General features: G+C 44.5%; 2 protein-coding genes and 1 pseudogene across 2 annotated transcripts in view; all 3 read left to right on the forward strand.

The window, feature by feature from the left end:
• LOC142047887 (nectin-3-like) overlaps positions 1-2101 on the forward strand; it is a 39425-nt gene extending 37324 nt beyond the window's left edge. The window contains exons 8-9 of the mRNA XM_075073430.1: positions 109-260; positions 2073-2101. Of these exons, the coding sequence (XP_074929531.1) occupies positions 109-260; positions 2073-2101 (181 nt within the window). The remainder of the gene's footprint in view (positions 1-108; positions 261-2072) is intronic.
• An 8925-nt stretch (positions 2102-11026) lies between these two features.
• On the forward strand, positions 11027-35134 carry LOC116826290 (fibroblast growth factor receptor 3-like). The gene is made up of 14 exons (XM_075073540.1): positions 11027-11188; positions 17727-17850; positions 18289-18419; positions 19085-19229; positions 21738-21889; positions 22888-23036; positions 23122-23243; positions 24798-24908; positions 29574-29761; positions 31095-31217; positions 31917-31987; positions 32664-32801; positions 34619-34724; positions 35026-35134. The coding sequence occupies exons 1-14, from the start codon at positions 11048-11050 to the stop codon at positions 35131-35133; spliced, it is 1809 nt and encodes a 602-aa protein (XP_074929641.1). The 5' UTR covers positions 11027-11047; the 3' UTR covers position 35134.
• Positions 35135-54007: 18873 nt separating this feature from the next.
• LOC116826307 (E3 ubiquitin-protein ligase Mdm2-like) overlaps positions 54008-72089 on the forward strand; it is an 18214-nt pseudogene continuing 132 nt past the window's right edge.

Consider the following 72089-nt stretch of genomic DNA (forward strand, 5'->3'; position numbering starts at 1 on the left):
CCAGTTCAGGATAGGAGCCACCAGCCAGGTAAGATAATTCATTTTGCATTTAAATTTTATTGTGTAAATTCTGAGAATACTTAAACTTCCAAATATTGTCTAATTCAGGTTGGATGTGCAATGGCCTGAAGGTTTAATGTCTTCAAATAATACTCTGCATTTCAACAGTCCATTGACTTACAATTACACTGGGACTTACGTCTGTAAGGTGACCAATTCCCTTGGACAAAGAAGTGATCAACAGACGGTCTACATTTTAGGTGAGTTGTTGTTTCTCCCTCACTTCCTAAGCATGCTTAGTTTAAAATACTGTGCCAGACATTGGATTAGGTGTCTAGCTGAATGTGTTTTTAGCCATGTTCTATTCCTAAAACTCAGTCTTTGATTAAAGTGGGAAGGACAAATGGAAATAAACCATTAACCTGCTGGTACTACCACTGTTTCTAGGGGCTAATACCATTGTTCCATCATGCATGCTGCTGCCAATTGTAGCACTGAAAAGGACCACAGTAGTGTCTTAGAGGATACACGAGCCCTAAGTGCTGGTAAGGACTTAAATACAATGGCAGAGTTGGGGGCAGAGGGAAGAAATGTTATAAAACCCAAAATACTTTCCTGAGGGAGTCTGGTTTTATTCCTTTATCCTCAGCTGAGCTGGTCAGAATAACAGTGACGCCTCTCACTGCTCATACACTCCTATGGAGCAAGCATAAAGCTAATTACAGGGGGCAGAAATGGTTAGCGCATCTTGCTCCACATGCCCTTTCCCGTCTGTGTGGTACTTTCTTGTGGGTGGGGTGTTGCTGTTGGCAGACTTTTAGTTGGTATTTAAATCAGGAAAGCACTTATTCCAGGGTTTCCGATGGTAAAGAATCTCAGGAGCAGACAGAAGTGCCATGTTATCACAGTACACGTTCCTTTGAGTATAGCAGCATATTGAAAGTGTACCATGGCCTCACATCAGTTGTAGGTTACCATGATGATGGGGGTAAACTAAATGGAATTGCTTAATTTTACCAATAGGTGCAAATGTTTCAATTAACGGGAGGTAGCAGTATTCAGAACATGAACTACAAATTCATTTTACTCTTTCTGTGTTCTTGAGGGCAAATCTTTATGGTAAAGTCTGAATCCATTCTTATCTCAGTAACTACTATGCTGGTGGCATTGTAGCTAGTGAAAACTACTACACGACAACCCATGGTTCCATGTTTTTTTTATTTTGCTTCGGTTTTGGTGCAAGGGGCTTTCAGCATGTGCCCAGTGCCTCCCACTGAATTCAGTTCCAGTCTGGAACTCTCGGCACTTCTGAAGTCAGTCCACTTCTTTAGGCACTTGAACATGAATTTAGTCTCCTAACTTTAAACACCCATTTTTAAAACATTGATTCTAGTCTTTCTGAACAGACTCAGCATTGTGAGTAAAATGAGACAGACCTTTTCTTTCTGTCAGTAATAACACTTACCCTGATAGGAAGGGAAAACACCGTCCAGTAAATCCGTTTGATTTCTTGTCAAAGTATACTATTTAATGAAGAATGTGCTCTCCCCTCCAGTTAAGACTGGTATATTTTAAAGCATATCAATATCCTTATAATCATGCATGCCAAAATAAGGGTTACCAAACTGTCATGGAGTCCCTGGGCGATGCTCTGGAACTGCTTCCCACAAAGCCAGTCAGGACTTTGGGGAGCCTCCTCTCCCTCGGAGCAGACTGTCTGCAGAGCAAGAAACTCACACGGCTTCGCCTCCTGGGTCTCTCCTTGGAGCATTCAGCATGTGCACCTCTGTCTGCTTCCCACAGCAAGCCTGCCCCAGCAGGGTCCTGGGGAAGCCACTGGGTCCTGCACCTCCACTTTGCAGTCAGACGTGACTCTTAGCCAGCCAGTAAAACACAGGTTTATTCAATAACAGGAACACGGTCTAAAATAAAGCTTGTAAGTACAGCGAACGGGACCCCTCGGCTGGGTTCATTCTGGGGGGCAGTGAGCCAGACCCCCATGTCTTCACTTCAGTCCTCATCCCCACCAGCTGCAGATTAACAACCCCCTCCAGCCCCTCCTCTCTACTCAGTTCCTTTCCGGGGCCAGGTGATCACCTGATCTCTTTGTCTCCAACACCTTTAGTTGGCACCTTTGCAGAGGAGAGGCCCAGGCCATCAGTTGCTAGGAGACAGAATGTCAGGCATTTATGTTCAGTGGTCCTTTGCTCTGTAGCAGTCACACACCCTTATTCCAGGACCTAGATACTTAAGAACTGCATAGGGAACACTGAGGCACCAACACAGCATTCAGAGAAAACATTAAGAACATTCCCAGTTCGTCACACAAACTTCATGCTTTCAAGATGCAGGCTCAGGAAGGATTTTACCCCTTCCCTCTCCCTTGAGCAGCAGTGCACATTTGGTCATGTTCTTGCCTTCATCAGGCTCTTAGCAGATATTGTCAAAGGACCCAGTTCAGCAGAGCCCTCAAGCACATGCAAAACTTTCACCAAGTCCCATGGGGTTTTAGTGGGACTTAAGTCCTGGGACTTAGATACATGCTGAAAGTTGTGCACATGCTTAAATGAATCTGGGCCAAACACAGGATGCTAGGTATGATGCCCCAATGATCTAGTGCAATATGGTAACTCCTATGTTTCTATACAGTGAATATTTCTGCAGGTCTCTGCAGATTCTGTAGAACAGTAATACCTTTATTAGCTTTTTCACTGTATTTATCAGTCAGCTGGATAGAAGACAATACAAAAATTGCAAGAACTCATCTTGGAACAAAGGATTTTCTGCCTGACTTAGGCTAAATTGGATGCATTACTTTTCTGGCCACATGTTGAACATTCATAGAATTTCCTACTGCCTAAAAATCTGCTGCCAGTTACTTTTACAGCTATATCAAAATGTAAAAGCAGGTGCATAATATAATGCCTTTTTTGTATTAGCTGGAGATTATTTAAAATAAGAGGCAATGAATAATGCTAAATCTTACAACAGGCTTCAGGATATTATTTTATTGGTTGGTGGTTTCTAAACTAACAGTAGCCACTCAGGAAAAAAAGAACTACCGACTTTTGTAGACAGCTCAATAAATGCAAACATGATGTTAGGCGGTGTGAAATGACAGGGATGAGTACAGAAAATATCATAAAGCTATTACATATTAGTGATATGCTCTCCCCTGGCATCTACTCTTTTGGTCTCCAAAAGAATATATCCCACTGCAGAAAGGATATAACCAAAAAAACAGAAGAGATCCAGAGAAGGGTAGTGAAAGTGCCTAGAAGCATGGAGCAAATTGGATCTGAGGAAAGATTTTGGAAGATTGGGGTTGCATAGCTTAGAGAGGAGCTAACGAGGTGACGTGACAGTGGGGTATTAATTTACTGAATGGTCTAGAGACAACAAAATAGGTTCTCTCTCTTTCCCTTTGAGACCTAATGAAATGACAAGAGCACGGATTTAAAGCTGGCAAAAGGAAATACTTTCTTTGTCAAGGAAGCTTGCCCTTTAGGTGGCTTAGTCCATTGTTGTTATGGGGGTTTTTACATCTGAACTATCTGATGCTGGCCATTATTGGATGTGGGCTATTGGAGCAGCGGCCAGTTGGTTGGATCTGGTATGACAGTCTCAGTGTTAGTCACCTGTGTGACTGGGGAGTGAGGAGGTAAAGTGCCTCATTGGACCTCACACCCACAAGGTGCAGTGGGAGCAGTGGCTCCCTTACATGATGCCACACAGAGGCGGCATGTGACCTCACGTATCTCCCCCCCACACTGATTTCTGCCTTCCATTTGGCCCTGCTCCCTGAAGTGTTGATGTAGCGGGGCAGAGCCCACCCAGTCCCATGCTGTCTCTAGCCGCTCACCCCAAGAGGGATGCGTCATCTCTGATCCCATCTGGCACCCAGACACTTCAGAGCCCTTCTGCATGGTCAGGGCTTTGTGGCTCCCAGAGGCAGAGCCAGGGAGCAGCTGCTTTGCATGACATGCACTGTTTGGAAGCAGGCAGTTTTTCTCTACTGAGCTGTAGTAGCTGCAGAAGACAGCCACATGCTTCCTCTGGGAGGGTTTTGGCCAGTACATCCATATAGATTGAATGCCCTGGCAATGACCCCAGCTTCCCCTCAAATCCTCCCTCCCTGTGTTTCCACAGAGCAGCACAAAACAGGCAAGAGATGCAGAGCAGCTGTGCCCACTGCCCCCCTCCCAGTACTGCAGTTCAGCTGCTCATGCCTGTAGGAGCATGATGACGCGGCCATTGCAAATGTGTGTGCAGAGTCTCCAGACATGAAAACACTAACAACTCCCCTGGCAGGTGGAGCTGCACTTACATAAAGTCCCTGCTTTCCTAGGCTGTGTCTGCACGACATACTTCCGTATGAAAAATCCACACCTGAGCGGCGTAGCTTTGCTGACCTTAACCCCCCGTGTGTAGACAGTGCTCTGTCGGCAGGAGAGTTTCTCCTGTCAGCTCTCACAGAGGTGGATTTATTAAACCAACAGGAGAGCTCCCTTCAACTTAAAGCGCCTTCACCAAATGTGCTACAGCGGCAGAGCTGCAGATTTGTAGTGTAGACTTTCCCCATGTCTCCTGATTGTAGTGAAAGCACCATGCTGCAGTTGTGACAGAGTGACAAATGGGGGTTTCCCTGTCCTCCTATCTCAAGTATCTTCCCCTTTGTAGTACTCAGTTCCCAAGAGTGTTACTGGAAAGACCTGCTCTGGATAACAGGTGAGAAGAGTCTGTGCCAGAAAAATAAGGGTGAGGAGGACAAAATGTAAAGGAAATAAAATTCTAGTTAAATCACTGTTGTGATTTCACCATTGCACTAGTTCACTAGTCGTCATAGGCCTTCAAAGACTTAACACACATGCTTAATGTAATGCACCATTCATGATCCTATAGCAATGTGATGTCAGTGGGACTACTCAGAGTGTATAACGTTATGCACGCTGGTAAGTCTTTACAAGGTCAGGGCTTCAGAGTGTTTCAGCTTAGACAGGAGCTGAGGTCCAGGGCCTGAAAAATCTTCAGGCACCTGGTGCCCATGTGTTAGGCCCTAAAATACTTTTTGAGCATCCAGACCTGCTAATCTAAGATTTGAAATAACCAGGCAGGATCCTTCTTGGGAAAAATACTTGCCGGCAATCTTTAGCCAGCATAAAGAAGAAAAACATTCACAAGTCTTGGGGTTAGAAGGTTGTTTGTTGGTTATTTTGGTTTTTTTTGCTGAGCACCTTTAACACAAGATTGAGGGAAACAATTCACACTTTTACTGCTTCTCCTGTTTCGTTAGCGCTTCTGCATGGGAATGTTGACAGCAGTGGAAAAGAGGAGAGCTTCCTTTATTGTTCTCTTGGATGAAATCTTAGATTCTGCAGAAAACAACAACAAAATCACAGAAAGGCTCAGCAGTTAAGAGTTTCTGAGACACATAGGGGCCTAGTTTTCAGTAGGGCTGCAGCCCTCCTCCATTTTGGCATGCACACACCTGTGGTATTTGTCCATCAATCTCCATTCTCCAGAAGTGACAGATCTTCTGTTCGACAAATGTGAAAATCCTCTCACTTGTGCCCAGAAATGTAATTATGGAGGGTCAGAGTAGGTGCAACATTTCACATATGCAGGCTTCCTGTTGAAAGTCTGTTCCATAGTGGTTTAAAAAAATGACTGCGTTTGATCTACGGTTTTTTGTAGAGGTATCAAGAAAATGAAATACTGAAACACCAATAGTAGCAGCACAACAAGTGACATTTTCTTCTTCCCTTTCAAGATTCTCCATCATTGGGTGTTGGTGGTGGTGGTGGTGATGAGGAGGAGGAGAAGGAGGAGGAGGAGGAGGAGGAATCTGAAGACACAAGTAATGGCTTGTTTTTGAATCATAGAATCTCAGGGTTGGAAGAGACCTCAGGAGGTATCTAGTCCAACCCCCTGCTCAAAGCAGGATGAATTCCCAACTAAATCATCCCAGCCAGGGCTTTGTCAAGCCTGACCTTAAAAACCTCTAAGGAAGGAGATTCCACCACCTCCCTAGGTAACCCATTCCAGTGCTTCATCACCCTCCTAGTGAAAAAGTTTTTCCTAATATCCAAACTAAACCTCCCCCAATGCATAGTCTGTTTCTTTAAAGCTATCATTCATACTATTTCCACTCAAGAAGGTGTTGTTTTAATTGATTACAACATAGACGTACAACATTCTTATTGTTATTATTCAGAATGTATATGGGGAACTGTGCGGCCTGGTGGATAGGACACAGTCATGCCTCAGGAGACCTGAGCTTTTGTCCTGTCTGTGCAGTGGACTCACTTGGTGACCTTGGACAAGGGATAGAACATCTTTCTGCCTCAGTTTCCCTTTCTGTAAAACAGGACTGCGTTATCTTTATGAAATGTGCTAAGGAGGCATCTTACCTCATTCAAAAGTGAAGGTGATAGCCTGTAGCATTGAAAATAAGAATTCCCCTAGTTTGGTACTTAGCCACCATAATGATGTGTGCTCTAGAAGTCCATAAATGATGGTAAACCAGATATTTATTCAGGGCTGGCTCCAGCTTTTATGCCACCCCAAGCGGCGAAACGGGGGGAAAAAAAAGCAAAAAAAGATAAAGCCGCAATCGGTGGCACTTCAGCAGCAGCTCTACTGTGCCCTTTGTTCTTCAGCGACAATTAGGTGGTGGGTCCTCTGCTCCTAGAGGGAGTGAGGGACCCGCCACTGAATTGCTGCTGAAGACCCAGACGTATCACCCCTTTCCATTGGCCGCCCCAAGCACCTGCTGGAGCCGGCCCTGTATTTATTATAAGGTCTTTATATTTATGCTCAAATACCAGGGTGGTGATGAACTTCTAAAAATCTAGATAGATTTGACCTATCGCTTCAGCTTCTTAAACTATAGTATTAAACCTGTCCTTATAGTTAAATTCAGGCAAACTCATTCTACCTGTATTTTATTTCAATGTAGCTATACTGGTTTTATACCAATGGAGAATCTGAGCCTCTATTTTTTTTAGCCAGTTTAATGCTTTTTCTTTACTAGCTAGCTTGCTGAGGGAAGGAGCAGCCGTCAGCAAGATTCATTGATGCCCTAAGCAAGAACAATCCATTTGATCTGCACCCTCTGATACTCATCTTGAAATCAGCCCAAAGTCTGAGCCTCACATTGTTTTCCTTTTCTAATGGGGTCTTTCAACCCTCATGCTTGCTATTTTGAGTGTAATCTGGATCATTACATGCTTCAGAGGCATTAGTGTTGTGTTCTATTATGCACTTTCTATTTGTGCAAGGCAGATTGCGTGTGTGTGTGTATGTGTGTCTAGTATTTGAACTCCAGATTAGCTATGTACCTTGGCAGAAATTCAATATGACTGGAACATTTCTCCTACCCACAGTATTAGATCTCTAGGACTCTGTAAAACAGGTCTGCCAATGTAATACATTTGTGCCAGAGTGTCTTGCAAGAGGTGAACAATAACTGGGAATTATGGTGCCAGCTGAGCCATTTGCAGCAGTTAGTGGTTTTCTGATAACTGCTCGTTAAGGGCCTGCTCCTACAAGGTGACCACCAGAGGCTGCTCTAGGCACCAGCAAAGCAAGCAGGTGCTTGGGGTAGCCCATTTGCAGGGGTGGCAGGGATCCAGCATGGGAGCTGAGAATGAACAGGGGGCCCTGGGAGCTGTAGTTCCTTCGTTAGCTCCCTACCTATAGAGGCAGCCCTGGAGCAGGGAAAGAACTACATTTCCCAGCATTCCCTTGGCTGCTATCAACAGGAAAGAGTGAGGGAGTGAGGTACTGAGAGCTCATGCTGCAGCTTGGTGTGAATGGAGAGCTGCCCTGGGAAGGGCAGGGAGATCCCACCCTGATCCACTCCCTCCCAATTCCCACCCCCTGACTGCTACCCCCTGAAACCCCAAACCATCCAACCCCCCTGCTCCTTGTCCCCTGATCATCCCCCCAGACCCCTGCCCCTGACTGCCCGCAGGACCCCACCCTCTATCTAAGCCTCCCTGCTCCTTGTCCCCTGATCATCCCCCTGGACCCCTGCCCCTGACTGCCCCCCCGGAAACCCACCTATCTAAGCGCCCCTGCTCCTTGTCTCCTGATCACCCCTTCCTGGGACCCCTGCCCCTGACTGCCCCCACCAGGACCCCACCTATCTAACCCCCCCTGCTGGTGGTGCCCGACTGTCCCCTCCCACTGAGACCCCTGCCCCTAAACACCCACCAGGACCCCACCCCCTATGTAAGCCCCCCTGCTCCTTGTCCCCTGATCACCCCCTTTTGGGACCCCTGCCCCTAACCATCCCCTGGGATCCTGCCCCCTGGGACCCCACCCCCTAGCTAAGCCTCCCTTCTCCTTTTCCTTGACTGCCTCCTCCTGAGACTCCCCCACTCTAACTGCCCCCTTGGATCCCACCCCCTACCTGTTCCCTGACTGCTCTGGCCCCCATCCACACCCCTGCCCCCTAACAGACCCCTGGGAATCCCACACCTATCCAACCGCTACCTGTCCCCTGACTGCTCCCCCCAAACTCCTGACCCATCTAACCTCCCTTGCCTGTGACTGTCCCCCGAACCTCCGCCCCATTCAACCCCCCACTGCGCCCTGTTCCCTGACTGCCCTGACCCCTCTCCACACCCCACCCCTTACAGCACCCGCAGAATTCCTGACCCATCCAACTCCCCCCATCCCTGTCCCTTGACTTTCTCAACCCCTTTCCGCACCCATTCCCCCTGACAGCCCCCCCGAACCCACAAACCATCCAACTCCACCGCTCCCTGTTCCTTGACTGCATCAACCCTGCTCCACACCCCTGCCACCTGACAGGCCCCCCCAGAAGCCCTGACCCAGCCAACTCCCCAGCTACCTGTCCCTTGACTGCACCCCGGGACCCCCTACCCCTTCTCCAACCCACCGGACCCCTTACTGTGCTGCTCAGACCAGTGTGTCTGGCTCTGTGCGGAGCCCGACACTGCCGCAGACATGCTGCTGCACTCCCCCGTGGAACACACAGCCCCGCCCTCCCCAGAGTGCTGCTGGCATGGTGTGCTGAGGCTTCAGGAGCTGGAGGAGCAGAGGAGGGGCACTGGGTGCTGCAGATCCCGATGCAACTAGCTCAATCCCGCTGAGCCACCGTGTCAGCCGTGCTGCGCTCTGCATTGGGAGGAAAATCCTGGACCTTCTGAGAGTTTGATCGCTATTTAAAACCCCCAAAGCCGAACATGTCCGTGAAAATATGGACGTGTGATAACCCTCGTCGTATGCTCAAGGAGTAGGCTTTGGCCCAGATATCCCCCTCAGAAGACATCACTGGACTGAATTAGGGACAGGGCTGGTGTTACCATTTAGGAAGCCTAGGCAATCGCCTAGGGCACCAGAATTTTTGATGGGCAGCATTTTGGCGGAGGGGGTGGCAGGCGGCTCTGGTGGAGCTGCCGCAGTGGTGCCTGCGGAGGGTCTGTTGGTCCGTGGCTCCGGTGGAGCTGCCACAGTGGTGCCTGCAGATGCTCGGCTGCTTGCGCGGCTCCGGTGGACCGCCCGCAAGCACGACTGCGGCAGCTCTACCGGAGCCGTGGGACCAGCGCGCTGGGCAGCGAAATTGACGTCCACCTAGGGCGTTCAAACCCCTAGCGCCAGTCCTGATTAGGAATACTGTTGTGAACTTGCCTTGCAGCCCCCAAAGAAGGAATTGGGTGGACTAAACGGACAGTGCCCTCTCTATCTGAAGCCTGGCAAGGGAGGTATGTGGATCCCACTAGAATTTAAAATGAAAAGTAAGGGAGGGGAGGTTCTGGACCTAGGCAGCTCTAGATACAGTACCAGGCACGTAGGAGGATTTCCACTTCTGAGTCATGGAAGCAGAAATTGACTTTTCCTTTCCAGATGTAGCTAATATTCAGAAAGGGAATCTAACACCTACCTTCCAGATTTGAACACCTCAAAATTCAGGAGTGCTCAAGCTCAGATTGGGCAGCTGGAACTTCATTTCTCCCAAATCAAATATACTGATCCACTGTAACTTGCTGTAGGCTGTAGAAAGTAGGATAAAATTGAGCAAGAAATGCTTCCCAGTGGTTATTAGGACTGGAACTGCTATTTTCAACAGCCATTGCCTTTAGTTTTACTTGTTTAAAAGGAAGACAATGATGTTGCACTGGCAAATTCCACATAGAAAGAAAGAATGGAACAAAAGAATAATAAAGGCACCTCAACTTTTCCTCATTTATGGAGGATAGTCTTATAATCTGCGTCCAGAGATCCTCCAGTCACACAAGCTGAAAATTGTTCCACTTGACTGCAGTTCTGTAACTATATGGGAACCAATCCTGTCTGTGTTCTGTGTGCATCCAAAATTCCTGCTGAATGACCCGCCCTGGGAGTGAGTTACCACTGACCCAGGGCTAGGGCAGAAGGAGAGTGGAGGTGTAGAGGGGAGCCCAGAGCTGGAGCATCAGGGGTTGTGGGTGGAGAGTGGAGAACCAGGGCCGGGGAAGCAGGGGGTGTGTGGGTGGGAGGGAAGTGAGGAGCCCAGGGCTGGGGCAGCAGGGTGTGTGGCGGGGAGCCAAAGGCTGGGGTGGGGGACAGGCAAGTTTTTTTTGCTTGGGGTGGCAGAAAACCTAGAGCCGGCCCTGGTGACCAGCAGCTCCTGACAAATACTCAACACCTTTAATGCCTTGAAGCCAGTGGAAGTAAAGCAAGTAGTCAGCATTACTCAGGATTTGGCCCTGACTTGAGAAGCTCCTGTTTTAACTCAATTTATCGTTCTTTGCTGGTTTATATATAGATATTTTTTTTTTAAATCTGGTTTATAGTAAACTGCTTCATCTCTTAGCACCGGATGTCACAAAACACGGGCTGTGTGGTGTTACAAAAGGACACATTTTTCTTAAATTAAAAAGAAAAACCACATGTGTTTTGCCCCATGTATGAATAGCTTCTATTCTGGGTCTTAGAAAGCAGCTGCTCTACCCCATGTTATGCTCTGCAGAAATAAGCCTATTTGTTTTGTGTCTTTCACTTCTCAGGTGCTCCTTATTGGACCCATTTAGAAAGGATGGAGAAGAAGCTGCTAGCTGTGCCAGCAGCAAGTACTGTTCGCTTCCATTGCTGTGCAGCAGGCAACCCCACCCCATCCATATATTGGCTGAAAAATGGCAAAGAATTCAAGGCAGAACATCGAATTGAGGGCATCAAAGTAAGGCATTGTGGGTCTAATCTTGGCTGTGCTGTGTTCATTCATCTCTGGATCTATTATTGATGGCTCGATTGGAGCCAGTGTTCACTGAGCAATCCTGATAGGGGCAAGCAAGCATGAGATCCCTGGCTTTACATAGTAAATATTTCCATGGCCATTAGAGCTTGAGACATTTTTCTGCTCAAGATGTTTTTTCTATGATATGTACAAATTGCATTTCCCTTAGTACTGCCCATAATCCTGGCAACTTTATCATAAGTGAGCGAGAAGGATATCAGTGTATATCATCATAAACCACATAGACTGTGCCAGAATGGGGGTATTTTTGATAACCATACTAATTGTTCAAATAATTGTTTAAATTAGCTGCTGCTCGTTCTGATGGAATGCCAACTCTGAGCATTTGCTCATGTTGCTAGTCTTTTTAAAAGTAACCTTGAAAAAAAAAGATCAGGTGTATTGCTGTGCTCGCTGCAATAACTAGATGCAACAAGGTACAAAGAGACAGGTTTTTGTCCAGGTTACAGAAGTCTAAACCCAGAGTGATACCACTGAAATCAGTGAAGTGACTCCTGACTTTCACCCATGTAACAGAGATCAGCATCTGATCTAAGCTCTTAAGCAGACCTCTCTCTGTCGTCATTCAGATGTGTAACATGAGCCCAGCAGAAATACTGAGACTCGGTTCAGTAACATTCTTGTGGTGAAATGCTGGAAGCCTCTTTGCCCTGGGTAATACCAAAGAGAGACCAGTTGGCAGTGTGATTTTGATGTCTACAAACAAAGCCCACAGACACTGAAAACCAGTAACCAGGCGACTTATCTGACCACAATTTCTGTGCCACCTTATAATTGTACATCAAAATAAGGCAGTAACTGAGGAGGAAAATCAGTTGCTCTTGATTTTTTCCCCTCTTGTACTATACAAATGGCTTCCTGTTTACCCTTTTGGGGACCAGAATAGTTAGTGGGATGGTTATAAACACAGCAGAGTCACAAGACAGAAAAATCTCTCTCTTTCCAGACTGTTTCCTCCTCCTTCACTCAGGCTCCTCCTGGAAGAGCTGAATATGTTTGTTTCACTTAAACCTTTGAAGCTTCCTAATCAGAACATTGTGGTTTGTTGACAAGGTTGAGGGCATACAGGCAGTTCTAGATCTTTGGAGAAGTTAAGACGAGAGGAGAATCAGGGAGGTAACTCCTCTCTGCAACTGATCTGATAATAGATAACATTTCCAAGTCGCCCAGTGCAGCACAAACGTTTTTGTACTAATTACATGCTGTGCAGATCATCATAAACTGCTTTCAGAATTGCATGTGCATTTATACAAAAATGTGTGACAGCAGCTGCACTAAATTATGCTTGCAGAATTAAACCTAAAGGTAAAAGTAATTCCAGTTCCCACTTTCCTGTGATGTGAATCTATCCTTGAGTTCAGATAGAAAAGTTTCATCCTCTGCATCACAGTCACATCTCTTGCACCATAGCACTTTATTTTCTCTAGAGGCATCTTCCAGCAATAAGTAAATGTTTAAAAAGCTATCGGAGGCAGCGTGAGGCGTGTTAAACCAATAGGAGAGTAATCCCTCTGTCTAGAAAAAGCTCTCTCTCTCTGTAAATACAGAAATATTGTTTTGTTTCTCTCTTTCTTGCCTCCTACCCTTGTAGAGCTTAGATAGATAGATATGCCAATTTATATCAGGTGAGGATCTGCACCAGAAAGAAAGTAAAAAATAAATCAGTTCAGTGTATGATTTATTGAAGATTAAACTCTTCAGGTATGATTGAGTTTCTATCGCAGGATTTAGGCCTGGTAAATGTGAATGGCCAGGTCAACAGCTGGTGGAGCTTGGACAGTTTACACTAGCTGAGGATCAAGCCCAGTGGATTAACCTGCAAAGACCAGAATCACAAATTAACATTTCTGTGGAGATTAATGGAAGGAGGAGGCACACATCAGAGCCCTAAGGGGGCTCCTATTAGGGCCTTATTGGGGCTCTGGGTGTTCGCTACTTTCCAACACAGATGTAATGACGTTGAGTAGTGTCCGCAAAAGAGAAACTAACAACTAATTATTCCTCAAGAAAGCTTTTAATGACTTATGACTATAAAGGCAACACAGACAGAATGAGAAGAACAGAATTAAAGACCAACACTGAGTGAGGATTAATATAAATGACAAATTATACTGGAGACAGGCACAGGAACAAGTAATATTATGCATTAACTTCTTATTCCTATAAGTTCATATATGACGGACGATTAACATTGGAAACGGTTACTAGAACATGCAATGCTGCTATTTTTGATTAGCTAACAACCTTACAGGCGTTATATTCACCTCCAATAGCATATAATCCTCTGTGTGATATTAATACGTTTATTAACTATATTTTACCAATCTTAACACGTGTATATTTTTATTTAATTAATAAACTTTTACTAACTTTTATACTAACTTTATGGTAACTTATACTGAAGACAGGCACGGTGACGTGCAAAGTTACTATGATTTATAATCTGTTGACCTTGCCCACACCGTGCCCGTTTCCAGCAAGGCACAAATACATATGCTGTTGCTATATAATGATTTGCTATTAATTCCTACTACTTTTAAACAACTTAAACAATTTATTGATAAACTTAACCTATAGTATTAACACAGATTTAAGATTAACCAGCTCGAGCATTACCAGACCATTGTGCTAATACCTCACCCTGTTTTCATCCAAAGATACATTACCTTTCAGGTGACCATTCCCTGCACTGGCCAGGCACAGATAGTCAGTGAAGTGCAAGTCCCTTTAGTTCAGGGGGTGTATGTGAGCCTGACAAAGAACGATCTCTTTTAGGTTAACAACACACACACACACACATGCACTTCTGCATTTTATTTATACAGTACTTGCTGGCCATGCTTTTGAGCAAGTCAACCAATCAAGGTGGCCAAATTTTACAGGGTGGCATTTGCAGTTATTTTGAACTAATGAACTGTGCACCTGTGACCAGCTCATCTTTTCTTTTTGCGACTAGTTGTGGTCAACTTGCTAGACTTAAAAAACCTTAAATCAGCTTAAAGAGGTGTCTGGTTGCAGAGCATAGTAACCACACGTCTGTATCAACTTTTACCGAGTTTCCTTCTTAATCTGTAAAGCTTCTAGATCGATTATGCTTATGCTTTCAGGATTCTACTGTACTCGCTTCTTACAGCTTCCGGAAGTTTGAGGCCTAACAGTACTTAGCCTGACACTACTTGGCAGGGCTTATGCACATTTTCCTCTTTCTCTTTTTCTCCAGAGTTCAGAATAGCTTAGACTTTGCTCTTTGGAAATCCATGGCCAGCAGAAGAAAGCTGGAACTTGCAACATGCAAGTTTGTTTTTTTTGTTTTTTTTTTAATATTCCATCCTAACCTCTAATTTTTACCTCTGGTAGATGGCATTTAGATACCACCTAATGTGCATCAAAACGGGGGAAGAGAAGACTTCCCAACATGGATGAAATAAATTATGTACAGTTCATTCTTAAATGCCAGAGGAGTGAAATTCATATGACTTATCACATGACATTTCCCAAAGAGAATTAATATTATAGAAGCCTTGCTGGAATCTATAATATTGTAAACCTGGGTGTGTTAAATGACCCTGGAAGGGAATGGGGGACTGGAAGGGGGAGATTGAGGATTATCCCTTCCCCAGACCATTGCACCAGCTTGTGTACCAGTCTAGCAAACATGGTCTTAGTTTCTAAGTGTGTCTGCAAATGTTTGTCTCTCAAGGAACCAAGACTGACAACCAGGGCCACCGAGAGTGGGTTCAGGCCCCAGTGAAAAAAAATTTTCAGGCCCCCCAGCAAGGGTGGACTGATAAACAGGGCCGATGAAGCTGGGGAAGCCAGGGTCCCATTCTAGACCGCCGGGCCCTGGTAATTTGTACTGGCTTCCCCCCTAACCAATCGTCAGCCCTGGTGACAACACCAAATAAACCAGAGGGATTTCCAGTATCTCACTGATTTGATTAAAGTCTGCAATGAGTTACTTCATGTTTCTAATGGTTTATCAAGTACACTGACTGCCCAAAATTGGGAACATCCTTCTTGTGATCCCCTGGGTCTGGACTCAGCTTTCTACTAAAACTTTTCCGTAGTTGTTTTTAAAGAACCTTTCCAGACATCTTCTGTGTCACAGGAACAGAGCTTTGACCCACAGTTTGAATCTGTATTCAGATCCTACTTCCCCAGAGCTCAAGTCCCATACAATGAGGTGATGGACACTTTTTATATCTAGAATAGGCAAGACATGTGGTTGGATGTTTGGAGTGTTTGGATCTAGGTTTTTGACACCACTTTACCACATGCTTCATATCTGGAGCCAAGCTTTACCAGAGTTCAGATCCTAGATACTACCATGATGGGTGCTTTACAAATGCCTAGGAGAGAAGGATAAAGAAGGCTGTGAAGATGCAAGGCTATGATATAAGCCACTATAGAGACAGATCAGTAACAGGTTTAGATTGAGACACCCCTCTACTTAGCCCAAGTTCTGGCATCAAATCTGTAAATTACATGACAGAATGCCCAGTGAAATCTCCAGGAAGAGCATCAGAATTGAACCCATAATTGTCAGCAGCCAAAACCTTTCTTCAGTCAAAACCTTTCTGTCTTTCTATTACGTATACATTTAAATGCAGTGACATGCATTGTTGTCAACACTTAGAAACAAGAGTAGGAATGTAGGCCAGTCAACACTGTTACTTGAGCAGATGCCGAGATACAAAAGGTGGGGGGAAAGTATAGTTTTATGGCAAGAGTGTGACATCTTGCATTAAAACCAAGCCATGTTTGCTTCATAGCCCTTACACCCAATGCCTAGTGCAGTGGGGGAGGGATAGCTCTGTGGTTTCAGCAGTGGCCTGCTAAACCCAGGGTTGTGAGTTCAATCCTTGAGGAGGGCACTTAGGGATCTGGGGCAAAAATTGGTCCTGCTAGTGAGGTCAGGGAGCTGGACTCAATGGCTCTTCCAGTTCTAGGAGATTGGTATATCTCCAATATTATATTATATTATTAACGTTGCTTTTGACAGGTTCATTGTGCTCTGATCCCTTTAAAACTAAGCATGGGGATCCAGATAACAACTACTGAAAAATGATTACAGTGGCTCCGTTTGAATTCACCTGCTGTAGCTAAAAGTGCTGACAGCTGATTAACCACTCATTTTCTGCATCAGCCCTTGGTTTTCTGTAGTGTGTAGAACTGGCATCACTGATGCCAGTTGATTCTGTGTACCAAAAATCCGCTCCAAAACACATTGTTAAAATACTGTTGATAGCTGTTTGGGGGCTGTTGGCTTCTAACTGATGTCCAGAGGCTTGGGGAGGTTAACTAACTCTGCTCATGGGGATTATGCATACCGAGCACATGTGTGTGTGCGCGTATGAATCACTTTGAGGCAAGCAGCAGAGAATCCTGTGGCACCTTATAGACTAACAGATGTTTTGGAGCATGAGCTTTCGTGGGGCAAGGACGCCATCATTCATTTTCAGCCCTGCAACTGATGGGCCTCTGTAACCTTGGCCAAGTCACTTAAAGTGGACACCATTGGTCTGAAATCCAATCAGTTAAAGCATGTACTATACCCGAGCCGGTGTCAGACACCCTTACAGTTTTATGCTTTATGCTCATGGTTTTCCTATGGTTTTTAAATGTTTGTCTCTCACCTGTTACCCACGGGAAGACATACCCATTGAGAAAGAGAAACAGATAACTATTTAAAGGAAATAGTGAGGCTGACTGTACATAAAGTGCTGCCTAATACCCAGAGTAAACAAACTGTAAAAAATAGAATTTTTTTTCCTCATGGTCTCTTTCAGTTCCAGTGATTGGCAGGTAGGTGTTACTGGTAACACAGGTAGGTTAAAGATTTGCCAAAAAAACCTCCCAGAGGTGTGGTTCTGTGAGCTGATGGAGTCCATTTAACTTCTCTGGCCCTCAGTTGACTGGAGTATGTGATGCTATCTTATTTAATGTCTTTGAAGCACTTTCAGTTCCTCTGATGAAAGGCACAAGATAGAAGTGCAGCTAGCAATTATTTGTTTTACCTTAGCTCCTGTGAGCTCTAGCTGTAGACCTGGCCGTCATTGTGCTAGGTGCTGTACAAACGTAGAACAAAAAGATGGTCCATGGCCCAACGGGCTTACAGCCCGTTATTTATATTATGGGAGCCTCTACAGCCCCCGGCAGGATCAGAGCCTGTAATACAGCCCACTGTACAGTTGATTCATTGGGCTTGATTCTCTCATAAAGACCACTTTTCACCAGGCAGGCAGCGTAAATTGTCCTCAAAGTGGTCATAACTTACATTTACAGATGTGCTGCAGCCCGAGCATGCTGGCAGAGTGGGGAGGTGGGAAGAGGCCTGGGAATAAACAAGAATGAGGCCCATCGTGTTTTGCCATTTGTCCATTGATTATAATGGTCCAATGAAATATTAGCTGGTGATGTCTTATGGTTGGCTGATCTGTTCTTTCCTCCCTCTCTCTAGTTACGGCATCAGCAGTGGAGCCTAGTGATGGAGAGCGTGGTTCCGTCAGACCGAGGGAACTACACGTGCATTGTAGAGAACAAATATGGCAGCATTAGGCACACTTACGAGCTAGATGTACTAGGTAAGATTTCTCTACTTCGTCTTCGCTTCTGATACACAGTCGTCATCAAGATGACTTACGTGCAATGATGATTTTGGGCTTAATCGTATAGTCCGTCCCCTGAAGTGAATGATGCGGGTCCATAACCACAAACCCAGCTGGCCCTCCTTCTCAGCAAGCGTTCAAGGAGTGAATGCACTATCCTGGACATAATGCTTCCTGTTCAGGACTGAGGCATGTTGATTGGGGCAGTGTCTGGGAAGCCTATGCTGCAGCTCCCCAGGCGTACCCTTTCTGTGGGTAAGCAAAGAGCTGTGTTCTCAGGGGTTGCTCATCCAGTGCCTTTCATGAGCCCTAGTCCAAGCTCCTGTGCAGACATTGGTAGTGGTGCTGAAAGCCACAGACAGGCATGTTCAGTGTGGAGAGGTGTTAACAACGAGTTCCCCATTTTCACTTCAGAAAGGTCCTGCCACCGGCCTATTCTCCAGGCTGGACTGCCTGCCAACCAGACTGTGGTGGTAGGGAGTGATGTCGAATTCCACTGCAAGGTGTACAGTGATGCCCAGACTCACATCCAGTGGCTGAAACACGTGGAAGTCAACGGCAGTAAATATGGATCCAACGGGACATATGTCACAGTGCTAAAGGTTGGTAGACTAAGTATAAAGTGAGAGGCAAGTCAGCCAGACTAGCTCCCTGATAATGTAGGAATGTTCCCTAAAGGGTGCTTTCTAATAGTGATCCAGAATTACATTATAGCATCAAGAGCTGTATTAATAGATAGGCTTTTGATGTTGAAATTGACCTTAAAAACAATGTGTTCCTCCGTAAATATTTTTCTGTATTAAGTCACCGTTTATCTGGTCAGCACTTTACCCTTTTCTCCCTACATCTCTTCTTTCCTTCTTTCTCTTTTTCTTACAAGCTCTGTTTTTTCCCCCACACTCACCCTACTAACCAACAGTCAGTCCTGTTGTGGGGGCAGTTTTTCCTTTTGATGCAGTTGCTTGCATGCTTCATTAGTGGGACAGAGTAAGAGCCTGGCGAAGGGAACCTTTTGCTTTTACTACAGATTGCAAACTGGAATGAATAAATAAATGTGGAAGATGGGCCACTGAGAACAAAGAAACAAAAAAATCTTCATCTGCTTTTGAAATTTGCCTGTAAATTAGTGTGGTGTCCTCAAACGTGCTGTGAATGTGGCTTATCCTCTGTTTTTCCTCTTTCTATATATGTGTATTTTTTCCCCTTGTAGACGTCAGGTGTTAACACAGCGGATAAGGAGCTAGAAATTCTGTACTTGCAAAATGTTACTTTTGAGGATGCAGGGGAATATATTTGTCTCGCTGAGAATTCTATGGGGTTTTCACATCATTCTGCTTGGCTGACGGTTCTACCAGGTATTTCCTTCTGCGCTGTGCCCTTTCTTTCCCCTTGGTGATGCTTCAGTGTCCAATTTAGAAATGCCACATCTATAAATGGAATGTCACAGTGAGAGTCCCTTGTAGAGATGGAGTCCTGGTTCCCAGGCACTGCTGGGCTGATTTTCAGAAGTAATACTCTGAGCACCAGCTGAAGGCAATGGGAGCTGTGTAGGCTCTGAAAATGGAGGCTGAGATGACCCCATCTTCTACTCATTTCACGTACAAGAGTTACATTGACATAGAACAAGTTCAGAACATGCAATGGAGAGATCTGCAGTGCTGCAAAGAGTGAGAGACTGCACTGTGCCACACCCTGAAAGCTGGCCTTGTGTTAAAATGGATGAACTCGTGTGTGGGCTAGACTGCATAGGGAAGGTTCAAGCAGCATCCCCCCTGAAGCTGATGGGGGTTCTGCCCAAGAACAATTGCAGAAGCGGACCCAAATTCAACGTTTTCTTTTTATGTAATACTCATTTTAATAGTCCATTGAATGGGCAGCAGATACATTATATTCTCTTAAATTCCCTGGGTATAAAACATATTTTGATCCTCCCTACCACCACCACTGGTAGCCCTTGCAAACAGACGTGTCCCAGAACATTTTTATGAACCAGAAACTTTGGCATTTCTAAACCCTGACATTAACTGAATAGGTGATTTTTTCATATTAATTGCCTTTGTTAGGGGTCAGAGTGTCTCCTCAAAGACAGGCCTTGAGGCAAGTGGGATCTGCCAGTTCTTCTCTCTAAAATGGCTGGTGTCTGATTCTGTTTCCGCTTCTGCCATCCCCTTGATTAAAAAAAAAACATTTCCGTTGGTTTAAGTTTGGAGGTTTATGTTATTATAAGAGTCTGCCCAGATCATATCTTCAAGTTGTTGCATTGGTTTTAAAATGTATAAACTCACAACATATTTTAAAAAAAAAAGCCCAACTAAAATGGAACTTGATAGTGAACTCAGATGCAAAGAAGCTCCAGGTATAGCAAACTGGAACGTGGGGTCCACACTGCACCAGCCATTAGGGAGCTGCAGATTGTAGTCATCTGCGGTGACCCTTCCGCTTTCAGCAAAGAGAGAAAGGGCCTTGGTCAGAGACTTCGGAGCCATGAACCCTGGTGCTGTGATTAAATGCAGCAGTACCATCCCAACGGTATTTCGTGGCATCTATACTCCCGGCCCTTTGTGAGGTCCCTCAACTGCTTCTGACTTCACTGGGGGTTAGCAGAGCTTTGCACCTGCCAGGGTCAGGCCCTGTGCAAAGGTTCTCTGCTCATCTGGTAAGCTGGCTCACAGCCATGTAGCTTGCTGCACAATCTGTACGTGTATGTATAGAAAATAGCCATGCCCTGATTATGGGTGGAACCCCCATTTTTCGCATTGCTATGTTCCTTCATGGACACAGTCACTGAGAGCCTGATCCAAAGTCCAATAAAGTCAGTGGAAAGACTCTCATTGAAATTAATAGGCTTTGGGGTGGAGCTTGAGTGGTTCCATATCCCCTTTGCCCACGAAGGATTAGTGTTCCCCTGTGAGTTTTCTTCATTACTGTGCCCACGAGTGGAGCTGTACAACTGCTTTCAAGTCACATACACCCAGCTTACCCAGCTCAGCATTTAGCCCAGAGTGAAGTGACTGTGTGAAAGGAAGCAGAGTAATTTCACTATAAGGAGTTCCACTGCTGATTAAAGAATCATGGGGCATCCTCTTTCTGTTAGTATGTTTTTGGTTTTGCCTTGACCCCTTATAAATTCAGAAGTGCCTGGACTGAAGGGAGCAGGTGGGGAATCATTCTTTATTTGCACTTTGCTGGAGGCGGGGTTGCAGGATTGAGCTCTGAGTGCATGATGCTAATTATGTTATAGCTATCAAAATGATTGCACTCGTTCCTGTTCAAGGGGCCTACGGGAAGTTCGGACTTTCTGGAATCCTGAGGTGGGATTTTTGCTAAAATTATTGGAATCATCTGTCCTTCCTTTACTTGTCCGAACAAAATATTTACATTATGAATTCTAATATAATTAAGCCAAGTTTCCCATTTATCCTCACTCAAGTTTCGTGTTTTTAACTTCACCATATTTTGGAGACAGGTGTGATTCAGGTGAGATAAACTGAAATCTTAGCTTGAGTTGCCATGTTAATCCCTTGTCTGGGGCACATCTGTTGCCAGCATTGGAGTCAACACTGATGAGTGAAATAGAGGAAGGGCCCGATCCTGCATTGTTTGCAAAAGCAAAACACCTGTTGTAGGCATTCAGAGTTGTGGATTTGGGAGGGTTCCTGGGTCAAGTCCAATGGGGTTACGCATAGACAAAGATCTGTCCAACCTAGGCCTGATCCAATTCCCACTGAACTCAATGGGAAGATTCCCAATGGTGACAGTGAGTTTTCGCTCAGGCCCTACCTGAATTTCTCGCACTACATGTGCACATGTTGGCTGCTGTTGCCTGTCCTCACTCTTCACTTCTGTCTCTTGTTACTCTACAGAGCTAGTGGAGGCGGATGATTCTGGCTCCGTTTTTGCTGTCATCGTCCGCTGTGGGGTTGGCTTCGTTTTCTTCTTCTTGGTGGTGGTTATCATGATTGTCTGTAGGGTGAAAATGACCAACAAAAAAGCCGTGAACACCCCTACTGTACAGGTAACAGAAAGTAGATACAAGATTCCTATCCCCCCTATAGCCCCAACCTACCTTTACGTTTCATTTCTACATTAGGAACGTGACCCTATGTTTTTACTCAGGCTACAATCCCATTAACATAGCGGGCTCTTTGCCTGAATGAGGGTCAGGCCCCGTGTCTCAGTTTGTTTCACTTATTCATTTATTTTTTTCAGTGAAAACATAGTGTGTGGCAGTTAATTCTCTTTTTAGTTTGCAATTATTGTTTGTCAGAGGGCAGCAATTCCACAGACCCGTGGGCTTACCTAGGACTAGTAAAACAGACCCTTAAACCAGCCCTGCTGGCCACACGTAACAACACCTTAGGGAAAATGGACCTTCCAGAGAATAGCCTACCATCCTGTGCCCGTAGCCAGTGTGAAGGGGAGGAGTGGGAAAAGAAGTATATTCCTGGTCCTGTTCCCACTGAAGTCACTCGCAAAACTTCCACTGATTTCTGTGGGTCCAGGATTGGGCCTTCTTTCTGCAAGGGACAATGATGGCACTCTATACAATAAAAATCCCATCCAGTCATGCATCAGGGACTGGCACTGCAGAGTAGTAAGCGAAGGAATTAAAAAGGACTGCAAACCCTGCTGGTTCAGCCTTTCTGGCTGTAAACCACCTATTGGGAATGGAAAGCTGGGACTGACTCCATGGACACAAACACACTCCATGCATATAGGCCAGAACTTTAGCTGCTATAAACTGAGGTAGATGGTGTAAATCGATAAGAGTACTGTCTTCAGTGAGGCTGCTTTGGTTTACACTGGCTTCGGATCTGGCTCTGCATGCCTAGATAGATACACTCCCATAATATGAGACTGATATTTTTAATTTCCAGGTTACAATTGATTGTAAGTCTTCAATAATCAAAGATTAGTTCAAAGTGATTTTCGTGTCTGGTTTCTTTTCAAGCACCGCTGCATGTATCTGACACAGAGGCAGTTGGCAATAACATTTTATTTGCTCTATTGAAGCCGGTGTCATTGGAGTCAAGCCCTTCCATGAATTCCGGTACCCTGCTGGTCAATCTCACCTACCTCTCATCCAGTGATGGGTTGAAGCTAGCAAATGTCTCAGAGCTCGAGCTGCCTGCTGATCCCAAGTGGGAATTAACGAGATCTCGGTCAGTCAAACCTGTCGTTCTTGTCTTCATTCCAGTCCTCAGCCCCGTCACATATTAATTCATTTGTTTGTGTCTGTCACTTCAGCCTGACTCTGGGGAAACCTCTAGGTGAAGGTTGTTTTGGTCAAGTGGTGATGGCAGAAGCGACTGGGATCGATAAGGACAAACCAGACAAGGCCATCACTGTAGCTGTCAAGATGTTAAAAGGTACAGAGAACAGCACCATGAAGGAATGGCAGGGGTTGGGGCTGGGGCTGTTAGGCTTTTGCCCTTGGCATTTATCTTGGTTTGGGGTTCATTTTTTATTTTAAAAATATGGCTACATAAGAAGAGCAAACCTAAGGCCAAATTCTCCCTTTGGCTCCCATAACTGATGCTTGTTTCCACAGATTTCTGTTAGGGTGGGTCACAGGAACTGCTGAGTGTTATCTTAAGGGTAGCTAAGTGGATACAGCATTGGACTTGGCTACAGGAGACCTGGGTTCGGTTCCTAGCTCAGCCACAAATTTCATCTGTGATGTTGGACAAGTCATTTTCTTTACCCTTTGTCTGAGCACCTGGCCTTTAAAATAGGGATAATGCTTCCCTGTCTCATGGGGGTATTGAGTATAAAATCCATTCAGTTGTTGTCTACTTGGGTGATGAGAGTCATATAAGCACTTCAGTAGAGTTTCCTATCAAAGTGAACCCTGGCCAAGCTCCCTGAGATTACATCTCAACAGTTTAAGAAGTGGCAAAACAATGAGATTGGTTGGGCTCCTCCAGATTCTCCTGTTTTCCCTGCTTAAAGCACTGAAGCTGCAGTAACTTGACTAGCTTTCGCTTCCATGCTGTGTAAAACACCTTGAGGGGAGTGGCATGACTAAGTCAAAGCGAGAAGTGCTGAGGTTCTGCACAGTACCAGCTGAAACTTTTTTCAAATGAAAAATTTTTCCATGAGAAAGTGGGGTTTGACAAAACCTCATTGGTCAATTTTGATTAAATTTTTTTGATGGGGAAGACTTCAACATTGCCAAACTGAAACATTTTGATGTTTTGTGTTTTGGTTTGATTTTGAAAACTAAAAAAAAATTTGGTTTCCCAATTTATTCTGGGGGCTTTTACCCCACGATTCCAGACATATTTTACTTGCCCCTGATTCTTTTCCAGTCCAAAAAAAATGCAAGAAAGTTTGTATGTACATAAAAAGGGGAGGTAGAGTGGCGGTGAAGCCCCAAAAATCCTAAAACTGAAGTTGACAGTTCAATTTTTTTTTCAGTTTCTAAACATCAAAACAAAACACACAATGTTTTATTTCCATGTCAAAATTTCTCAGAACTTTTTGTTTGGCAACAGGTTTTGATGTTTCAAGTTTTCACCCTGATTTGGGACAAAAGCAAATAGAGTGGTTAAGCACTGGAATAAGTTGCCTAGGGGGGTGGTGGAATCTCCATCATTGGGGATTTTTAAGAGCAGGTTGGACAAACACCTGTCAGGGATGGGCTAGATAATACATAGTCCTGCATGAGTGCAGGGAACTGGACTAGATGACCTCTCAAGGTCCCTTCCAGTTCTATGAATCCTGATTAACATTTCCTGCAGGATGACCAGCTCTCATAAATGCTCAGATGGCCACGTGGCCAGCCTCCGTTCACTGAGTGTATAACATACTGTATAGTACTAAGGAAATCTAGTTATGATTTTACTCTCTAGACTCTAAGAAATGCCTATTCCCTTCATAATAGTTTCTTTCTCTTCCCCCCTCCCCACCGTCTTCTCCAGATGATGCTACTGATGAGGATCTTTCTGACCTGGTGTCCGAAATGGAAATGTTGAAAATTATTGGGAACCACAAAAATATCATTAACCTCCTAGGCGCCTGCACGCAGGATGGTATGTTTCAGAGAAGGCCATATGCAACCATCGTACTTCATGATTTCAGTGGGAAGCAGTCCCATTCTGCTCTGTGGTGCACACTGTACTAGCTCAGCCTTATGTGCACTCAGTTGCTTTTCCATCCCTCTACTGCAGGTTTCTGGCCCAGCAAGCAGAGAGATTTTCCCCTGTAATGTAATATTGTGCTCCTGGTGCCTCTTATTCAGACTGTGTAGAGGCCAGGAGGATTTCACCCTTTCTTCATGCATCTGAATTGGCCACATGATTAATTGTGTGCACAGACATAGCTAACTGCTTTGCTCAGTGAGAAGTTGGGTGGCTTTTAGATGTTGGAGCAAATATATATATGGCTCTACCTGTTATCGATACTGGTTTTCAAAAGCTCTTCCTTATTGTCCTCCTTTTTTGGGAAAAAAGTGGAGCTGGAAGCAGAGAGATTGGTGGTTTGACTGTCATTTGTTATTATTTACTCCCTGAATGCCCAAAATGTGCTGGCTTTGAGTCCCAACTCTGTGGGTTTAGGCAATTCATATAATACCCTCTATGTCTAAGGCTTCCCAGCCATCAAACGGAAAGGATAATGCTCGCCCACAGGGCAGTGAGGCAGTTGAGTTAATGTCTGTGTGTCGGTTCTGAAGAGAGATGTTTGTCAGTGGCCGCTTGGCTAGGGAACCTGCCCTGAGTCATGTTCCTATCTAACTTTCTTAGGTATTTTGGTGGCCCTCAATACTATAGTATCTGAGCACCTCATCGTCTTTCATTCATTTATCCCCAGAACACCCCTGTGCGGTAGGGAAGTTGACAAATGGGGAACCGAGGCACAGAGACAAAGTGACTGACCCAGGGTCACACAGGAACTTTGTGGCAGAGCTGGGGCTTGAATTTGCATTTCCTAGGCTAGTGTTCTAACCATTGGCCCTTCCTCTTCAGTGCTACATTTGCTGCTGACCTGCCTCATAGACTCTACAGCGGAAGGGACCATCATGATCATCTAGTCTGACCTCGTGCACAACGCAGGCCACAGAATCTCACCCACCCACTCCTGTAACAAACCCTTAACCTATCTCTGAGTTATTGAAGTCCTCAAATTGTGATTTGAAGACCTCAAAGTGCAGATAATCCTCCAGCAAGTGACCTGTGCCCCATGCTGCAGAGGAAGGCAAAAAACCTCCAGGTCCTCTGCCAATCTGCCCTGGAGGAAAATTCCTTCCTGACCCCAAATATGGCGATCAGCTAAACCCTGAGCATGTAGGCAAGACTCATCAGCCAGCACCCAGGAAAGAATTCTCTGTAGTAACTCAGATCCCACCCCATCTGAACATCCCATCCCAGACCATTGGGCATATTTACCTGCTAATAATCAAAGATCAATTAATTGCCAAAATAGGCTATCCCATCATACCATCCCTCCATAAACTTATCAAGCTTAGTCTTGAAGCCAGATATGTCTTTTGTCTCCACTACTCCCCTTGAAAGGCTGTTCCAGAATTTCACTCCTCTAATGGTTAGAAACCTTCGTCTAATTTCAATTTTAAACTTCCCAGTGTCCAGTTTTATCCTTTGTTCTTGTGTTCCACATTGGTACTAAGCTTAAATAATTCCTCTCCCTCCCTGATATTTATCCCTCTGTTATATTATAAAGAGCAAGCATATCCCTCCGCAGCCTTCTTTTGGTGTAGGCTAAACAAGCAAGCTCTTTGAATCCCTTTCATAAGACAGGTTTTCCATTCCTCGGCTCATCCTAGTAGCCCTTCTCTGTACCTGTTCCAGTTTGAATTCACCCTTCTTTAACATGGGAGACCAGATGAGGTCTCACCAGTGCCTTATATAACGGTACTAACATCTCCTTATCTTTACTGGAAATACTCACCTGATGCATCCCAAGACCGCATTAGTTTGTTTTTAACAGCCATATCACATTGGCGGCTCATAGTCCTCCTGTGATCAACCAATACTCCAAGGTCCTTCTCCTCCTCTGTTACTTCCAACTGATGTGTCCCCAATTATAACTAAAATTCTTGTTATTAATCCTAAATGCATGACCTTGCACTTTTCACTTTACATTCATCCCTATTACTATTACTCCAGTTTTACAAGGTCACCCAGATCTTCCTGTATGATATCCCGGTCCTTCTCTGTGGTTAGCAATACTCCCAGCATGCGTCATCTGCAAAACTTTATTAGCACATTTCACTTTGTGCCAAGGTCAGTAATAAAAAGATTAGAATAAGACTGATCCCAAAACCGATCCCTGAGGAACTCCACTAGAAACCTCCCTCCAGCTGACAGTTCACCTTTCAGTATGACTTGTTGTAGTTTCCCCTTTAAACCAGTTCCTTAGCCACCTTTCAGTTTTCATATTGATCCCCATCTTTTCCAATTTAACTAATAACTCTCCATGTGGAACTGGGTCAATGCCTTACTGAAATCGAGGGTAAAATAATCCACTGCGTTTCCTTTGTCTAACAAATCTGTTACCGCTCTCAAAGAAGGAGATCAGGTTGGTTTGGCACAATCTACCTTTTGTAAAACCATGTTGTGTTTGTCCTGGTTACCATTTACCCAGTGTCCTAACTACTTTTTCCTTCAATTTTTTTTCCAAGGCCTGCAACAACTACAGATGTCAAACTACAGAACCATAGTTAACTCGGATCACATTTTTTCCCTTTCTTAACAATAGGAACTATTAGCAATTCCTCCAGTTCGTACGGTAAAAACCCCTGAGTTTACTGATTCATTAAAAAATTCTTGCTAATGGGCTTGCAATTTCATGTGCCAGTTCCATTAATATTCTTGGATGGAACCAATTATCTGGGACCGCCAGTTTCAATCCCATTAAGCTGTTAGAGTTGGGCTTCTACCTCGGATGTGATAATATCTACCTCCATATCCTCATTTCCAATTATTGTCATCCTACATTATCCTAAGCTTCCTCATTTAAGGACTGAGACAAAGTATTTGCTTAATATTTGGGCCAATGCCCTAGATCTATCCCTTACCTGCAGTCCATCCTCAGTGTTGAGCGGCCTGCACTTCTCTTTCTTTGTGACAAAATTTCCTCCTCTAACCTGGGGGCGTCCTGCGCGTATTGGTGGATTTGTTCACCTCAGTGATCTTCCTCTCTGTGGAACCAACAGATCTGGTCAGCTGCCTCTGTGTCTGATCTAGGAGTTGGGAGGTTTGGGGGAACCGGGCCCCGGTGGATTCGCAGCTGTCTGTAGTGCTCTGCGTAACAGCTGCATGACGCTACAACTCCCTGGGCACTTCCCCATGGCCTCTCCAAACACCTTCTTTATGCCTCACCACAGGACCTTCCTCCTGGTGTCTATACGCTTTGCTCCTCCTCAATCCTCCAGCGTACACTCTCTGACTGCTCAGCTCCTCCCTTCTGTGCTCCAGCTCCTCACACACGCTCCATTCTCCTTGGCTCCTCCCTGCCTGACTGGAGTGAGCTCCTTTTTAAACCGCAAGAGGTGCCCTGATTAACCTACCTTGATTGGCTGCAGGTGTTCTAATCTAAAGTAGCTATCTCTTACATGCCTTTAGAGAAGATCTAATGGCTCAGGTCCTTGATTTACTGGAGCAACTTGCCATTTTGGTTACCAGGGTCCTAGGGATGTGTTTAGCCCTGGGGCTGACATACCTGTTTCCAAGTACCTTACTGTAGCCATCTGCGCTTGCCCCATCACATTTGTTTTCTCTTCTTATTTAGATGGCTATGATACCTTTTACTATAGGTTTTAATTCCCTTTGGCAAGTCCCAACTCTACATGGTTTGGCCTTTCTCACTATATCCCTCATGTTTCTGACCTCCATAAGGTAGCTTTCCTTGCTGCATCACTTCCTCTTCCATCCTTGTAGGCTTTTTGATTTTTCTTAATCACCTCTCTGAGATGCTTGCTAGTCCAGCTTGGTCTACAACTCCTGCCTATGAATTTTTTCCCCTTTCTTGGGGTGCATGCTTCTGATAGTTTCTGCAACTTTGACTTGAAGTAGTTCCAGGCCCCCTCTGCCTTTAGATCCACAAGTTCTTCAGTCCAATCCACTTCCCTAACTAATTGTCTTAATTCTTTAAAGTTAGCCCTTCTGAAATCAAAAACCCTAGTCCCAAATCTATTTTTGTTTATCCTTCCATCTAGTTTGAACTGAATTAGCTCATGATCACTCAAACCAAGGTTGTCCCCTGCAACCATTTCTTCTATGAGGCACACACATTCTACCACCCGTATCACCTATTAGACTGGTATCTACACTATCCTTCCTCCTTATGTCCATTCTCCTACCCACGACTGTATCCTTTCTTGCTTTGTTTTCTTCCTTCTCAGTGTTAAATTCCGGCATGGAGATTACCTGGACATCTCCCCCAAATTACTAGTTTAAAGCTCTCTTAATCAGTTGTGCACCAGCCTCCATCCTAGAAATCTATTTCCCTCCCTACTTAGGTGAAGTCCAGCCCAAGAGAACAGTCTTCCACCCATAAGTGCTTCCCAGTGGCCATACATCCCAGAGCCCTCCTTATAGCACTACTGCCTGAGCCATCTGTTGATCGCCATAATGTCACCTCACCACCTCTTTCCCTTTCAGTAAAATGAGGCTAGTGACTCTCACTCCGCTTTTTAATTATGATGTAACAGCCACATTGTGACTGTTTTTTGTTGGCAGGCCCACTTTACATTCTGGTAGAATATGCGTCAAAAGGGAACTTGCAGGAATATCTCAGGGATCGTCGGCCACCCGATGTATTTTCACTCAACACCTGTAAGCTGCCAGAAGAGCAGTTAACATTTAAAGATTTAGTCTCGTGCGCCTACCAGGTGTCCTGTGGCATGGAGTATTTGGTGTCTCAGAAAGTGAGTTGAGTGACTTGGAGTCTGTTGTTATTTATCACGTACATAAACATACGTGTCATGTGATAGGTGTGCACTGTGCATTGTGGGCAAATGTATGACTGGGTTCTGCCCTTAAGAGCCTACAAGTACAGGAATTATTTTTTTCAGTAAGAAATGCATTGCTGCTTGCAAAGAAGCATTGTTAAGGGACCCAGAAGTCCATTTGTGTATGATCACATCCATTTACGAGTGATTTAGCTGGGTGCCCCTTTGCTGTAATCAACAATCCAACAGTAAGTATGTGAACAGTCTGGCAATATATGGACACTGCAGAGTCCGTATGAAAGGCTGACCTCAGTTCTGTGTTTTCAGTGAGCAAATCAAATATCACACAACAGAAATGTCTAAATGCCGAAGTAATTGACTTTCAGATGTCCGACGCTCAGTCAATCTCAGCCACTACCCAAAGGTGATTTAGAGCCATGCTACGCTGTACGCTGCATCTTAGTGGTGTCAGCATGACAGCAAAATTGGAAGTCACTTTGAGAGAGAATCTGATTTCAGACAATAGAATCAGGAGCCTCTGTGGCCCCTTTTCAGTAATGCTGAAAGTGCAGAGCATCAAGGCTGAGGCAGAGACACAGCCTGTGACAAACATTCATTTGTTAGAAGAGCAGTATCTCTGCTAAGTTACCAGGTGAATGTAGACTCCCTTGGAGGTAGGCCAGTGAAGGATTTGGCCCATTCATAACAAGACCTGACACTTACATAGAGCTATCCGTGGGCTCCGAAAGCACTTTGTAAACATTGGACCTGACGCTAGTCTCACACTTGCTACGTTGGAGTTACTCCTGATTTATACTGACGTAAGCAATTGGACAGTCAGGCCCATTTTACAGATGGGGAAACTGGGACATTAGTTTATACACAGTGAGTCAGTCGTAGAGCAGGGAATCAAATCGTACTGTCTTGATTCCCATTGCCCTCTTGTAAGTAAACTGTTAGCCCAGACTCCCCTCCCTGGTGGTGGCAGCTTGGTGTACAGCCCTGGGATCTAGCTGATCTCCAGTCCGAGTCTCCCATCCTGAGAGAGCAGATGAAGAAGCACTGCTTTCTTGCCTCTAGAGGTGAGTGTGTGTTTGTGTGTGTGTGTGTGTGTGTGTGTGTGTGTGTTTGGTAGATGTTGCTAAGAAGCAGTTTGTCTGAAAGTGCATGTGGCAGTGATGATCTAAAGGGCGAAGAATTAAATGGTGCAACTTTATTGGCTTTCAAGTAAATGAAATGGCACTTCATAAACCACGAATCATAAGCAGCTTAACAAGCCCATATTTATCTCTATGCTCACCTTTCACAGTGCATTCACCGAGACTTGGCAGCCAGGAACGTGTTAGTCACTGAAGACAATGTGATGAAAATAGCCGATTTCGGCCTAGCCAGAGATGTTGGCAACATCAGCTGTTGCAAGAAAACAACCAGTGTGAGTACACAGCTGCCAAGTGCATGGAAGGTCCCAGTGGTGGAGGAGTCAGCAGCACACGCCCTTGGTCCACACCTTCTTTTTTAACAAATTACTGCATTGAGAAAAACATTTGGTCCTGATCCAGCTATTGATAGCAGGCAGGCAGGCCCCTGTACCCACAGGGAGCCCTGTTGAGATCATTGGTAGTCCTGCTGAAATGACAAAAACACCCCCATTTGATTTCAGCGGGATCAGAGTGAAGTCATTGGGTGAATTCACGCTGTGGATTTCCCCCTACAGTTCAGAGTAAGCAGCATTTTTGCACTGAGTGAAATGATCTCTTCAAGCCAGCGAAGCCTGTGTGTGTTGGTCCCACTCTGTTTTGAAACGGTCCAGCCCCACAGCTGCGTTCGTACACAAGGGATGCTGTTTTTCATTCAGAGATTTAAATGTCTTGATTCATTAAACCTGTCTTGGCAGTGAAATGCAGCATGCAAGAGGGGGAGAGTGTTTATAACGCAGATAGTCAGTGAAGACCGGGGATCAAATGTTATAATCTGTTTTCATGTGGCCACTACTGCCTGCACAGTGATCAGGGAAACAGATGTGGTTGCTAATGAAAATGTTTCAAACTGGATTAGAATAAAAGATTCAGATAGTGCCCTTGTGGCTGACTGAATATGCTGATGGAACATTCCCTTTGTCTTCTAATTACAGGGTCGGCTGCCTGTGAAATGGATGGCTCTAGAAGCATTGTTTGATGGGGTCTACACTCACCAGAGTGATGTGTAAGCATTATTTGTATTCTCTGTTCTGTAAATTTCACATGCTGTAGCTTCAGTGCTCCAAAATCGTAGTTTCAGCACATAGGTAATGCAGCAATGGACACGTCAGTTTACCTAAATTAGAGAGACAGAAAGAGACACACAATCTCTTTTTTAAAAAAGAAAATGAAGGAGGCAAAATACATTTTGAAAAAGTGGACTTTTAAATGTAGCACAGAAGCAGTGCCAAGGCATTTAACATTAGACCTGTGCTGATTTTTGTAGGGGGTGTTTCTTCCAGTCCAGCCAGTGAAATAAGGGTTGTAAGAAGCAAGCTTTGATATCAGCTTGCACAGTGGCCTGTGGTTCCTAGCCTCTGATTCAGTGAAGCTGGGCATGAATCATTGGATTTGTTCCATTCAGTGGAGTTGGTAGAAGACGTAATGAAGACCTGGGGTAATAAATGGGCTGTCACCTATCTGATTAAATGCTCATTTCAGTTTCAGATGTGGTGCCTGGGAGTTCTTTGCTAGTGAGTTGGATCAGCAGAGATCTCCAAGTAACTAGTGAAAATGGCCTAGGCAATTAGTCATGCCATTGACGGCTGTGTTAGCTGTGCATGGCTGCACTGAAATAAAGCAAAAAAACAAACAAACTAAAAAACCTCATTGAATTTTAAACATCTTTCTTTGGTTCCCAGCTGGTCTTTTGGAGTGCTGCTATGGGAGATCTTTACTTGGGGGGAATCTCCATATCCGGGAATTCCAAGCGAGAAAATCTTCAATTTCTTAAAAGAAGGCAATCGGCTGGACAAGCCAGCAAACTGCACTCATGACCTGTAAGTGAGGGAGGGAGTAGCTTTATGGCTTCATTTCTAGAAGCCTTGGCTGACACATGAGTTTATTTTCCTTCTTAATTCAGTTTCTGCAGGGTGTGTGTGTATAAATATTGCTGCCCATTCCTTTGTCTGACCCCCACTTACTACTGTTTAGCTGGTCCTGCTGTGCAATTGTCCGGCTGGCTCCAGATGACTTACCGAACCTGATGCATTTAGACTCATTACGTCACTGGTAGTCAAAATATGCAGCTACGCTTGCTATGCTTGGTCGATTCATATCAACCCATACCCAGCTCAGGTCTGTGGATTTGCCTAGTGAGGCTCCGGCATAAGCAGACTAAGCAATTGCTTAGGTCCCCAAGCAGTGTTTGTTGGGGTGGAACAGGGGAAGAGGATAGTCCTTCTTTGAGCCCCCAGTGGGCTAGCACTGCCTCTGGTGACTTACCCTTAGAATGCAGCATTTCCTGCCTGATGTATTTGTCTGATTTCAGCAGTACTCTGGTCACTGTGCAGACAAGAAACACTTTCTCTGGCCCTGAGACCATTGCTAGGAGGCCGGTTCTGAGCCTCTGAAAATGGCATCATTACGCTTAGTTTCCTTCCTTGTTGTTTCAACTTCAGTAACACCTTAAATAAATGTGAATTAAGTAATATTTAATTGCCTGTGTCTAACTCCAGTCAGTACACTGGGACTGAGGCAGGACAAATCACTATTCAGTGAGCGTCGTGCTAGCAGTACTCCATTTTAAGCCTGTTGTCTTGCCGTTCCTGGCTGTTGTCTTTTAACTTTTTCCTGGTCCAGTTGGCTTTGCCTGCTCCACACTGTGGACAAACCTGCTATAGGCAAAGCTTTCCCTGCTGTATGTTGGATTTCAAAGCAGACCAATCTATGAAATTGGTATTTCCTCTTGTTTAAAAAATGCTGCATTTCTGTGGGAGGACGCCCTCTCCTGTAAACATCATTGGTTCCTGCTTAAGGGAGAGGGCACTCAAGACCAATAGGACCTGATGAGTGTCCTCTTGCTCCTAGCAAAGTGACAGGGTGAGAGCCAGGCCTTAGCATTGTTCACCATACAAACCAGATTTCCAACTAGGTCATTAGGGACTTCTGTTTGGATAATCCAATGGCTTCCTATTCAAATGTGACAATTTATGGCTAGGTTTGTGATTTGCAGGTCACCCACGTTATTGTAAAGGTGTGTGCGTGTATGTCAGAGAAGTTGAAGTGTGAATTTCCTCCTCCTTGATTTCCCTGTGGGGCCTCTGGTCCTGCTGCCAAGACCATGAATGCTGGGTCTACATAGAGCACCAAGCCATTGGCAGCCTTAGGCCTATGCTCCCAATGCCATTGCCAAGGACTGTGTGATAGACAGCTACAGTAATAAAACTCCTGACAGACCCAGCTGCCTTTCTCAGTACTCTGTAGCCTGGGCTTTCCCTCACTCTTCACACCCAGTTTCCATACCTGCCCCTTTTGGGCTCTGGCACTGTGGGTTCCTTAGGCATCGTGCTGGAGAGGTTTACCTAGGGGATCCCCTTTCTTTACTTCTGCTGCAGGAGTACCAGCTGGGCTGTGTTATGCTCTGTACCAATGCACAGACTGGTGGCTGTATCTGGGCTGGACAGTGGGTTCAGGCACAGAAGGAGCTGCATGTCTCACTTTGTTTAGAGCAATGCAAAGGAGTGGGGGCTGGTTCTGCCCCAGCAGGTGCATGGGCCAAAGCCTGGCTATGTTGGGACATGTATATCTGCACACGTGCTCTTCTCTCTCCCCCACCCCATCACAGGGAAGACCTCTTGCTCTTTGTTATCCTCAGGTACATGATCATGAAGGAGTGCTGGCATGTAGTCCCATCAGAACGGCCAACCTTTAAGCAGCTAGTGGAAGACCTGGATACGGTTCTTACTGTAACAACAACGGATGTAAGTGTTTCTCTCTGGCTAAAGATCAGTCCTGAGCAGAGATGGGCCTGAACCAGAGCCCTGCAGTTGATCTCTCTTGAGCTCTGGAGGTGGCTTGAAATTCAGACCTGGCCCCTATCTTTATAATTGGCCAAAATCCCAGATCCCAAAACCCTCATGCTTTGAGGATGTTCAAAACCCAGGTCTGGCATCCCCAGATCTAACCCTAATGTTTGTGGTAACTGAAAAGTGTTGCAGCATCATTAGCTATCTCTTCTCCCTCACTCCCGACCATGTAACCATGTGACTTTTCTCCTTGCAGAAGTACCTTGACTTCTCCGTGCCATTTGAGCAGTGTTCCCCTGCCTGCCAGGACACACACAGCACCCACTCTTCGGGAGACTATTGCACAATGAAGGCTCTTCCGTGAAACTGCTGGTAATTCAAGAAGATTTTTGTTGTTGAGCCGTAGAAGGGTTGTAGGGGTTTGGGGTTATTTTTTTCCCCATTTTGCTGTATAAGAAGTCTAAAAGCACTGTTTCGCCTGAAGGAACTAATCTCTAGCCACTGGATAGCGTAGTGGTTAAGAGCACCGCCCTTTGATACGGGAGACCGCCCTTTGATACGAGAGACCGGGGTTCAAATCCCGGTTGGTACCCAACTTTCCAGTAGGGGTCCTTGGGCAAAAGACCCCCTAACGCTTCAGCTGCCTACCTCAAATATGAGAGTGACACGAACTAGGAGAGTCAACGAGTTTCCCTAAGGACTCCCTTGTCTTTACTTTACTATCTCTGCTGCAGCATACCAGCTGGTTTGCCCATTGTGTTATGAATTGCAGCACCTGCACTGTCTCTGGTGGCCATAGTCGGGGAACTGGATCAGTGAGGTTTTCAAGGCACCAGAAGGAGCTGCATGTCTCACTTTTGCTTAGGGCAAATGCCAAGGAGCAGGGGCTGGCTGTGCTCAACAAGTTTGCAATGGCCAAAGCCTGGCTGATGCTGAGACATGTATGTCTGACACGCGTGCTCTAATCTTACCGCCCCCAGGATCACAGGTCTTGCTCTTTTTTCCCCTCAGTACCATGATTCTCACTGAGGAGAGTAGCCTGGCATGCCAGTCCCATCGCAGACGTTCCCCAACCTTTAAGCAGCTAGTGAAAGACCTGGAAATAGTTTCCTTGCCTGTACCCCACATCAAACTGATGTAAGTGTATTCTCTCTGGCTATTTTCAGATCAGCCCTGACGCAGAGATCCCTTGGAACCAGAACCCTGCAGCTTGAAATCTCTCTTGAGCTTTGGAGCGTGACAGTTTTGAAATTCAGACTCTGGCCTCTGCCTTTCAATAACTGGCACCGCATCCAACCCAGACTTCCAATAACCCTACATGCTTGGGCAGGGCGTCTTCCTGAACTCCTTTCAGTTTGGTCCATATCTTTTTCCAGATTAATGTTGTGATAACCATGAAAATACAATGGCAGTTAGCAGCAGATATAGCTCCAGAAATTTCACAAACCATTGTTGAACAAACGTGCAAACTCATTACGTGCTAGGAGTATCTTGAAATCCTCTATGCAATTCGAGCAGTATTCTGCCTACACCGCCAGGAGCCCACACGTCAATAGCCAAAAGGAGTGCTGCTGAGTAGACGATTCCGTGATTGCCCATGACCTGGGGCAGTATAGCCATTTTACTTTATAATACACCAGCAGTGCAATGGTGAACCATTCTGTCCAGAAGAGTGCAGTGCTAGGAACAGCTAAGATACTGCGCAGAACCCTCAAACTCCCAGGCCTCTGGTAGAGGACCCGAGGTTGAGGAAGACACATACCACCCATAGGGGTGAGAGGGGAACCCCCCCTCCCATTAAATGTAGGGGTGCTGACCTCTGGATCTCCTGTCATGTATTATCAAGTTGCCATTCTGTGCCTGCAATATGAAGAGGAGGAAAAAAAAAACCTTTCTTTTTCTGGGGAGGAGAAGTGTAAAGAATGTAGAAATTCTTTGCTTATGCAATCTGTTCAGGAACCTTTTTGGTGAAGCTGAAAAGACACATTGCCTGCAGGGATTAATATATTTATATAAATAGCTGTATTTTTGTTGGTTGGTTGTTTTTTTTGTAGTCGCTTGATCATTACCCAGCTACTTAGAAAAAAAAATCCACCCCCACACACAAAAAAATCCCTTTTTTTGACATAGTCACAATCTCAAAGGAGTTAATGGTTTGGTGGCAAACAGCGGTTTGACTGTAATAGATCATAACCCTCTCTTGCACTTTGGCTGCGGGTGACTGGTGTATATAGAAGAGTCAGAACATTCCAAACGGAAGGGCAAATGTATGAAAGTCATTGTAATGTGTTCATTTTGGGGTTCATAGAGACGAAAGCATCAAAGTGGTGGGTATAAAGGTACCACATGTCTCCAGGGAATTGCTAAATAATTAAATCAGAAACAGAATTAGAGTATGTCTATACTACCTACTGGACTGGGGGGCAGCGATTGATCCAGCGGGGGTCGATTTATCACATCTAGTCTAGACATGATAAATCAACCCCCAAGCACTCTCCCATTGACTCCTGTACTCCAGCACTGCAAGAGGCGCAGGCAGAGTCGACGGGGGAGTGGCAGCAGTCGACTCACTGCAGTGAAGTGAAGACACTGCGGTGAGTAGATCTAAGTACGTTGACTTCAGTACATTATTCATGTAGCTGAAGTTGCGTAACTTAGATCAATCCCCCCTCCTAGTGTAGACCAGGCCTTAGTCTCTGATCTTGCAACTTCCTACGCATGAGCAGACTGTCCATCCAGAGCCTTATTGTCTTCAGGGGGGCTTCATGTGAATGCAGATTTTTGCCACTGTGCTGGATGCTGCAGGACCAGGCTCTAAGAATGTAAAACTCACGCTCTTGAGATGGAGATTTGAGTTTTTGGTTTTTGCTTTCAAGCCCAAGAGAAGAAGCTGTTTCAATACTTCTCCCCTTTCAAGCTAGCAAGTTGTCTCCATCCATCCGCAGTGACTTGGAAAGAGAAATTACGGGTACCTGTAGGCAAGAGCCTTTAGCTTATATCAAAAAGGTTTATTCCAGAGAGTTTTGTACATATCTATCTATCTATCTATCTATCTATCTATCTATCTATCTATCTATCTAAAAAAATAATGTATAATATTAATGCAATGTAAAGCAGTAGTGAGAGGGAAATCTCTCAAAGTAAGAGCATTGCAATCTAGGATATACTGATCTGGGCAAAAGATTTTCTTTTTTAATATCTTCACAGTTTTGTTTTAACAATTGTATCTTAACATGTATGTTTGTAAATTTATTTATAGACATTAACATATCTGTTTGTTGGTTGAAATAGCATAGCATTACTGTAAACTTTAAAATTTACTGCATTTAAGTTCTTTAACTTATTAAATATGGAGAAAAATATATTAATCAAGTTTTTCTTTTGTGTTTACAGGAAATACAGAGAGACAATATAGATGTTCATTCCTTTAACAAATTACATTTAATGTTATATATATATATATATATATATTTAAATTAGTTTATCCTGGATTGCAGTGAGCAAAGGTAAGTTTATTTTGCAATACATGATCAATGGTTAAATCCAAACAAATAACAGAGAGATGATTTTTACATATTTGAAAATCTAAGGCCAAGAATTCTTCCATCAGTTTAACCACTGGGCATTAAGGAGGTGTGGGTGTTTATTTTTCTATTTTTGAGTGCAGCAAAGCTAAATGTTGACTTTGAATGATGCACATTATTTTTTTTTCTCCTTGCCGGTATCATTGCATTGTCAGATTTAAGAAATAACACACTGGCAAAACAGCAAGAAGAGCCACATTCTTTATAGGGGAAGTACAATGACTGTATATCACTTTTAAGTCTAACACATGCTAAAAATGCCAATAATGCCCAATTTGCTGGACTCACCTTTGTATGCTATTTATGCGCCTCTGTGACAAATCACTGTTTAAAAGCACACTAACTAAAGAGGGGACTTTAGTATGGACCAAGAAGGCATGGGGAGGTATTTTTATGAGAAGATTTTAACTCTTTTACTAACACAAAGAGGCAAATATCATAATAACATGGTGGTTTGGTTTATTTTTTCCCCTGTGCATACGACATATCAGTGATTCAAAATAACAAGCTGACAGCATCTCACATTAGTATTATTTTTTAGCACCACAAGGCTCTTCTCATAAAAGTAATAATTTATACTTTGAGGTTATGTCAGTGGAAGTTCTTGAGAAAGTAGATTTCTATAGATTTTTGGGAGTTTTTTTAATTAAAAGACATTTTGGTATTTTCTTACAAATGTCTGCTACTTGTACATTCCAAGTACCTAAAGCATTAGGTTTCCTATTAAAAATGTACAAATTTGTCCATGATTTCAAATGTTGTTAGATATTATAAATATATAATGTAGTGAGGTTTTTACAAGGTGTATCTGTAGACTTGTTGACTTTAACATTTCTTATACAATGCTTGTATAGCTTTATAGCCTGGACTGTTATCTTTTAAAGCTTTTTTTTAAAAAAAAAATTAAAATTCCAATTTTGTTGCATTTTATACTGTTGATGTTACAATCCACAGATTTGCATAATGTGAAAAAATTTTTTGTTGGTGAGCAACTTTATTCAGTTTATTTTAATACTGTATTTCCTTTCCTGACAGCTGCAACTGTCAGAGCTGTGAAATGAACACTAAATAAACGTATTCTGCTTTTGTTAACATGAAAAAAACGTTTTTACCCAAAAATATAAATAAATGCGTTGTTGAATTTGTTTTTCCAGTTTTAATGGGCCTGTTCAACAATAAATCCTCTGTTTTCGAGTGTGTCTTTAGTGATTGTCATGGTGAAGAGACATTGTATGGTGCTGCATTGTGATATTTATTTTATAGGCCTAATCACCACCCAGATTTTGTGCAGCTATAACTGTTGTGGTTAGGGGAGCAATTTTTACCAATATCAGTTATTCCACTACAAGCCCTACTGTACATGTAGCTGTAATGGCATATAGGTGCCGTATACTACTAAGAAGTTTATTCCTCTTCTTATACTGGTACCTTTACAGCAATGTAACTTCATCCACAATGCAGGAGGGCATGTGTGATGGCAGATCATCTTTTCGGTGGAGATAAAGCCTTACTCAGTTAGTGAAATCCTAGTCACTAACTGGGATTTCACTAACTGAAAGTTGACTTCAGTAACTAACTCTTACTGAAGTCAACACGAGTTTTGCCATTAATATCTGTAGGGCCAGGATTTCCCCTAGCTAAGTAATATTTACTCCACTGGGTCAGTGATGCTACAGTGGTGGAAGATACTCTTCACTGTGTGTACAAATAGCAGTCTGGTCAGTGGAGTCATTGTTGTCATGGGTCCGATCCTGTTTTCCCTACCCAGGCAAAAATTGCATTGATTGTAATGGCAGTTGGCTTTAATGTGGACTACAAGTTTGGTGCATTTAGTGTTAAGTTTCATGAAAAAACTCAAGTATTCATGGAGGGTTCCTAGTGGCCTCAGCTCCCATTGAGTGAGAGGTGAGGGAAATCAGACCTAGGTCTTCAAAAGTATTAGATGCCTAATTGCCACTGATTTCAGTGGGAGTTAGGATGCCTTTAAAGATCAAGGCCTCAGTACCGTGCAGGGTCGGGCCCTGCTGCAGCCAGTCCTGCTGCCAGTGAAGGGCTGAGAGCCAGAGGGGGCCCAATGTTTTGCTTTGTGTTGAGGTGTGGGTTAGGTTTTTGCATTAAGTTGCCCCTGGTGAGATTTAAAGCAGCCGGGCCTATGTATGAGAAGCGTGGGCTAGACTTTAACTGTAATATCCCAGCTCTGGAAGACCTAGGTTTCAGCTGCACAACTAGCCAGACCTACTGGGCTACAGTCCGTATTTAACTTCATTTACAGGTTATGTCTACACTAGGGAACAGGTGTATTTTTAACATATGTTACATTCCTTGTATAGACAAGGCAGCTGTAGTTTTAGCACTTTTGCCGGTCAATGGAAATGCTGTGGGGGGAGGCAGCCAGTGAACACAAAGTGACACCCTTCAGAGTAGCAGCCGTGTTAGTCTGTATCGCAAAAAGAACAGGAGTACTTGTGGCACCTTAGAGACTAACAAATTTATTGTAGCATAAGCTTTCATGGACTACAGCCCACTTCATCAGATGCATGTAGTGGAAAATACAGAAGAAAGATATAGATATACACAGAGAACATGAAACAATGAGTCTTACCATACACACTATAAGGAGAGCGATCGGGGTCAAGGTGAGCTGTTGTCAGTAAGAAGAAAAAGAACTGTTTGTATGTAGTATGAAAATGGCCCTTTCCAGCATTGACAAGAGATATAAGGCACTGAGGATGGGGGGATAAGCATCGAGGCAATAGTTTGACTTTGTGTTATGCCCATCCACTCCAGTCATTATTCAAACTATTTAATGATGTGTCCAATTTGCAAATTACATTCCAATTCAGCAGTCCTGTCATTGGGAGTTCTGTTTTTGAAGGTTTTTTTGTTGTAATATTGTTGACTTTTAGCGTCTGTATCGAGTACCAGGGAGATAAAGTGTATCTGTTGACTGGTTTTTGAGTGTATATAACTCATTGACATCTGGTTGTGTCCTTTATTCTTTTACTTAGATATGTCCAGTGGCCAATGTCATGGCAGAGGGGATTGCTAGACCATTCTGATGGCTATAATTACAATTTGGTAGATGTGCAGCTTGGTAGAACGCAGCCTCTGATAGTGTGCTGCTGATTGATAGTCCTTCGTAGAATATCTCCTGAATAGATATGTGGACAGGTTGGCAACGGGCTTTGTTCGCAGGATTCGGGTTCCTGGGTTCATTGTTTTTGTTATCGTGGTGTGTGGTTTGCTGGTGAGTATTTTCCTTCAGGTTAGGGGGCTGGTCTGTAGCAAGAGGACTGCCTGTCTCCCAAGATCTGTGAGAGTGCTGGATCGTCCTTCAGGATGGTTGTAGAATCCTTGATGATGCGCTGGAGAAGTTCTTAGTTGGGGCTGAAGTGACGGCTAGTGGCGTTCTGTTACATTTCCTTGTTGGGCTTCCTGTGGTAGGTGAGTTTCTGGGTACTTATTAGTTGTCAAGTTCATCCCCATCTGTAGTCTCTGCGACAGTGGTTGCATGAACAGCGTTACGACATTAGCTGCAATACAAGGGGGGGAAAGGAAATGTGATTTTGGGGTTGTCTTGATTTTCCTTATGCATTTAGGGAAACACATACTTTGGCATTCCTGTGACACGTATTAAAGCAAACTGTGTTTAGGCGGAGTAGCTTATTTTTATGCTTTGGGGTGCAAGATTTTGATTACAGGGAGTAGGCCTTCACAGTGCGTAGCCAGGTTTTAACATCAGCGGAGCAAACACAATAAAAAAGTGCCCTTGACATTCAAATTACTAATTACATACTTTTAATTTCGTTATACATATTTATTTGTACTTAAAACACAAAAATGATATTGGCTTTAAAGTACATTGCAGCCACTTTGACAAGTTTTATTGCCGTGGGTCTGCTTCCTTCCCTCTTCCAACTCTTTGCAGCTTGTCTGTAGGTGCTTGCTTTCACACACTTCCTCCTCACATCTCATTCATTCATCATGGCAATTGATTAAGGGGTGGAGTGAAATCTTAGTCTATTCTTACAAAGATATTTTTCTTCTATCTTATTCTATCCTAGGGCCTTAACTAGTACCAAGGGCAATGCATAAGTTCTACATCGAGGCTTTGATACAAAGTTTTCATAGACAATATCAGGGTTGGAAGGGACCTCAGGAGGTATCTACTTCAAGCCCCTGCTCAAAGCAGGACCATCCCCAAACTAAATCATCCCCGCCAGGCTTAGTCAAGCCAGGCTCTTAAAAACCATCTTAGAGAAGAGATTCCCACCATCTCCTAGGGAACCCATTTCTAGTGGTCACCAACCCTCTAGTGAAAAGTTTTTTTCCTATATCCAACCATAACTCCTTGGTCTGAACTTGAGACTTACTCCTTTTTCTGTCATCTGTACCACTGAGCACAGTCTAGATCCATTCCTCTTGGAACCGCTCTTTTCAGGTGGAGTTGAAAACGGCTATTTAATAATCTCCCCTATTTTTTCTCTTCTGCAGACTCCTAAACAATCCTAGTTCCCTCGGCCTTCATATAAGTCATGTTGCCTTCCAGTCCCCTAAATAAATTTTGTTGCTTTGGCTGGACTCTTTCCAATTCTCGCACATCCTTCTTGTTGTTATGGGGCCAAAACTGGACACAGTTCTCCAGATAGGCCTCACCGAGTCTCAATGAGGAGGAATAAATCACATCCCTCGATCTGCTGGCAGACTGTCCTATTTATACAGCCCAAAATGTTCGTTAGCCTTTCTGGCAACAAAGACACACTGTTGACTTCATATCCAGCTTCTCATCCACTGAACCTAGGTCATTTTCTGCAGACTGCTTCCTAGCATTCAGTCCCTAGTCTGTAACACTGAATGGGGTTCTTTCTGTCCTAAGTCCGGGACGCTGCACTGGTTCTTGTTGCCTTGTGATTTGATGAGTATAACTAATATCTCATTGAAAGTGACAGGGCCAGAAAAGAGTTAATTAACTGACCTGACCCATGGGTGACTTAGGACTGGTTTAGCAAGATATTGTAAAATGAATAAGCTTTGAATACCAGTCTGCATGTTAGAGGCGAAGGGGAGGTGTTTGCTCAGGTCTGTGATGAGCAAACCAAGTCTAGTCTATTGCTAAGTTTTATTCAAAGATCAAAAAGGAATTTAGCATTTAGATGAACTTGAGTGAATAATATTATGTCATTTTAGGTATCTCGTTGAAGGTTGTGGTAACCGTATCTGAACTGACTTAATAGATAAATTACTCTGTGCTAATTGCCGAGATGTTTGGAGAAGGAGTTAAGGCTATTGTTTTCTCAGGCTGAAAGCTGCTAGAAATTATAAGAGCCTGGGACACGATCCCTTCTTCATTCGGATCTGGCTTTGGGGTTTCAAGAGGGGAAACCTTAAGCCATAAGATGAGTCCCCAGTCATTCACTGGAGCACCCTGAAGTATGGACATTGGACTATTAACCTAGCGACTTATTCTAAAGGACTTTTGCAACTACAAGCTCTCTACCTATGTATCTAAACTCAGAATGAATTCAAGTCTGCTGTGTTATTAAATTTTTTAACAAACACTCTCTCTTTTCTTTTCTAAAATTTTAGCTTATATAATAGAATTGGCTATAGCATTGTATTCTTAGGCGTGTGATTCTAAGTTATAATTGAACCGTGGGTATGTGGGTGATCCGTTGGATTGGAGAACCTTTTCTTTTATATGATGAAGTAGGGATTTGTCAGGAAATCAATCATCATATGTTTGACAGGTGTGTCTGGACGGAGGCCTGAGGCTGGGCACTTTAAGGGAACTGCGTGGTTTAAACTTTTAAGTAACCAGTGAGGTACAATAGAAGCTGTTATGTGCTGGCTTGGTAAATCTAAGTAGCGGAATAACCACCAGCGTTTGGGATTTGTCTGCCCTGTTTTGTTTGCAGTTCACCCTGATTGAGTGACCTCAGCTGGCTCCCACGGGCAGCACCGTCACAAACCTCATCAGATTTCTTTTGGCCCAATCCTTTAATTTGTCTAGGTCCCTCTATATCCTATCCCTACCCTCCAGCGTATCTCCCACTCCTCCCAGTTTAGTGTCATCTGCAAACTTGCTGAGAGTGCAGTCCACACCATCCTCCAGATCAAGGGTTCCCAACGCAGTGCCCGTGGGTGCCAGCGCCTACGGGGGCATCTAAATGCGCCTGCATCCTGGCTGGCGCTCAAGCATCCACCAAAATGCCGCTGAACTTCAGCAGCATTTCGGCGGCGACACCTCTGGATGACACTGCTTGCCGCTGACAAGCAGGTTCATTGAGAGGCATCACTGCCGAAATGTTGCTGAAATTTGGTGGCATTTTGGCGGATGCTCGGTTACCGCCATGGTCCTTCATCTGGCGCCCTCCAGACTAAAAGGTTGTGGAGCACTGTTCCAGATCATTAATGAACATATTGAACAAAACCGGCCCTAGGACTGACCCTTGGGGCACTCCACTTGATGCTGGCTGCCAAATAGACATGGAGCCATTGATCACTACCTGTTGAGCCTGACAATCTAGCCAGCTTTCTGTCCACCTTATAGTCCATTCATCCAGCCCATACTACTTTAACTTGCTGGCAAGAATACTGTGGGAGACCTTATCATAAGCCTTGCTAAAGTCAAGGAATAACACATCCAGTGCTTTCTCCTCATCCACAGAGCCAGTTATCTCCTCATAGAAAGCAATTAGGTTAGTCAGGCATGACTTGCCCTTGGTGAATCCATGCTGACTGTTCCTGATCACTTTCCTCTCTAAGTGCTTCACAATTGATTCCTTGAAAACCTGCTTCATGATTTATCCAGGGACTGAGGTGATGCTGACTGGCCTGTAGTTCCCCAGATCCTCTTCCTTCCCTTTTTTAAAGATGGGCACTACAGTAGCCTTTTTCCAGTCATCCGGGACATCCCCCGATCACCATGAGTTTTCAAAGATAATGGCTAGTGGCTCTGCAATCACATCCGCCAACCCTTTTAGCACCCTTGGATGTAGTGCATCCGGTCCCATGGACTTGTGCTCGTCCAGTTTTTCTAAATAGTCCTGAACCACTTCTTTCTCCACAGAGGGCTGGTCACCTCCTCCCCATGCTCTGCTGGCTAGTGCAGCAGTCTGGGAGCTGACCTTGTTCGTGAAGACAGGCAAAAAAAGCATTGAGTACATTAGCTTTTTCCACATCTTCTGTCACTAGGTTGCCTCCCTCATTCAATAAGGGGTCCACACTTTCCTTGACTTTCTTCTTGTTGCTAACATACCTGAAGAAACCCTTCTTCTTATTCTGAACATCTCTTGCTAGCTGCAACTCCAACTGTGATTTGGCCTTCCTGATTTCACTTCTGCATGCCTGAGCAATATCTTTATACTCCTCCCTGGTCATTTGTCCAGTCTTCCACTTCTTGTAAGCTTCTTTTTGTATTTAAGATCAGCAAGGATTTCACTGTTAAGCCAAGCTGGTCGCCTGCCATATTTACTGTTCTTTCTACACATCGGGATGTTTTTTTCCTGCAGCCTCAATAAGGATTCTTTAAAATACAGCCAGCTCTCCTGGACTCCTTTCCCCCTCATGTTATTCTTCCAGGGGATCCTGCCCATCACTTCCCTCAGGGAGTCAAATTCTGCTTTTCTGAAGTCCAGGGTCTGTATTCTGCTGCTCTGCTTTCTTCCTTGTGTCAGGATCCTGAACTTGACCATCGCATGGTCACTGCTTCCCAGGTTCCACTATCCACTTTTGCTTCATCTACTAACTCTTCCCTGTTTGTGAGCAGCAGGTCAAGAAGAACTCTGCCCCTAGTTGGTTCCTCCAGCACTTGCACCAGGAAATTGTCCTCTTCACTTTCCAAAAGCTTCCTGGATTGTCTATGCACTGCTGTATTGCTCTCTCAGCAGATATCACGGTGATTAAAGGTCTCCCATGAGAACTAGTAACTTCTGCTAGTTGTCAGAAGGAAGCCTCGTCCACCTCATCCCCCTGGTCTGTTGGTCTATAGCAGACTCCCACCACGACATCACCCTTGTTGCTCACACTTCTAAACTTAATCCAGAGACTCTTAGGTTTTTTTGCAGTTTCATACCGGAGCTCTGAGCAATGGAAGGCCCCCTTCCATAAAGGTGACCTGAATGAGTGAAACAAGAAGGGATCAAACCCAATACATATGTGGGAGATGACATGGGTCTAGTGGATGGGGCACTGGACTGAGAATCTGGGCAAGTCACTTCCCCTCTCTGTGCCGCTGTTTCCCCTCCCAACCTGGGCCTGTCTTGTGCACGTAGATTGCAGCCTCAGTCTCTTTCCACATCACTATACTGGGGGTCCAGATCTTTGTTACGGTCTCTGACTGCTCCTATAACACAAATCCTGCAATGGAAGAATGCTTCTGAAGTGTTCTAGTCCAGACCTGAGACAGCAGCATCTGTCCTGACCTGGGCCAAAGAGGGCCATGTTTCCAGAGGACCTAGTTCATTGTGTCACCAGGAGATCAGGGATGCGAACAGGTTCAGGAACCTCCCACAAACTGTGCAGCCTCAGCGTGCCCAATAAAGATCTCTCTCCTACAATTCTGCCTGCACCCCACCCCAACAAACCCGAGGAGTCATCGTTCCCCCTCCTTCATCCCCCACTCCAAATACCAAGGAAAACTTGACACGCAAGTGCATGGAGGGGGTGTCAGAAGCTTGTCCAGAAGAAAATGACGCCGTTCAAAAGTTATTTGGAGGCACTTGTATCCAGTGGTGAGCTGGAGCCGGTTCGCGCAAACCAGTTGGTAAAATTAGAAGCTGGTGTAGAGCCTGTTGTTAAAGGGGTGGGCAATTGGGAGAGGAGGGGCCCTCATCTGGCCCGCCTGAGCTGCCGGTGGGGGAGGCTCCCCCACCTTCCCCCCTCCCACAGAGCCCCAATGGACTGTTCCCCAGCACCAGTGCTCTGGACCGCTCCTGGGCAGCTCTGCAACTCCTGCTGCTTTCAGCAGCATGGTAAGAGGGTGGGGCTGTGAGCTCCAGTGGGCTGCACGGCATCCATACACGCTAGCCTGAGCAGCATGGTAACGTAGCTGGGCCGGGGCTGTGGGGAGGCGTTGTATAAAGGGCAGAGAGCAGTTGGAGAGGGTGGAGGTTCTGAGGGGGCAGTCAGGGGACAGAGAACAGGGGGGTTGGGTATGGGGTGCAGTCCAAGGGGGGTCTCAGGAGGGGGAGGTTAGGGGACAAGGAGCCAGGGGGGGTTGATGGGTTACGGGTTCTGAGGAGGGGCAGTCGAGCAGGATGTGGGTGGGGGTTGGATGGGGGGGAAGGGGGCATGTACTTACCAGACGGTTCCCTACTGGGTCTTTCGCGGCACTTCAGTGGTGGGCCCTTCACTCACTCCGGGTCTTCGCCAGCTCTGAAGGGTCCACCACCAACATGCCGCTGAAAACCCAGAGCAAGTCAAGGACCTGCCCTGACTCCACCCCCTCCCTGTAACTATTGGACCCCTCCCCAGATCCCTGCCCTGGCTTCACCTCTTCCCCAGCATGCTGCTTTCCCCCTGTTCCTCCCTTCCTCCCAGGCTTGCCATGAATCAACTGTTTCACAGTTCAAGCGCTGGGAGCGAGGGGGAGAAGCAGAACGCAGCAGCACACTCAGGGGAGGTGATGGAGGTGAGCTGGGCAGGGACCGGGAAGCTGGGCTGCTGGTGGGTGCTCAGCACCCACCAGTTCTTCCCGTGGGTGCTCCAGCCCCAGAGCACCCAGGGAGTTGGCGCCTAAGGCACCACTTTTGGCGAATGTGGTTAGTGGGGGAGCGGCCGCTCCCCCTGCTCCCCTGCCAGCTACACTTCTGTGCCTTCAGCTATGTCCACATTACAGACCTTACAGCAGTCTCCTGTGTAGCCGCTCTATGCTGATGGGAGAGCACTCGCTCCCACCGGCATCATTAAACCACCCCCTGCAAGCGTCAATAACTGTCGGTGGGAGACACTGTAGAGCTGGCCACACCGAGACTTTTGTCAGTGAAACTTATGTTGGTCGGGGCGGGGGGGTTCACACCTCCGACCGACACAAGTGGTAATGTAAACAACGCCTCAGCTGACAGTTGCAGTGCTGGAGTCATCGGGGACACTAAGGGTACAGGGTTAGAATTGACCCTTCACTGTTATATTCCTGCTCCCTGTCCAGTCGGACTGTGTATTCTCAGGCATAGCTGCAGTCACATGTGATCAAAGCTTTTTGCTTTGAACCCCAGTCATTTGCTGAGCAGACTGTCTGTGGTGAGTGAATTAGTAAATGTCTTCAGCTGAACACGAAGACTGTCAGGGCTTCCCTTTCTCTGCTTATCGGAGCTGAAGCAAGAGCGCTTAAACCTACAGATGTTTCTACCTTTGCTGAAAGGGTACCAAGACTATACACACTTGACGGATGTGTAGCCTTGTGTGGTAATTAGCCTTGAGGCTCTAACTGAGTGTCCTGAAACGTTTCAGATATTTCTGTCAGGACCCATTGTGCTAACGTGTGCTATTCTAGACTACGTCTTTAGCCTTAGATGTTAGGATTGAAAAGAATCCCTGCTATCGTCTAGAAGTCCATTCCTGAATCTTTGCAGATTTCTGCAAAATCCTTGTTTCTTTCTTTCTCAAATTCTGCCTTGAACAGCTGCCAACATGGAGATGGCATGAGCTCCCTGGCATGCTATGTCCTTACCCAAGTGATTCCTCCCGCGTTGAATCCTACCCAGGTTACTAGTGACTAGAAGCTATTACCATCTGCTGGCTGCCTGGTGGGCAGTTTGAAATGGGAGAGGGTGTTCTGAATCCATCTTCCAGATGACAGCTGTCTATATCACAAAGAACCATGATCACAACCATTGCTCCCTCCACTTTCCTCTCCTCCCTCTGACTGGAGGGGTGTTAAACAGGCCACTTCTCCTTGAATGGTCCCTTGAAATGTGTTAACTACTTACACGCTAAAGAATCTGTTCAGATCTTTTCTTTAGCAGTGATACTCCAACTTAGGGCACGTCTTCACTGACAACGTTAAAGTCAGGGCCAGCTCCAGCTTTTTTGCTGCCCCAAGTGGCGAAAAAAAACCCAAAAAACAAAAAAGAAAAATCTGATTGGCGGCACTTCGGCAGCAGCTGAATCGGTCCACTTTAGTCTTCAGCAGCAATTCAGCAATGAGTCCTTCACTCCCTCTCTTCCTCTTCAGCAGCCCTTCAGTGGCAGCTCAAAGAGGAGCAGCGGGACCGAGGAACCCACTGCCGAAGACTCAGACGTACCGCCCCAATCAGGGCTGGGGTGCCGCTCCTTTCTATTGGCCTCCCCAAGTGCCTGCTTCCTTAGCTGGTGCATGGAGCCAGCACTGGCTAAAGTGCTGCCACAGCAGCTCTTTAACATGGCTTGTGTAGTCATGGCAGAGCGCTCTCCCAGTGCTCTAAAAAACCCACCTCCATAAGGGGAATGGCTCCCAGCGCTGGTGCACTATCTGCACTGGCACTTTACAGTGTTTTTTCAGCCCCCAGCGAGAAAGTTGCAGTGCTGTAAAGTGCCCATGTAGACAAGCCCTTAGTTTCTCAGACCAGAAGAAGAGCTCTGTGTAAGCTCCAAAGTTTGTCTCTCTCACCAACAGAAAATAAAAGAGATGACCTAGCCCAACTTATCTCCGTGATAACCTAGGAGCAACATGGTGACATCAGTGCTGCATGACGACAACTGGCACTCAGTAGTGAGCAGCCATTGCAGAGAGCCTGAGACGAAACAGATGTGGTTCCCGATCTTCTTCTCATGTTGGTTTTACACCAGTGGTTTGTCTACTCCGTACACCTACTGTGGTGTAGCAAAGACTTGAGTTTGTTGCATGAAGTGTAAAATAGCCTGTCCAAGATGCTCCTCTCTGGTCAGGGTTAACCTACATTGCTTAGCTATGGAAGACTCAGTGCTGCCACCTGTGCTTGGGAGATGACTGCAAGATGCAGGCTGTCAACCTAACACCAGCAGAAATAAGTTTCCTTGATTTCTCCCCTCCCCTCACCAAAAAAGTCCTTATTGACTTTCTCCATGCCATTCATGATTTTATAATTCTCTGTCATATTCCCTTGAGGTCATTTGAGCAGGGGGTTGGACTAGATGACCTCCTGAGGTCCCTTCCAACCCTGATATTCTGTGATTCTATGATTCATCTCTTTTCTAAGATGAACAGTCTCAGTGTATTTAATCTCTCATCATAAGCAAGCTGGTTTATACCCCCTAATGGTTTTTGCCCTCTCTACATTTATTTTAATTCTAATATATCTATTTTGAGAGGGGACAACCAGACCTGCATGCAGTATTCAAGGTGTGGGCTTACCATGGATTTATATAAAGGCATTATGATACCTAGTGCCTTATTATCTACCCCTTTCCTGATGGTTCCTAACACACTGTTTGTTTTTTGACTGCTGCTGCACATTGAGTGGCTATTTTAGGAGAACTAACTGCAATGTCTCCAAGATCTTTCTTGAGTAATAACAACTAATTTAGACTCCATTTTGTATGTAAGGCTGGAATTACTTTTCCCAGTGTGCATTACTTCGCACTTACCAACATTACATTTATCACAAGCTACATATGAGTTAATAGTGTTACACTGTAGCAAAAAAAAAGAGCAAACATTCTGGGCTGTATTAGCCAGGAGTGTTGTAAGCAAGACACAAGAAGCAATTCTTCTGCTCTGTTTCACACCGATTAGCCTCAGCTGGAGTGTTGTGTCCAGTTCTGGGGACCATGTTTCAGGAAAGATGTAGACAAATTGGAGAAAGTCCTCCAGAGAAGAGCAGCAAAAATGATTAAAGGTCTAAAAAACATGACCCATGAGGAAAAATTGAAAAACATGGGTTTGTTTAATATGGAGACGGAGAAGGGGACGTAACAATTTTTAAGTACATAAACAGTTGTTACAAGAAGGAGGGAGAAAAATTATTCTCCTAACCTCTGAGAATAGAACAAGAAGTAATGGGCTTAAATTGTGGCAAGAATGGTTTAGGTTGGACATTAGGAAAAACTTCCTGTCAGGGTGGTAAAGCACTGGAATAAATTGCCTAGGGAGGTTGTGCAATTCTCCATCACTGGGGATTTTTAAGAGCAGGTTAGGCAAACACCTGTCAGGAATGGTCTGGGTAATAATTACTCCTGCATGAGTGCAGGGGACTGGACTAGAAGATCTCCCAGGGTCCCTTCCAATCCTACAATTCTATGGTTCGATTTAATCAGCCATTTTGTTGCCCAGTCACTGAGTTTTATGAGATCCATTCGTAATTCTTCAGTCAGCTTTGGACTTAACAATCTTGGGTATTTTTATATTGTCTACAAACTTTGCCACTCACTGTTTACCCCATTCTCTGGATCATTTATGAATATATTGAACAGCACTGGTCCCAGTACACATCCTTGAGGGACCCCGCTATTTACCTCACTCCAATTTGGAAACTGGCCACTTATTTCTATCTTTTGTTTACTGTATTTTAATACTGATCTAGAAAAGGACCTTCCCTCTTATCCCAGGACTGCTTAATATACTTGAGAACCTTTTGGTGAGAGACCTTGTTAAAGACCTTTTGAAAGTCCAGGTATATCTACTGGATCACCCTTGTCCACATATTTGTTGACACCTTAAAATAATTTTACTAGGTTGGATTCTACATGATTTCCCTTTACAAAAGCCATTGACTATTCCTCAACATATCATGTTCATATATAAGCAGGGGTAGTGAAATAGGTGGACCACGGCCAATCCTAGACTGCCAGATGCTTCCAAATGGACCCCTAAAACCTTAATTTACTTTAGAATTATTGTTAACTGAACTGTATTTTATTAATTTTATCTGAGACCTGGACTTTGCCTACGTCTTGACCAAGATATTTGGACCTTGATTGACTACCCTTGAGCTATAGTAAAGAACACAATTGTCAGACACAGTTTCAGCCACTTTGCCTGATTGTGATGTTAGGCTTACCAGCCTGTAATTTCCAGCATTGCCCTGAGGCCTTTTTTTTTTAAATCGGTATTATGTTAGCTGCTTGCCAGACATCTAATGCAGAGGCTAATTTAAACAATAGGTTACATACCACATTCGTTACCCTGCGGTTTTGTGTTTGAATTCCTTTAGAACTCTTGGGTGAATACCAGTCTGGTCCTGGTGACTTACTACGCTTAAATTTATCAGTTTGTTCCAAAACCACCTTTACTGACACCTCAATCTGCTTCCTCAGATTTGTTACCTACAAAGAATGGCTGATGTATGGGAATCTCCCCCGTATCCTCTGCAGGGAAGACTGATGCAGTGGCCTTGTTTTCATTGAGTGCTCCTTTAGCACCTCGATCTCTAGTGCCCCACTGATTCTTTGGCAGACTTCCTGCTTCTGATGTGCTTTAAAAAATTTGCCGTTAGTTTTTGTGTTTTACTAGTTGCTCTTCAAATTCTTTTTTGGACTCGCTAATTATACTCTGACACTTGATTTGATGGAGTTTGTTCCTTTCTATTGTATATCCATCTGTTGCATTTCAGTGATATGTTTGTATTACTGGGCTGAGCCAGTAATTAGGTTGCCTAACACTTTCCATATAAAAAATTATTGTGACCCTTTGTTTTTAGAAGCTGTAGCTGCTTCATGGGTTGCATGAAACCTTTGAAATACGGCAGGAAGAAAGTCCTTGGGCTGAAGAGCTGCCCGGTTTGTCCCATGACATTCAGTTCAGGTTTTGCTGAGAGATGCATTTTTGAAAAAAGCCATTTCCCTTCTCTCACCTGTTCTTTAGTTATTTCAGCCTTGAGACAAAATCTTTCTGAACAAGAACAAGTTAGGACCAGGTTCATGCTGCTGCTGAACCAGCAACAGCATCATTGCACTCTATATTGGGAATGCTTAAGAACTGTTAGAGCTGCTGTTGCACAAGAAGATGTGGGGAGAGAGAGATGGGCTTATGCCCAAACCCTGCAAATAGTTCTAATGAACCAGCTGATTCACTTTGAGGGTGCCATGTTGGGCGGGAGCTGCCACACTGCCTGGTGGTTCAAGAGAGGTAGGCTGGGTCCCCCCTTGGGATAACAGCCTTCTACTTACCAGGTAATGTCGTACGTCTTGTAGTTCAAAGGGGAGCAGTCTGAAAGTTCAGAGTTCACACCCAAGTAGTGGTGTATGATTTGGGCGAGGGAGGATTGTTATAGTTGCGTGTAATAAGATTTGTTTATCTTTTTTCTTAAAAAGGAAAACCTAGGAAATTACCTACGCATGTAAACACATCTTATTTAGGTTGCAAAGACTGTCGTTGCCTGTGCAACCTTATTTTAGCCTCCATGTGTGTATGTATTTTGGCATAGTCTTAAATTATGTGACGACATACAGATTTTCGCAGGACCCCTGTTTCATTTGATGTGAATGGTAAATGCATTGGGTGAGTGACAAAATTATGGTTGCACGGGGAACCAAAAATCTGCCATATCCTAACTTTGAGGTGCTTGATTTTTTAATGTAAATAACGTAGTTTTTGTGGGTGTAATACTCAAGTAATCTATGGGGCTTTGGACTCTTTGGGAAGGACATGCACTATAAAAATTAAATATGTTATTTGCTTTTTTTTTCTTTCAGTTTAAACCAAAGCCACTATTCTTGAAGTTGTTAAAATTTGCTGGTGCCCCAAAATACACTTTAACAATGAAGGAGGTAAATTATCAGAATTTCACTCTTACAAGTTTATCATACTTATTAGTTACCCCATAATGAAAGAAAAATAATGTGGTGTACTGGATAGGGCATCGGTGTGGAAGCTGGGAGGTGGTTCTGTTCCTGGCTTTGTCACAGTCTTGCTTTGTCACCTTGTTCAAGTTACTTAACACCTATACCACCATTTCTCTGTCTGTAAAATGGAGTACCGTATATAGCTTTGAGAACTACACATGAAACCTGCTATGTAAACTAGTATTTATTTATAATGCTATTAATATTAATATGGAGTTGCAGGGGATGATTGAAAGGAGAATAGACTTTTTAGGGGGGTTGAAATAGGTTGTTTTATATTGGTTTTATACATTAAAGTTCTAAATATATCTAATATTCCAAATTTGACTTGCATTGTAGGTAATATTCTATCTTGGCCAATATATTATGTCTAAACAATTATATGATGAAAAACAGCAGTATATTGTCCACTGTGCAGATGATCTTCTTGGAGATCTATTTGGGGAACCAAGCTTTTCAGTAAAAGAACCCAGGTAACGTTTCATATTTTTTGTGCGAGAGATCCAGATGAAGCTTATGTAACACACTGAACATATGTTTTGGTTTGCAATTTGTTCCATATTTTATTTGATGAAATCTTGATAGATGGAATTGTCAGAGTTGTATGCCCCCTGCCCAGGTGTCTGGTTTTGAGAGGGAGGCCTGATTCAGCCCACATTGATATCTATAAGTGCCAGAGCTCAGAAGCCACACAAACTTCAGAGGTTCAGTAACCTTGGGGGCTTCTGTCTACTTTGAAGAGAGATTCTCTCCTCCACCCCTTGAGGTAACAGCAATGTAATTTAGACATTATACAAGCACTTAAGCCTGTCCCCATTCCATTATGAACTCCTTATGCATGGGAGACTAAGCCCAGTAAAGGGAGTTGCGTACACTCTTTTATTTTTCTCCTGTCAGCTACACAACTCATCAGTGCAAAGTGACAGTGGTTGAAGATTTCCCCTTGCAGCAGGCTAAACTTCCTTCTGAAATAGGTTCTATTACTGCAGAACCAGTATGCATGACCTGGGTCTTGCCACTGCCCTGAAAGTTGAAAATATTTTTCTCTGAATTAAACCCTGAAATAATGCTGTACAAATTCCATTAAAAATGCTTTGACTCATGATTAGAGATGGTCCAACTGCTGGCTAAATGAGAAATGGCTTTTTGACAAAATTGAAATGTTCAGAAGAAAATTCTTGATCTTGTTGAAATTTTTCATTTTTTGAAAAAAATTCAAAATTGAATTTTTCCCAACTTTTTAGAAAAAAACCATTTAAAGTTTCTTCAGTTTGTTTTGGTGGGGCAGAGGGGGAACACTTTCACTTTTTATACTCTTTTTTCCCCTTTTTACACTGGGGTGGTGAAAGAGGAGTGGAAAGCTTAAAAAAGCAAAACCCAAGTGTTGGTCATATTTTCCCCACCAGAATAAAATGAAAACATCCAAAAATGCTGTGAAAATTTTTGAGCAAACCAGAAACATTTTAATTCCTTTTGACTTTTTCTTAAAATGCACTTAGCTCTTTTCCTGTCAGCTCTAATCATGACCCCACAAAATAATCAGTGTTTTCAGCTTGGTCTTTCTCTCTTCTAGTTTGGCTAAACTTACCACAGCAAATAGGAACTTCTAATTTATAATGTATGAAATGTCTGTTTTGTTTCCTTTCAAGGAAAATATACTCAATGATTTTCAGAAACTTGATAGCAGTCAGTCAACAAGGTAAATTAGTGTTGAAAGACCCCCCCTTTTGGGCGGGGGTCTTTACTAATGCAAAAGTTCTGAAAGCTGTATTCACTTACTTTGTAGGCGTTATTCAGTTAACTTGAGTCATTGATAGAGGATGTAATTATTGTCCCTTTTCATAGCATTGTTGGAGGTGAATTGCATCTTTTACAAATAAACTGTTTAAGATTATGGATCTAGCGCAGCAAATGGGCTTGAACTTGTTCTCAGTAAAGTCAGTGGCCAAACTTTCATTGGATTCAGTGGAAACAGGAAAGGCATTATGTGCAGACTTTTTGAGGCTGTTTTCTTTACATACTCAAATCATACTAAGAAATAGATTTAAAAAACAAAATATTTGAATATTGGTTCATCCTTAACTACCCGGTCTAGTTTGAGTTAACATTTCTCTTGTAATACTTGACATGATAAACAATAAAAGAAGCAGGGAAAAATTTTGATGTTATGAGTTTAATAAATACATATATAATTTCATAAAATAGACTATGGTCTATTTACATCTGCAAGAGAAGGATGGATAATGCAGCTATGATGTAACTTACATTTCAGAAATGAGTGAAATGAAAGTTAAATATGGGGGTGATTTTTTTTTTAAAAAAAAGGCTCTTAAAACTACATTTATACTTGTAATCTGCTTGATTTTTCCAAAGTCTGGAGCACCTAACATCTTCATTGGCTTGAGTGGGTGCAGCTGGGTGCTCAGTACTCGAAAATCAGACAAGTGCCTATGTATGGACTTTTGGCTTAACATTAGGCTCCTATTTTTGCAAATCTTGGCCAGAACAGCAAAGTAGAAGGATCTAAGATCAAATCTACTCAAATAAAGAGGGTATGTGCTTACTATACTTTGTTCTAAATGGACACCTTTTGTTGTGAAAATAACTAGTTGTATTGTGTAGGTCAGGATCTGGTCTGAGAATGTAGTTACTACATTGTGTAGTTCAGGGTCCATTCTGGCAATGTAATAAGAACAATTATTTCTGTGTCTTAATAATATATTAGTGATTGTAAACATCTGTTGCAGAGCCTGATATCTCCTTTTGCAACCAGTGGATCTTGTATGTGTTCCCTTGTAAGTGTTCCCTTGTAAATAGTGATGTGTCATCATGTTGCTATCTAGCTAAAAAGTATGTTTTATTTATAAGAATATTTTCTCCCAATATTCTTTCATCTGTGAAAAATCCCCAAACACAGTTACATTTCTTTTTTCTTATAATTGTGTATGTAATGTTCCAAAGAAAACCTTAAACATTTCTTCAAAGTCTGAGGTGATTTTGTAAATGTTAAGTATCCTCTGAATTAAGGTTTAAAACAACATGTACAAAGCATTTGCAGTATATTTTTCACTGCAGTCTCTTGAGCCTGCAGGGATTTCCTTTCTGATGCATTGCTTTATGTATTTTTCTTTTTCAGTGTCTATGGAAGCAAACCCATATGAGAATGAGACCAGAGGCCAACTTGAAAAAGGCAGTGTTCCAAAGGTGATCTAACATACACATTTTTTCAAGTTTCACAACTTGGTTTGCTTTACCATTGAATTTGGATGCAGTTGAAAGATGAAAATTAATTTTGTCCTATCCACATTAATACTCTGCTTACTTAGTGTTTTTGTTAAACAGGAATCCATGCAAGAGTTAGCTGACGAGGAGCAGACATCCCCAGATTTGGCTGCTAAACCAACTGCCTCTTCTAGGAGGGTGCTCAGTGAATCCGGTATTTGCACATTTATAATGCAGGATTTTCAATATGTGATACGTACACCTAGAGCGAACTTGCATGTCACTGGCTCATGTCATTTTTTTGTGGACGAGTCCACATTTTCATGTTTTTCACCATTGTGAAAGGTACCACATTAACAGCCCTGGAGAATGAGCAGCTCTGCTAATCCATAGAATAGATACAATGTGGGTGTGTTCGAGCGCTTCATTGCTTGCGGTACAAATTCGCTGGAGACCACTCTTTCACACACCAGTGCCCTTTTATTTCCAGTATCAGAGGGCTAACCGTGTTAGTCTGGATCTGTAAAAGCAGCAGAGAATCCTGTGGCACCTTATAGACTAACAGACGTTTTGGAGCATGAGCTTTTGTGGGTGAATACCCACTTCGTCGGATGCATGTAGTGGAAATTTCCAGGGGCAGGTATACATATGCTAGCAAGCAAGCTAGAGATAATGAGGTAGTTCAATCAGGAGGATGAGGCCCTGTTCTAGACGCTGAGGTGTGAAACCAAGAGAGGAGAAACTGGTTCTGAGTGAGTGGCAAGCCATTCACAGTCTTGTTCAATCCTGAGCTGATGGTGTCAAATTTGCAGTTGAACTGAAGCTCAGCAGTTTTCTCTTGAAGTCTGGTCCTGAAGGTTCAGATCAGCCTCACCATCACCGGTTCATTCACCTGTACATCCACAATGTAATATACGCCATCATATGCCAGCAATGCCCCTCTGCTATTACATCGGCCAAACTGGACAGTCTAGGAAAAGGATAAATGGGCACAAATCAGACATTAGGAGTGGCAATATACAAAAACTGTAGGAGAGCACTTCACCCCCTGGAACACTATAGCAGACCTTAAGGTGCCATCCTGCCAGCAAAAAAACTTCAGGACAGACTTCAAAGAGAGAAACTGCTGAGCTTCAGTTCAACTGCAAATTTGACACCATCAGTCAGGATTGAACAAAGACTGTGAATGGTTGCCAACTACAGAACCAGTTTCTCCTCTCTTGGTTTTCACACCTCAACTGCTAGAACAGGGCCTCATCCTCCTGATTGAACTAACTCGTTATCTCAGCTTGCTTGCTAGATATATATATGAATATAAGCTGATATGAGGCAAGAATATGGAGAAACTAGCTACAGTCCAATCCTCGAGACGATTACCAAGGCTCAGTGGAAAAGTACCATCAGATAGTATGTTAGAAGATGCCAATACAGCCCTCATGACAATCTACTCCACCATAACTCAAACCAATGAATTGGCATATGCTGCAGCTCTGTAATCCTGGAGATGCTTGGTACACGATCAAGAAGAACAACAGTATGTACCCACCTGGAAATGAGGTTGGAGGACAAGATCAAGGTGACCGAGAAGAAGTTAGTCAGCTGGTGGAACTACAGAAGGGTGTAGAGATTAAGGTAAGACTTGGCTACTGAAAAATACATGGGCCTGACTCCATCTGAAGCCCTAGAGACTGCTAAACAAAGGCTCACAGCAACTGGCTACCAGGCTAAGGAGATACACTAGAGAAGCAGAGGCCAAAAAAGTAATGCCCTGTTCTCCAAAGAACCAATCCAAGGTGTAGCTCCCAACTGCAGTGCAACAACACAAAACCCGAGCCACCAGCAGCAGAAACTGAACAGTACTGGAAGACATATGGAGAAAGAGAAGACTCATAACACCAGTGCAAAGTGCCTGCAGACCTGAGAACGGAGCACAGCAATCTCCCAAACAGAAACCAGTCACATCACAGTAGAAGACATCCAGGGCGGGTCAAGAACATGAAAGCTGGACAGCACCTGAAAGACATGATCCACACCTGCTGGCTAAAAAACTAACGGCAGTGCATGAATGCCTGAGCACACACGATGAACCAGCTGCTAGCCAGCAGCTCCACCCAACTGGCTAACACAAGGAAGGACAGTACTGTCATGAAAGACCCTGCAAGGGAACAGAACCGTCCAACTGCCGGCCAATAACCTGCCTCCCCACGACATGAAAGTCTTATCAGGCATCATAGCCGCCAAGCTACAGGACCATGGGCCAGTCACATGAGCACAGTCGCAAGGGCATTGGGAACGACACCAGAGCTCAAAACACCAGTTGCTCATAGATAAAGCAGTCGCCCAAGACTCAAGGTCTAGACAGACCAATCTGAGCACAGCCTGGATGACTACAGGAAAGCCTACGACTCAATGCCACAGCGTGATCTGTGAATGTCTGGCGCTATACTAAAGTCAACAGGACACTAAGGACCTTCCCTCAAGAACTGCAAATGACTATGGAAGACAACACTGGAAGTAATTCAAGGACAGCTTGCACAAGTGGCCATCAATGTGCAGAATACCAAGTGATGCACTGTCCCTGCCTGCTGTTCTGCATAGGCTTAAACCCCTCAGCCAGATAATCACAGGACTTATGGGTACAGGTTCAGGAGTGAACTACATTAGCCCACTCCTCTACAGGATGACATCAAAGCTGATGCTGAGAATGAACAAGACATCGACTCGCTAATCCACCTGACGCGGATCTTACAGTGAGATATCGGAGTCATTCGGACTGGAGAGTGTGGGCCGGATGGTAGTGAAGAGAGGGAAGGTAGTCAAGACTGATGGGTGGAACTACCGCGGCCACATAGCAGACTACAGACCCAGCTCAAAGTACCTTGGCGTCCACAGTCACATGGAAACCACGATGAGAGGCAAGGGAAGACAGCAACATCCAAGTGTCACCAAAGGATAAGACAGGCCTGAAGAGCCAGCTCAGTGGTAAGAACAAGATCCACGCCATCAACAGATACGCCCGCGGTCATCAGATACCCTGCCGTATGTGAGCTGGCCAAAGGAGGAATGGAGGTGCCGATGTGAAGACCCGGAAGCTCCTCATAATGCACGAGGTTTCCACCCAAGTCCAACACCCAGAGACTGTATACCGCCCGAAAGAAGGCGGGCGGGCTTGGTGAGCGTCAAGCCACTGTCCTGACGAAACCAGAACATCCAGGAGTACATCAGTATGATGGCCCTCCAAGAGATGAGCTGCTGAGAGAATGCTGAGCAGCAGCAGACATGGGAGAAGACAAGCAGAAGAAGTGCCACTGGGCAAGACAAGACCCTGCATGGGATGTACCATCGAAGATAGCTGAGGTGGCTGCATTGGGAAATCCTACCAGTGGCTGGAAAGGGCTGGCCTAAAAGACAGCACTGTGGCACTGATCATAGCAGCACAGGAACAGGCACTGAGCACAGATCCATTGAAAGCAGAGGAGTCTACCACACTAGAGAGGACCAGGTGCAGACTGTGCAGAGTCCTCAGAGACAATCCAAACATATGGCTGGGTCGGTGTAAGATGCAGGCAGGAACAGCAATCTGACGCAGCACAACCAGTGGCTGGCATTGTGTACAGGAACTCTGCACAGCATATGGGCTAGACCTCCCAAGACCAGATGGAGATTCCACAGAAAGTTGTGGAGAATAGCAGGGCTAAGTTCTTGGGACTTCCAGATCCATGACGGACAGGCAGGTACTGGCCAATCAACAGACATCGTGATAATAGACAAGGACCAGAAGACAGCGGTGGTGATAGATATAGCAGTGCCAAGTGACAGCAACATCAGGAGAGGAATATGAGAAGCTGGAGAAGTACCGGCCTGAAAGAGGAACTGAAGAGGATGTGGAAATTGAAGGCCAAAGTGGTCCAGTGGTGGTAGGAGCACTCAGGGCTGTGACTCTAAGCTGGGTGAGTGGCTCCAATAGATCCCGGTAAGAACATCAGAGCTCTCTGTCCAGAAGAGTGCAGTGCTAGGAACAGCTAAGATACTGCGCAGAACCCTCAAACTCCCAGGCCTCTGGTAGAGGACCCGAGGTTGAGGAAGACACATACCACCCATAGGGGTGAGAGGAGAATTTTTTTTTATACACCTGCCCCTAGAAATTTCCACTACATGCATCCGACGAAGTGGGTATTCATCCACAAAAGCTCATGCTCCAAAACATCTGTTAGTCTATAAGGTGCCTCAGGATTCTCTGCTGCTTTTATTTCCAGTCTTTTCCCACCACCACGTATATACAATGCAATACCAGTCAGGTAGCCCCTCAGGGAACAGCTTGCTCTTACAGGCCCTCATTCCGCACTTTCCTGTTCCTTCCTCCTACTTCCTTCCTGCCAGTTTTAGAGGCCTTCCTCTCAGCAGGCTCACAGGTGATTGCTCTCAGGCCGTTTAATGAGCCACACACTGCCAGCTCCAGCCAGTTCCCCTTGATAGGAGCTATGCTAGCAGGTTGTGAGCTAACAGGGGCTGGTTCAGTGCCTCTTAAGCAGCACCCTGTTACACAGGGTAATGGCAATATAGACTTCCCCACATGTTTGTACATCTCCTAGCACAGCAGTTTTCAATCTTTTTTTCATTTGTGAACCCTAAACATTTTTGACTGCACATACACATCCCTTTGGAAATCTTTGACGTAGTCTGCATACCCCTAGGGGTCTGTGGCCCACAGGTTGCAAACCACTGTCCCAGCACACTGAGGCTCTGGTGAGCGACTAAGGCTTGTAGGTGCCATGATAATACATGTAATAACCTCACCAGCATGGGTCAGTCCTGATCTGCTAGTCGGGTGATATTGTAACTCAGTCTCCACGCCTGTTCAGTCCTCTGCCTTTATACTGATGTCACCAACAAGGGTATCAGCAGTGTTTTCTTTGTGATGTGGACATCTTTTCACACCCAGCCCTGAGACTATCAAACTAATGTCCCGTAACTCTTCAGACAGCCCCCAGATTATAACTTTTGGCAGGGAAAGCAGGGGGCAATAGTAGCCTTGGCACACCGGGTAGCAGCTCCCAAAGGGGTTTCTGTGATCCAACTCATCACAGTGGCCCTGGCTGCTGACTGCCAGGAAGTTGCTGCTATCTCCACATCTGGATTGAGTAAAGTGGCTTATGCCAATGAAATGAGAGATTTGGTAGATCAGTAGGTGCGGAGGAAAGGCACTGGAAGCTTTGAAGGGATGTGTGATGTGGTTACCCAGGAACAATTCCTGAATATGTGCAGTGATGATGTAAAACAGTATTTGTGGGCCCAAAAGGTGGATGCAGTGGGTGAAGTAGCTGGGCTTGCAGACTCTTATGAGCAAGCACTAGCTGCAGTCAAACATAAAGCACTGGCAGAGGGGTCCAGGTTGGGGGAAAGCAGAATCACCGTTTTGCCCCCGGGAAGAAGGAGGCTGGGCTGTCACCTCCACATTCCCCTGGTACTGGTCCCAAATTTCCTGTGGAAGCAGAGAGCCCAAGAGGTGCTAGCATTGTAAGTCCACTGAGCACCTGAGGAATAAGTGTCCCGTGCTGAGTGGGAACAAGCTGCAAGTAACACATGAAGCTGCTGCTTCTCAGAGCCCAGCTGCTGCCTCTCTCCACACAGGATCTGTAAAGTTTTGCTTCCACACAACCAAGCAATGAGCATATGCATGCTGTTAAATTGAATGGAAAAGTGCTTCTGGGATTGAGGGACACGGGTGCTGAGATTTCTGTGGTCAGGAGGGACCTGATCCAGAAGGAGGATTTGTTGTCAGGTAAAATGGCAGAATTAGAGCTGGTTGGGGGTTACAAAGTCCTTGCAGCTTTAGCTAAGGTACACATGCAAACTGGGGATTTGCAGGCTGAACTGACTGTTGGAACCGTGGCAGACAATTTTGCATCATTTCTACTCGGGAATGATTTCTTCAGTGTGGTAGAATTTGTCCCAGGGTTGGTTAGCAGGGAGCAGGAATCTTGTGCTAACATCCCTGGGAGGGTGGGGGCAGGGGTGAAGTCACAGGGACTGCTGGGGGAATAGGAGGGTGTCTCTTAGATTCCTCTGCAGCAGTAAAGGATGCAGGTTTGGGGGCAAGAATGGTTGTGGCCAGTTCCTGCAGCCCGAGGGCTCCAGGCAAGTTCCAGAGGGAGGGGCTGGACAAAGCCAGCTCCTGTCCCGTAATCATCTCCCCGGGGGAGGGGGATGTACCAACTTGTAACAAGGAAGCCACCTGGCTGCTGACTGCCAGGAAGTTGCAGGTCAGCAGCGGGCAGGGCCTGCCCTGGGGTGCACAGAGACATATGTGTCCCAAAGGTGGAAGTTGGGGTCCTGGTGACCACTGAAGTGGGAACAGACCCCCAAGGACTCTGTAGCTGGGTGCCAGCCCAACCTGAGTGAAAGGGGGAGGGGGATTTTGCTGGCCAGTGAAAGGTCTGCCATGGCTGGTAGCTGTGAGCCCACAGCTGGAGCAGGGTCACCTGCCCTTTTGGAGGACACAGGGGTGTCTGACCCAAACGGGAGCCCAGAGGGAAGGGGGGGCAGAGAGTCCCCCACCTTTTGTAGGGAGGGATTTTCCCAGAAGGAGGATGAAAAGTCTGCATTTCAAATGCCAGGCCCCTCTCCTGTGGATCAGGTTTTAAGGGAAACCAGAGGGTGAGGTCTCCTGGGGTGCGGGTGGGGGGGGTCCCTCCAACTGTCCTGTTGGGAACAGAAATTGGGGTGCCCAAAGGGGTCCAGAGCACCCCATTGAAAGATGTTGTTGTTGCTAGACTTGTAAGAGATCAAACTCTCCCTCCAAGATTGGGGGTGGGAGGGATCTCTGCATGGGTGGAGCTTCACAAGTGTGTGGGGTCCGTCACAGAGAAATTCCAGAGGGAAGGGTTGAAATCAGGCATGGTTGCAGTGCACCCTTTCCTGGCCAAAGCCCCAAACACAGCCCTGAATTAGAAGCCTTCCCAAAGAGGCAGAAGAATCTGCACCAGAGTGTGTACCAGAGGGCAGAGAGAACTGGGAAAATGCAACAGAAACTAAACAAGTCAAATTGAGTGAACGAAGCCTGTCCAGCATAGATTTGCTGTTAACCTTGTGTCTTCTGCTCGTTCACCTATGGATAAAACAAAGGAATTCATACTTCATAAAGCCTTTTACAATGTGGGACATACCGGATTTCTGGAAGAAACTGTTGTACATGCTAGGGATGGTGACAAGACACCCCACAAGCATGATACTTTTCAGCCTATACCTGTAAACGGACTGGAAGCTTGGCACAGCAGCAAAAGCATAAAAGGCCCATGCCGTTGTGTAGAAGAGGAAACTGAGGCACACGGCCTCATGGCGTTGGTGACTAAATGTCAAGACACCTACACTTTAACAGATATTGCTGTCTGCATTCTGTTAGCAATCCTACACCCCGACCTGTTTTCAGGCCTCTGGGGACCAGGAACCCCAAAACTAGCTAGAACTCCTAGGAATGACATTGTATAGAGTCAAGGTACTGCAAAGGAGTGTGACCAAAGGCAAAGAGGAATTTTACAGGTACTGCCTCCACCATGGACAGCGTCCGAGTCTCTGGCAGTAAACTCAGGGGTGGGTGTGACAGCACCTCCCATAAGGCTTTATGGGAATATGACATCAATGGACTATATTTTGTGCGGCCTGTGCCATGTAATATATCTCTGTAAAAGTTATGGTCTGCTATATCTAGCTGTCCTGTTTGTGTACACACATCATTCTGTGCTTGAGGTTAAGAATATTGGCTGAATACTTGCTAGATTGCTAAGTAAGCTTTGTGAGACATTTGGTCAGCTCCTTTAGGAAGGAATTCACAAGGTTAAGTACCCAATCAGGAAGCACTTGGGGAACAATGCATCTCAGAATGCTCCAATCCACATAGGAAGTCTTCCTGGAGCCAAACAGGATACCATGTGGACAAAGGCTCTACCTGGTAAGAAACTGAGTGTCATGCATGGACATGTGACTTGCCCAGGTGACTCCAGAACTCCATCTTGGAGCTGGACGTTGCATAGGAGAGAGGAGGGGGTCTCCACCCACAAGAGAAAGTCTATTGAAACCCGTGGGAGACCCCTCCATTTTGTCTTCAGCTGGCTAAAGAGGGAGCTTCCCCATCCCCTGGATACTTGGAAGAAACTGGAACAAGGGGTAGGGAGCATTCTGGAGCCAGCGAGGATCTTATCTGTATTCAGCGGCAAAGACTTCTGTGGCACCTGATAGACTAACAAATGGATTGGAGCGTGGGCTTTCGTGGGTGAATACCCACTTCGTCAGATGCTCGAAAGCTCATGCTCCAATCCGTTTATTAGTCTATAAGGTGCTACAGAACTCTTTGTCGCTTTTACAGATCCAAACTAACATGGCTACCCCTCTGATATCTGTATTCAGTTTGATTAGACATCAATTTGCCCATTTTCTTTTGTTTTGCTTGATGACTTACTTTGTTCTGTCTGTTACTACTTGGAACCACTTAAATCCTACTTCTTGTATTTAATAAAATCACTTGTTTATTTATTAATTAACCCAGAGTATCTATTAATACCTGGGGGAGCAAACAGCGATGCATATCTCTCTGCCAGTGTTATAGAGGGAGAACAGTTGATGAGTTTACCCTTTATAAGCTTCATACAGAGTGAAACAGATTTATTTGGGTTTAGACCCCCATTGGGAGCTGGGCATCTGAGTGTTAAAGACAAACACACTTCTGTGAGCTGCTTTCAGGTAAACCTTCAGCTTTGGGACAAGGAATTCAGACCCTGCGTCTGTGTTGGAGCAGACAGGAATGTCTGGCTCAGCAAGACAGGGTGCTGGGGCCCCGAGCTGGCGGGGAAGGCAGGGGTAGAAGTACTTTTGGCACATCGGGTGGCAGCTCCCAAGAGGCTTTCTGTGATCCAACCCGTCACACACTATGATTGTATATTGTGTTTTCCTGTGTTCAGTGATATTTTGTTCAGTTGCTTGATCTATGTAAGGTATTTCTGATATGCTTAAAGACCAGGAGTACATGTGGCACCTTAGAGACTAATAAATTGATTTGAGAATAAGCTTTCGTGGGCGAAAACCCACTTCATCGGCTGCTACTCTGAAATCAGATATGCTTATCTTTGTATTATTTAGGCTGCAGTCATCCTAGCCTATCGTAAAATTGTGCTGCATTTCTAAGCCATTCACACTACATTCAAAGAACTCTTTAATGTTGTAACTTCAACTGGTGAAAGGATGAAAAAGGTGTTCTGTTGTGCCTGCTTATTGCAAGCTTAATTATTAACTGTTTTTGCATCCATTTGTCAGTTTATTATAGCCTTAAAATTCTTTTCATATCGTGTTTTTATGTACAGTGTTTGTTTTAGTTTCTAGGAAATCTTCTGTCACCGAGTCCCCAGGGCGCTGCTCTGGAACTGCTGCCTATGAAGATAGTCAGGACTCTGGTGAAGTCTCCTCTCTCTGAGCAGACTTTCTTCAGGGCAAGAAGCTTCCACAGCTTCCACCTCCCTGGGTTTGACTTTGGGGCATTCAGCATATGCCCCTCCGTGAGCTTCCCACAGCGATTCTGCCTAGATGGGGTCCTGGGGAAGCCAGAGGGTCCTGCACCCCCACTTCGCAGTCAGTCGTTACTCTTAGCCAACCAGTAAGACAGAGGTTTATTCGATGATAGGCACACGGTCTAAAACAGAGCTTGTAGGTACAGCGAACCGGACCCTTCAGTCGGGTCAATTCTAGGGGGCAGTGAGTCAGACACCCACGTCTGCACTCACTCCACGTCCCCTGCCAGCTCCAAATGGAGAAACCCTCGAGCCCCCTCCTCCTCTGGGCTTTTTCCTTTCCCAGACCAGGAGGTCACCTGATTCCCTTGTTCTCCAACATCTTTAGCTAGGTCATTGCAGGGGGGTAAGGGCCCCAGCTCTTAGTTGCCAGGAGACAGAGTTTTGGGCATTTGTGTGCACTGGCCCTTTGCTCTGCAAGAATTACACCCCCTTAACCCACCACCTAGAGACTTAAGAAATGCATTGGGGAAACTGAGACACCCCCTCGGTATTCAGAGGAAACATTAAGAACAGTCCCACTTGGACGTTAAGAACAGTTCCACTTCGTCACATCTTCCCCTTAAACCATTATGCTCGTTACATTGGAATGTTAAGATGTCAGCTGTGGAAACATTCTTTTAAGCTGTAAATGTTTAGAAACTGTCTGTTGGCATGTTATCGGTACCTCATGGAGAGATGACAACTTAATGAGGACAACGATGGACAGGAGCAATGGTTGCGCCTGGGGGCATCTAAGTTTGAAGGTTTGGGTTCTCAGGGTGCAAAAGGAAAAGAGAGAGATTGAGCCAAGAAGCACCAAGGGAAAGTAAGTGGAGTCACAAAGTATGTACAAGTGGTAGTGTTTTTTTCTTTTAAAACTAAAGATGCCAGGCTTAGAGGCACCGGGGGGGATTTTTCAAACTTTTGTTTACAGTGAAAGAAAGAATTGGGCAATAGAGTGAGTTTGGAATAAGACACTGTGACAGACCCAGACCGGTGGGGTACAGGAGTCTGGTAGAGGGCAAACATACTGGTCACTGGCTGAGCAGTTTTCTGTTCCCTGAGTGACCAGAGCAGGGGCTGACTGGAGTAATCAGGATTTTGCTAGAAGCAATTAATGCAGACCGGCTGATTAGAAGACCTGCAGCCAATCAAGGCAGGCTAATCAGGTCACCTGGGTTTAAAAAGGAGCTCACTCCAGTCATGGGGGGAAGTGCGTGTGAGGAGCTGGGAGGGAGAGGCTGTGCTGCTGGAGGACTACCAAGTACAAGTGTTATCAGACACCAGGAGGAAGGTCCTGTGGTGAGGACAAAGCAGGTGTTTGGAGGAGGCCATGGGGAAGTAGCCCAGGGAGTTGTAGCTGTCATGCAGCTGTTCCAGGAGGCACTACAGACAGCTGCGATCCACAGGGCCCTGGGCTGGAATACGGAGTAGAGGGTGGGCCTGGGTTCCCCTCAAACCTCCGAAGTCCTGATCAGACACAGGAGGAGTTGATACAGACTGTGGGGAAGATCTGTGAGGTGAGCAAATCTGCCATTAAGCGCAGGACCCACCAAGGTAGAGGAGGAACTTTGTCACAACACCTGTAGGCGGCCGCAGCCTGTGCTGAATGGTCACTGAACCAATTTGCCAACCCTGGTAGGGAATTTCACTCCCCTGCATTATTACACACTGACTTGGCAGCTGCTTTTTAAGTCTTTGTCAAGTTCTTTTATAATGCCTTTTCTTAATGTTGATGGGGTTGAATTTTGATACATTTATCCTCAAAATGCTGATTCCCTACTCATTCCCTCCATGCTACCGGAGTCCAAAATGTCAGAAACATCCAAAAAGCAGTATTTTTGAGTTCTTCAGCTTAAAACAATGTTTCCACAGTTGACATCTTGAACATCATGTTTTAGCCTTGAAGGAATTTTTAGTGTGGACTTTTATATGTCCACAAATTGCAGTTGTAATAGAAATGCTGATACCAGTAAATATACTGTTGCATGCAAAGCTAAAATAAAATCCTTGATTTCCACACGTGGCCAGGAGTTCATTCTTATGATTCCTTAATCATGGTATCTACTGCCTGGGAAAATTACCATTCATATATCTTAATGATGGGCCGGTCAACAAAAAAACCCCTCAGAAATGTCAGTCTTTTGCCCATTTGACACCATTTTCTTTTAGGAATATGGCAAGAATGTGTTTCATTGTCTTTTTAAAATAGGTCAGGTGCCTTTATTTAATTTACCATTTGGAAAAGCCCTAAATAATTATAATGAAGTTCTGAATAAGTAAAATCCAGTTTAAACATCTACTAAAATGCACGTAACATTGTACACTTCATAAAATGCCTTTGGATTAATATGCTTTTTCTCTCTGACACAGAAGAAAGTTCTTCAGATGAACAACCTAGTGAAAGAAGACAATGGTATAATTCAGCCAGCAGTTCGCTCACATGTGATGACAGTCTTTCTCAGGGTGTTATAAGTGAGCTATCCTGTGAAGGAAGCGACAGCGACCGCTCCTAGACTCTGCAGGTCCTGTAAGCAAGATGTACTTTTATTGATGTTGAGTTCTCAGACATGCATCTTGGCTATTACATTAATATTTGAAACAAATAATGGTTCTAGTGATAGCAGAGAACCCGAGTGTTGTATTTTATGTGGCTTGGATCACAAAACTTAAGAAATGGAATTTTCTTAACTCTTCGTTATGAATATTTAGATAAGGAAGCAAAACCAATGAATTCTTAGCCCTTGGTACAGTAGAAAAAGAAAAGTTGTACCTCTGAATTGTGTATGAATATCTGTATTCCCAGCGAGAGTGCGTTTAGTGGTTAGAGTAAGTTATTTACACTTGTTTCAGTTTCCAATCTGTAAAATGGGGGTTAATATTTACACACCTTTGTTAAAGCATTTTGAGATTTGATGAAAGATGCTTTAACAATTCTAACATTTCAGTCCACAGAATGAAATATTTCTTGTTAAATTCACGCAAAATATCATGTGCTTTTTTGTATATTTTAAATGTTAGTAACAGTAAGTTCAAACTTCACTTGTGTTGTGTTACAACATACTAGTTTTGGAGCCAGTTCCAATGTTCTTTTCATTCATTGAAAAATATTTGTAAAGGTTTTATAAGTACAATAATATATTTCTAAATTGTGCAACTACAGCAGAAGTCCCAGCATCTCAATTGCTATGAGGTACTTGGCTGACACATGACTATTATCTCTGGCCAGTAGCCATTTAAACAATGTTTCTCTTTTCTGCTATGTTTAAATACACATATGGCAGGAGGAGACATAAGAATGTATTAATGAAGTGAAATATATTCTCTCCCCCGCCCGTTTTATTCTGGATCTTCATGCCAGTTCATGAAGCAAAAACTCTGATTGCTTTGACCAGGGTGATGTTTCAGACCAGTTCAGTGTTGACTTTGAAGTTGAGTCTATTTCTTCCGAAGATTATAGCCATAATGAAGAAGGACAAGAGTTCACAGATGAAGATGATGAGGCATGTATATTTCTTTCTCTCCCCCCCCCACATCTGAACTGTTATAGCAGAAGCATTTTGTTGAAATGCAATGTGAAATATTTCCATAATCATCTTTCATGACTGTATGTGCTGTATGGCAAATATCTACTGCCATTCTTTATACTGAGTTTTCTGTGTTATACTGAGGGTAACAACCTTCCTGTATACAGTACTCTAACATCCCTCCTGGCCAGAGGCACAGAATCCTTTTACTAGTAAAGGGTTAAGAAGCTCAGGTAACCTGGCTGGCACCTGACCAAAAGGACCAGTAAGGGGACAAGATACTTTCATTCTGGGGGAGGAGGCTTTGTCTGTCTGTTCTGGGTGCTTGCCAGAGACAGATGAAGAAAGCAAGTAATCCAACTCCATTGGAATTAGTAAGTACTAGCCAGGGAATGCATTAGCTTTTGTTTTGCCTTGTGATTTTTCTCTGTGCTGAGAGGAAGGTGTATTCCTGGTTTTCTTTTTGTAACCTTAAAGTTTTGCCCAGAGCTAATCTGGTTGCCCTGTGAGATTAGCTTCCATTCTAATTTTACAGAGGTGCTGCTTTGACCATTTTTCTTTCTAAGAAAGTTCTATTTTTTTAAGAATCTAATTGGATTTTTAAGTGTCCTAAAAACCCCAGGTTGGTCTGTGCTCATCTTGTTTGTTTATTCTCAGGCCTCCCCAGGTAAGGGGGTGTAGGGCTTGGGGGGGATATTAGGGAGGAGTAGGATCTCCAATTTTTCCTTTCCCTGAGTTTTGTCTAATCACTTGGTGGTGGCAGCATTTACATAATCCAAGGTACAAGGGAGAATTTGTGCCTTGGGGAGTTTTTAAGCTAAGCTGGTAGAAATAAGCTTAGGGAGTATTTCATGCGAGTCCCCACATCTGTACCATAGAGTTTAGAGTGGGGAGGGAACCGTGACAGTTGTTTTTTTAATAAATTGTTTACAATTAAAAAACAAGTAAAAGGAAGTTAAAATACATTTTCTTCCATGAGATATATCAGGTGACGATATATCAGACTGAAGAGAGTGATGCTGATTCATTTGATGAAGATCCTGAAATTTCACTAGCTGTGAGTAAATTCTTGGTTCATAAAAAATCACAAGTCTGTGAGATGAAAACCAAGACTTGGATCATGAATGAATTCAGTGGATATTGATCAATTTTGTTTACAAGTATTGAGTAAATACTTTAGCAGTAACATAAAGAAACTATAATCTCCTTTAATTTTTTTCAGTAATAGTAGGAATGAAAATAGTTTAACTTTGACTTTTAATTCACTAAAGGATTATTGGAAGTGCACTAAATTCAATGAAATGAACCCTCCCTTTCCACAGCCTTGCCCCAGGTGCTGGGCTTTTCATTCTGAGGACTGGTTTCCTGATGGAAAGAATGACAAACCTGAAAAGCGAAAATTGGAAAGTTCCACACAGCTAGAGCATGACGAGGGTTTTGATGTTCCCAACTGTAAGAAAGTGAAAATGAATGAAGATAAAGAACTGAGTGTTGAAGACAGTGAGGATACAACAGCACAACCTTCTGAATCCAAGAAAAGTGAAGAATGCTCTCAGCCATCTACATCTAGGAGTATCTTTTGTAGCAGCCAAGAGGATCGCCAAGAACCTGAGAAAAAAGACAGAAGACAGAGAGGATAGTACAGAATGCAGCCTACCCCTTTCCAGCATAGAGCCCTGTGTCATATGTCAGAGCAGGCCTAGAAATGGC

The sequence above is a fragment of the Chelonoidis abingdonii genome, chromosome 18 (assembly GCF_003597395.2).
Source record: "Chelonoidis abingdonii isolate Lonesome George chromosome 18, CheloAbing_2.0, whole genome shotgun sequence".
Lineage (NCBI taxonomy): Eukaryota > Metazoa > Chordata > Testudines > Testudinidae > Chelonoidis > Chelonoidis abingdonii.

Bases quoted from the DNA above. Each gene is read 5' to 3' on its own strand.
- LOC116826290 (XM_075073540.1), top strand. From the start codon at position 11,048: ATGGAGAAGAAGCTGCTAGCTGTGCCAGCAGCAAGTACTGTTCGCTTC. The intron at 11,189-17,726 runs GTAAGGCATTGT...CCCTCTCTCTAG, and splicing joins ATCGAATTGAGGGCATCAAA to TTACGGCATCAGCAGTGGAG. The intron at 23,244-24,797 runs GTACAGAGAACA...CGTCTTCTCCAG, and splicing joins AGCTGTCAAGATGTTAAAAG to ATGATGCTACTGATGAGGAT.